We start from the raw sequence: 58,490 nt of genomic DNA on the forward strand, positions 1-58,490 counted from the left end.
TATGTTTCTTATACCATGCTGGTGATCTCTTCTTTGCTGCCTTTTTCATTCCATGATAACAACATCCATAGTACTCATCTGAATTTAAAAAATACTTGTAGGTTGGAGCAAATTTAATTGCTCCTTCATGCCAACCTCTTAAAATTTGTCCACTCTCTAGCTCCATCTTTAGCTTCAATTTCATTCACTCTATAAGTTAGCACAATATACAAAAAATATTCCAAGTCTTTAATTTCTCCTATAAATCTACTAGGAAGTATCAATAATTCTTTATACTAGGACTTCCCTAATAAAAAATATTCACTTTTCTCGAAAATACTTAAATGGTCACAAGTATAAATTGGACACTATCTGGACATTATTTGTACACACTCACCCATTTGAAAAAAATTCAGTAAGAGAAATAATACAATAACAATATGTATTTTAAATTAATTGAATGATATGTATTTTTGCGTATGTGTGTTCAAATAGTGTGTCAATAGGTTTGTGACCATGTAAGACTTCCTCAACTTTTCTATGTGTAATTTGTAATATTGTATTTAAAAAAATGTATTATTGATGTTCCTCTCTGTGTTTACACACACACACACATCTATAATGGAAAATGTTAACAAGTACCTTTAGAGCACTTGATAAAAAGTTTAAAGTAGCAAGTTTATCTTAAAAATTATGTATTTAACTTATTGAAAGATTAAAAAGCAACTTATTCTACATGAAATTTAACACTTATTTTTTATTTTTTATTTTTTAATCTTTAACAAGTGCGCACTTGTCAGCATAACTCGTATAAAATAATAAAATATAATATATAAGCATGGATACATGCATACATGGTATATAGACATACCTGATCATTTTCTAATAGGGAATCCCAGTCTCTTTTTTCAACAAGTAAGCGTGTGGTTTCTTCTGGTAGGGATATTCTGTAATTTAAATCTCCAAGCAATATTACATGACTGCACAAAACATGTCAACATTAATTAATTGATTATAATAGTTCAACATGTATGTAGAAAAAATGCAACATGTATGTCAAAGTAAATTTAGGTTATAATAATACAACATGTCCCTTCAAAAAAAAAAAAATAATAATACAACATGTATGTCAAAAAAATCCAACATGTTTGCTAAAGTTAATTTAAGCATAAGTCGGCAGGAAGTTAGATCACTTTTGTTATTCAGTAATTAAAAGAGGTCAAATATCATTTTAACTTTTTAATTATAAATAAATCTATGGAGCTCTTTAAGGTGTTTTATTCTTTTTTATACTTTAGCTTGTTTTACTCTATTTGGTAGTTTATGCAACTTTTTTGTTGCCAAATTAATATATCTCTGTCCCACTATAGTAGTACAACAATTTCATTACTATAAAGTTGATTAATTTACTAATGATAGTATAGTTTAATTTTGGCTGCCTTCAATCTAGCAGGACAAATTCAAAGCTGGAAACTACCAATAATAATGCTTAAATTGAACAACTTATTTTTATTTTAACAGCAATAAAAATACAAGAAAAAACAAAAAAATTATTCAATATTAATTAGCACTTTGTTTTCATGATTTGGTGGGAAAGGAACCTAATTATTAAAAGGAAGCTAAAACCAAATTATTGAGGTTGATTGGTTGGACGGTTTCTAACAAATTAATTGTAATTAATTATTAGTAATATTACTTACTCATGATCAAGAATCTTTCTTGGTAAATTCAAAATAGTGCCTTTAGGAAAACTTGTCCTAGAAAATATTTCAGCAACATTAGAATTCCTATGCTTCTCATCTCCTTCTTTTCCTCCAGAAGCTAGATGACTGCACACAAAGCAGAAGCTTGTTTCATGTAATAGAAATCTCACAGATACAGAACCCTGCAATTTGTCAGAATAGTAAAAAAAAGAGAAAAGTTAAACATGAAAATAAATATACAAAAAATATCACCCTCCTCTGTGCAGTCGATCCAATTAAATTTCAACATGTTGGATTCGAGCTAGGTTGCAGCTAGATTCAACAGTTGAAATTCAGTTGGATAGGTTTCAGAGGATCCAGGTTAAAAAAATATTCCTAGAAATAACAATTCGAGCATACCAAAACATTAAAAAGGATCCTATGTGCTCGAATGCACAATAAGTCCAATCAAATATCAATTTGTTTGATTCAAGGTTGCAGCTCGATCCTACCGTTGAGATTCGGTTGGACCGTCCGACTCAGAGGATTAAGGATAAAAAATGTTCCTAAGTATAACAATTTTGACACGTTATCTTATGTTGTCTCTCCTACTTCACCTCAGTCGTTGGAATAATCTAACAACTGAGATATAATACTCTCAATATACATTTGATTAATCTAATTGGACACTAATCAAGGAAGTTGATATTGACAGTGATGAGATTAGTGGTTTAACAAATACATAATTATATAACTTGAAGTGATAATTAAAGTAAGATGAACTAAAAGTAGGGTTTGGTTAATTAGGTCACCTTGTTGCCTAAGAAGCCCATGATGCCACATCCAACACATGAGACACATGGATGTCTAATGAAAGGACTAAGGTCACTTCTAACCCACACAGATATCAAAATACCAACCATTTGCTTGCTAATGATACAATGAAAATCTTGTGGGGCTGATTTACACTGCTGAGCTGGAATATTTCCTTGACAAATATTCTTCAAATCTTGCTCTATATTATCATCATCCTTTTCAATATCTTTGCAACAATAGTGATGTGTCCTCTTGTTCAAAGCATTTCTAATTAAAGAATTCCATTTTGTTGAAATCTTACTATCTTCTGATCCCAATACATTTGATGCATTTAGTGGCACAATTTCTTGAAACCTGGATTGTAAAAAGATTAATTAATAAAGCATAAGAAATCTAAACCATATATATATATATATATATATATATATATATATATATATATATATATATATGGACATGCATAATAGAAATAATAATCATTTCAACTGCAAAACATATAGCTACCAAAATTTTGAGACAAAAAAATGTGAAATCCATCTCTAATTCCGTCCTAGAGTAGCCAAACATAGTGATAATTTTATTTCTCTCTTTCTGTTCGTAATTTTTTGTCGTTTTTTCAACTTTTTCCCGTAGATATCATAAGAATAATCTCAATTCATTTCCATTTTTTAATGTTTCTATTTCCATGCTAGAAAACCATGAAGTGAGTGCCGAAATTACCCAAATACATAGATATCAAAGGACTTGCTGCATGTCTCTAACAAATCCTCAATATTCAACCCTTCATCTGGTGCAATTCCACCTATGTTCCATGTACTAACAAAAACCCTTCAATAAATAAAATAAAAAAAGATATCAGAAACATAAAGAATAATCAAAAGCCACAAACCATATGCACCTTTTCAGCATATGCTGCACATGATATATCAAATAGATAAGAATATAAAACTACTGCATGATGATGATTTTTCTTCTTACTTGTACTTTTGTGGATCACTATGATCATTAATGGATTTGGTGCTTAGAGATAATTGATCATCACTATTGGTAGACAATAAAGGATCTGTATAACTTGGATAATCTGCTATGAAATTTCTGCTTCCAAGCCTCCTGTTTAGTATCTTAAACAAATGATAAATATACAAACCCTTGGTAAGAAATTTAATTTTTTTTCATCAAATTTGGTAAGAAATTTAAATAAAAATGAAAGAAAATATGAGAAGGAAAGTGGTACTTACTTCTGCTAGTTTTCTAGTCATGATATGAAATAGTGGATATTAATAAAGATTATATAAAGTATTGAAGAGTATAATATAGGAATGGATTGAAGATATCATGTTGAGGTAGAGGAACTTGAGAAGGAAGAAGACTTTTAATTTATGTAAAGAAGGTGTACAATTTCTACATTGGTAGTTAAATGTTGTAATATATAGAGAACCTTTGACATTGTGAGGGAAGAAAAGACATGGGTCTTGTAGAAAGAAGATATGAAATTTTTTGTTTGTTGAGGAGTAGAAATTTTAAGGGTATCTTATTGTTTTTCATATTTAAATTGCTGAAAATGTGTGCAAGTGGAGTGTGTGGTCCATGCAATAAAAGAAATTGGGCAAATAGGAGACAATTGTTATTAGTTGTTACCTTCCAGACTTGCCAAGGATTATGCTGACATTGCGGCTAAATTCGTTTTGGGGATAAGGGAGGAGAATTTTTTTTGCCTTATGGCCATAAGAATACAAAATTTGGTTAGAGGTAAATTATGTCTCTTGTAAAAAATTAAAAAAAAAGTAAATAATGTCTGTTTAAAGATTATTTTGAACAAGATTCTAACTCAGGTTCTCTTGAGATAAGCTTATAGCAATTTAAGCAAATTCACAAGGATGAAACATCTTTTTTATAAGAAAAAAAAGAGAGGGGGAATGAAATGAATACAATGGAAAATCATATATTTTTATTTCATTTTACTCCGGTAAACAATCAATTTATACATTTTTTTTAACAAGTTACACTGAAATATTACCAACAAAAAACATTCTTCCTAGCATATAAGGTGTACCAGAGAAGAACAACAACGTCTTACAAAAGATAATCAAACCGACATGAAAGGAAACAAAAACAAACCAACATGAAAATGAAAGGGAGAGTTATTAGTCAACGCCCAAACAAAAAAGGGTCTAAAGTCACCGATTATGATAACTAAAAGTTGCATCAACATATTTTGCCTTAAGCCACTAATAAGATAGTAACTTGGCTTTGTCCAAGAGATGATGATGAATTAAGTCTTCATTATTGCCAAAAAAATTATTATTCCGCTCTTTCTGAATTGTCCGAACACAAGAGAATCAAATAATAAGCTTTAATGTTTTCCTGTAGAAAAAAAAATTAAGTCTTTAATATTTCTTATGTCCGTAAAAAAATATTATTTCTTTCTCGAATTCTTTTTTTCTTTTTTTGAAAATGAATTCTTTCTCAAATTCATTTAGGTCAGTTATTTTTGTCAAATAATACATGGCCCTAGCGAGTGGGTGTAACAAAATTAGCAACTTACTCTTATATAGATATCTACTTTTCATTTTTTCGAGATAATAGAAGGACCTTGTATGAAGTTTTGAGGAAATTTTTGTTTTTATACTTTTCATGATTATATACAAGAACATTAGTTGATCCATGGCAAGGAAAGACTTGTAAAGACGTAGATAAACCAAGTTATACATTGAGGGAACACTACAACTAATAGGTCGAGTCTACACATTGGAGTTTGAAGAGGATATTGCTAGATAGCATAGGGTTATATGTAGCGTTTGAGAAGTTCAATCTATCATGATCATACTACACCACAATGAGGAAAAAGCGTCATTTCAAAAATGTATATCTCAAAAAGAATATAAACACAGCAGAAGATTGCAGTCAAAGTCTAATGCAACTAAAATATAAGGACTTCGAGCCAGCGACGGACCCAGAAATTTTGTATAGTGAGGGCCATGTCTATATATAATATATTATATTATATATGAAATATTTTTTTTGTTTCTTTTTTCTTCCAAAAATAACAAAAAATAAATGTTTCAAATAATATATTAACTATAACTTATATAGGCGTTAACCCAAGTTCATTTCCGATGAAGAATATTTTTGACTAGATTTTACTTAACTTTACTTTGAACTCTAGATTATCAATGTCTTATTCTCCAAGGAAACGGGGGGGGGGGGGGGGGGGGGGGGGGGGTAAACACGGAAGACAAACAATCTTACGGTATGCTTTTTTCTAAAAGTAAAATAAAACAAAAACAAAGAAATAGAGAGGAAAATTACTTTAAAATATCCGACATATATTATTATTATTATATTTTTTTTTTGATTGGGCATACATTATTATATATTTAGAATGTTATCAATTTTTCATGCGATCATCATATCATATACTGGCATACTAGTAGTCTAGTACTACGGCCTGTAATATTATACTACTATAATCTTATACTGTAAAACTGTGCTAGCTAGTGAAAAAGTTACATGTATATACATGTATATAGGGTGCCAAGAAACTGAAATATAGTGAGGGCCCAGGCCTACACTGAAGGCAACGTGGGTCCGTCCCTGCTTCGAGCCATTATCTGATCTTAACGTCCCATCGTGAGAATTTTGTTAATATCATTGCACCATAGCACATCTAAAAATGTTTGTTGCATGGTTGAAATTATTGAGAAGATGAAGATTTGATGAAAAGAGAGAAAGAAAGAGAGTAAAATTGTGCAAAATGAATGATATTTTTCATTAGCTTGAAATGCAAGATACAACCACCTTATATAGTCTTTGTAACTGAAGCTATATCATAAGCTACTGTGTACTAGCTTACACCATATAGTAACTAACTATTTGACAACTAAGCAAGTTAGTTACAAGTTCTAACAACTATACAAATCAGTAACTTATGCTGCAAGTTATTGAAACCTTGCTTGTTTCTACTTCCTTTTCATTTAGCAAGTGTGTTTCTATTTCTTCCACATTATCTTTCATTCCCAGCTTGGATATGAAAGAGTTAAACTTTGGAGGTGGAAGTGCTTTGGTTAAGAAGTCTGCAAGCTGCTCATTGGTTGAGATAGGTAGAAGCTTGAGAACACCTTTATGCAATTTTTCTCTGACCAAATGACAATCAATCTCAAGATGTTTTGTTCTCTCATGGAAAACTGGATTTGATGCTATGTGGATATCACTCTGACTGTCATAGTAAAGGACTGGCTGCTTAACACAGTTGATGTTAAGATCCTTCAACAGATATGATATCCATTGAAGTTCACATGTTGCCATTGATAGAGCCCTATATTCAGCTTCTGAAGAGGACCTAGAGATAGTTGGCTGCTTCTTTGGTTTCCAAGATATGAGTGAAGAACCCAAAAAGAAACAGAAACCAGTGGTTGATCTTCTTGTATCCACACAACCTGTCCAATCTGCATCGACATAACCTAAGATTTGTGCTTCTGAATCTCTTGGAAATAGAATACCAAGACCAGGAGCATTTTTTAGGTATCTTAGAATTCTACATGCAGCTTTGTAATGAGTGGTGGTATGAGAATTAAGAAACTGGCTCAATTGTTGAGTTGCTAGTGAGATATCAGGTCTGGTGGTATTCAAGTATAATAATCTTCCAATTAGCCTCCTGTAGCAAGACACATCTGTAAAAGGTTTAATTGTGTCTTGATGCAATTTCACTGAAGTGTCCAAGGGTGTGGGAGCAGGCTTGGCACCTAAAAGACCTGAAGATTCAAGCAGATCCAAACAATATTTTCTTTGAGAAATAGAAATGCCTTCTTTTGAATGAGCCACCTCTAAGCCCAAGAAGTATTTTAAGATTCCTAAATATTTGATTTTGAATTGAGTATCATGGATATTCTTGATTCTTTGAAACTTTTTTTTTTTGCTAAGCAAGGAGTAATGGCAGACATCGGGAGGAAACACCGACATACCAACTAGGTTGGCATCTGGGAAACCTCCGTCCTATGCCGCCAAACTCTAAAATTTTATTAAAATAAAGGAAAAATATATACAAGAAGAGGGGGGACTAGGCCAAAACCCTCAGAAGAAAAACAAACAAAAAAATGCTGAAATAAACTACTACAGACTAAGAAAATCTGTAGTTAAACAAACCAACTTCATCACGAAGAAATCCATATGCAACTGACAATCAGCCGGAAGAGTTTCTAACCAAATACAACTTTGAATCCCATGACCCATATTCGCCAATAACAAAATCATTTGGAAGATGGAAGACCACCCTTTGCCCGGGTTTGATAGGGCATGCCAATGATTTGCTTTTTACGATTTTGCTTCTGCGCCTTGGTAAGAACTTAAGTGAAGTTTCATCAGCCATTCGTTGATCATATTCATGGATTCTGGCCCATAAATCAATGAGGGAAGTGCCAGCTAATATGATGTCATCCACATACACTAAAAGTGCTGTGAAATCACTGCCATGTTGAAGAGTGAACAAAGAGTAATCAGCAGTGGATTGGCAGTATCCTTCAGCTAAAAGTAATGTAGTCAACTTCTCAAACCACTTTCTACTAGCTTGTTTCAGATCATAAAGACTTTTCTTCAGTTTGCAAACTTTACCAGGTGAACTTGTCACACCTTCTGGAATAGTCATGTAAACAGTTTCTTGCAAATCACCATGAAGAAAAGCATTGTTCACATCTAGTTGGTGCAGATGCCAATTATGAATGGATGCAATAGCAAGAAGTGTTCTCACTGTAGTCAGTTTTGCCACTGGTGAGAATGTATCAAAAAAATCAAGGCCCTCTATTTGATTATAGCCTTTAGCCACCAGTCTTGCTTTGTATCTTTCAATAGAACCATCAGCTTTGTACTTGATTCTATATACCCACTTGCAACCAATAGGTTTCACATTGGGTGGTGTGTCATGATGCACCAAGTGCCATTGTGAGCTAGTGCCTCTAATTCAGCATTCATTGCTCTTAACCAATGTTCAGACTGACATGCTTCCTTATAGGTTTTTGGCTCAGTACTTTGAGTGACAGAAGTAGAAAAAGCTTTATGTGTAGGTGATAAATGATGAAAAGAATGAAAAGATGATATAGGATAAGAAATACCTGAGTTGATAGATGATGGTGATTGAGCAGATGAGTTGCATACATGATCTTTCAAATAAGCTGGTTGAGACCTGACTCTTGTGGATTTGGGAAAGTAGGTGAGATGGGAGGAAGAGGAGATGTGTCAGGTGTAGGTGAAATATCAGAAATGTTTGTATTGGTAGGAAGAGGTGGAATATCAGAAATGGTTTCAGTGGTTGACGCTGGAAGAATGTTTGTGTGATAGTTCCATGAAATGTTTGAAGAATTTGACTGATAGGGCAAAATAAATTCATGATGAGTAACATTTTTGGACACAAAAATTTGTTTTGAATGTATATTTAAGTGAACCACTCCTTTCATTCCACTTTTATAACCAAGAAATATGCATTTTCTTGCTCTAGGGGCAAGTTTGCTTCTATGAGCTTGTAAAGTAGATGCATAGGCTAAGGAGCCAAAAACTTTGAGTTGATGTAAATCTAGTTGAGTTTGATGCATTAAAAAATATGGAGAATGATTTTGCAAAATTGGACTACACACTCTATTCATGATGAAAACTGCATGAATAGCTTCATAAGACCAAAAAATTTTAGGCAAATGAGATTGAAAAAGTAAAGCTCTAGTAATGTTTAAAATATGTTGATGTTTTCTCTCAACTCTAGCATTTTGCTGAGGTGTTTCAACACAACTTGTTTGGTGCAAAATGCCTTTGGATGCATAAAACTGAGGAATAGTAAATTCAGGACCATTGTCACTTCTGACAATTTTCACATTGCAGTTAAATTGGTTTTCAATGAGTTTTATGAAATCAATGACATGTTGTCTGGTTTCACTCTTATGTTTCATAAGAGTTAACCAAGTATATCTACTATAATCATCTACAGCAGTAAAAAAATATGTATGATGATGAATTGAAGGAACAGAAATAGGGCCCCAAATGTCAAAATGTATTAGATCAAATGGCTTCAAAGCCTTATTACAACTAATGGGGAAAGGGAGTTTTCTATGCTTAGCAAAGTGGCATACATCACAAGTAGCCTGAGAATCAACATGAACAAAAGGAAAGTTGTTTTTTCAATAAATTCATTCTAGAAAAAGAAAGGTGACCAAGTCTGAAATGCCAAAGTGCACTATCAAGTAAAGGGATGTTGGAGGAAATGGTCTTGCTTGCAGAACAAGCCAGCTTATTTTGCAGATTCAAGTAGTACAAATCTTCTCTCTTATCATCAGAACCAATCATCCTCATGATTTTCTTGTCCTGAATCAAGCATTGAAAACCATTAAACCTAACAACACAGTTTAATGAATCAGTGACTTTTGACACATAAAGTAAATTGAAATTGAAATCAGGAACATATAAGACATCATGGATGATAAGAACAGAAGAAAATTTTATGATTCCTGAATACTTTGCCATAGTAACATGACCTGTAGGCAGTTTTATGGACATAGTAGCAATTTCATTGTAAGAATGAAACCACTTTAGATTGCAACAAATATGATCAGAGGCTCCTGAATCTATGATCCAAGAGTTATGAGTAAAATTATGATTTGTCAAAGAATTTATGAAACTTGTACCTTGCCTATCTGATGGTGAATGACCAACAGATATAGATGTAACCTGATTAGATGCATGTACAGATCCTGAACTTTGATTAAGAGATGAACTATGAAGAAGAGTCATCAGCTTCTCATACTGCTCATGTGTAATGGTTGGAGCACTACTCTTGCTCTCAACATGAGGAGAGGAATCAGCAACATTATTATCTTCCTCCCTTGCAGCATGATTGGCATAACCAGAATTATAAGTCTTCTGAAGATGTGGTGGAACCCCATGCTTTTTGTAGCATGTTTCAACAGTGTGATTTTGTCTTCCACAGAAAGTGCATGCACGAATTCCATCTTTAGAATTGGATCCAGAAAAAGGTTGTTTACCAGAAGAATTGTTCCCTTTGAACCTTTTGGAATCAGCAGCATTAATTGAAACAGAGTCTTCAACAACTGGTGCAACATTATTTTGTCTTTCATATTGTAAAACCATGGAAAATATCTTGTTCATGGAGGGAAGAGGATCCATTAATAGAATTTGTGACTTTACCATACTGAAATTCTCATTTAAACCAGTAAGAAAACGTATTGCATAAAGAAGAGTATGATTGCGCCTAGCATTTCGCATGAATTCACAAGAACAACGCACTCTACAAGTGAAATTTGGAACATGCATGTAAATTTCCAATTCTTCCCAAAGGATCTTCAATTCAGAATAAAATGTTGTAACAGATTTAGATTCTTGTTGCAAAGAGTAAATTTCTTGCATCAATTCAGAGACTCTTACCAAATCACCCTGTGCAAACCGTTCCTTCAAATCCACCCAAACATCACATGCGTTTTCTATAAAAACGATGGATTGAGCAATTGAAGGAGAAACATAGTTCACAAGCCAGGAGTGAACAAGCATGTTGCAATGATTCCAAGAACGAAAAAGAGGATCGAATTCATCGAAAATTGGAGAAATGGATCCATCAACGAACTCAAATTTCATTTTCCCGCCCAAAGCTCTGCGCATTGAACGAGCCCAAGAATGATAATTGGATCCATCAAGAACCGGAGAAACAGTTACTGAAGAAGGACCATCGCTTGGATGAACGAAATATGGACTTGAATGATCCGTAGGATCTTCAAGAGTAGAGGAGGAACCAACGTCTTTGTTGCATGGCGCCATTGATGAGAAGCTTCAAGCTTGAAGAACGTGCGGAAGAAATGTGTTTAGATCTGAAGGCTCAATGATACCATATTGAGAAGATGAAGATTGATGAAAAGAGAGAAAGAAAGAGAGTAAAATTGTGCAAAATGAATGATATTTTTCATTAGCTTGAAATGCAAGATACAACCACCTTATATAGTCTTTGTAACTGAAGCTATATCATAAGCTATTGTGTACTAGCTTACACCATATAGTAACTAACTATTTGACAGCTAAGCAAGTTAGTTACAAGTTTTAACAACTATACAAATCAGTAACTTGTGCTGCAAGTTATTGAAACCTTGCTTGTTTCTACTTCTTCTTCATTTAGCAAGTGTGTTTCTATTTCTTCCACATTATCTTTCAACAGAAATCACAATACATTAAGGTGGAGGAAACACAAGAAAAGTAAGTTAAAATTGTGTTGACCACTTTAAACATTTGTCCTTAAATCAAGTTATGAAAGATTTTTGTTGAAATCTTTCTTAATACGTTTTCCTAAACACTTATGGTTCATTATCAAGATATTTAACTCTATTTATAAACAAAGTGATTAGAGTTAAATCATAATAAACTTAGTGATTAGAGTGCTGCTATTTACCCCGAACAAAATCATCCCGATTTGATCTTGAAAAGCCATTACCCAATTAAATTCTTTCCTAGCCCACAATACAAGGGAGAGGTGGGGTATAATTTAAGAATGATACTGTGAAAAAATTTGCTCGGGACGCTTTCGTGGGATGGTTGTTCGCTACAACTAGCAATACTGAAATAAAATAGATGGAAAGGTAAAGGAAATTAGACGGTATGTTTATACTAGTTCACAGCCCATCCGGCTGCTACTTCTATTTGAGGACTTAATCAACTATAATGATTTAACTACAATGACCGTCTTCGTGAGCTTAACTCAGTTAGTTTGGACAATGCATAATATATGCAATATCCGGGGTTTGACCCCGGCCACCACAAAAAAAAAAAGTTAACTACAATGACCAGAGTATGTGTGCGTTTGTTCAGCTTTAAAAAAAATAGATTTTATGTTAAAAGAATCTATAGATTTTTTTCAGAGATTTTGAAAAAAAAACTGAAGTTATTTTTGTTTGCCTACTACCCATAAAAATCCATTTAAAAAAAATAAGTTTGAACTTGTACATGTGTTACCTTACCTCCTTGTTGTTGAAAAAAAATAGATTTGAGAAAAGCTAATCCTAATAGCTTTTCATTTTAAGATCAAAATAGATTTTTTTTGATAAAATAATTTTTCTAAAAATCCTAAATAAACACTTAAAAATGAAAAAAGTGATTTTTTTTAAAGAAAAAAATAGAATTTTTTTGAAAAAAATCTTAAACAAACGGGCCCTATGTCTTGCCTAACTGGCTAGACATTGGATTTCCCATAGGATATCTGATTCCCAAGTCCTTTTCAGTTTTCACTCAACATTTTGGCTTCAACCAGCATGTTGAGTCTTCTATAATATAAAAAGTGTGTTGGAGAGAACTTGCATGATGTACAACATGATCTAATGACTCTCTAAGTGAGGATATTACAATATGCTCAAGATTCATGTTCATGATTTTTTTTTCATATTTACCTTTTTTGAACAACCTTTTATAAACTCATTTCTTTAACCTCAATTTCATATGATATTTTAATGACAACATGGGTTTTATCTCCCTAGGCTGCGAATAGATTCTACAAATTTGTATTCACGTCTTTTTCTTTCTCTTTTGTCAAGATATCATTACTTAAAAGCTTTTGGCTCTTGATCTTGATTAATGGTGATCAACACAGTGTGTGATGAATCACTCTTAACAGACAATGTGTTCTCTAAGCTCACGTACTATCTCATGTAGCTTCAAGAAATTCATATATGGAGGTTGAAGTTCTTGCTTCAGCTTTGGCTTCTACAGACAAAGATTTGACACATGGATTAACCTTGATGGTTTCCCGCAACCAATCAAGACTAATGATTAACCAATGGCCACCATTAAATACTCATGGGAATATATTGGTAAAGATGGTCTTTAAGAGTCATGATAATAATGGCACAAAGAGCGACGAGGGACTTGTACGATTATGCACACATTGACATGCATAGTTTTTAAAAAATCCAAGTCTCACATATTCAAATCTAATCATAAAGAACATGGAGTGTCAATTCATTCTTATATGTTATTCATCTAGTTTGTCTAACTTCCGTCATCCTTCTTCTTTGCCATTCTTCCAATCCTAAACACCAAAAACATCTATTAAAAATTTACACCATAAACATGTGCACAAAAATATCAAAATAAGTGCACCATAAACATGAGCACGAAAAGATCAAAGTAAGTACATTTTGAAAGGGAGTCAGTATTTTGGTTCAAGTTTGATTTTGGGCTTTTTTGATGTTCTTTCGGTGGACCGGAGGTTGCGTGTTGGTGGAAGCTGAATGATCTTTAGAGAAGGAGTTCTTTGGATGTGGCTCTGTGTTGGTGATGAGGACTGGGTTCTCTTTTATAAGGGTGTTTCTTTTGAGGTGAGTAGTGGCGACGAGTGTTATGGATGTCGTTTTTTTTCAGTGGGTGGTAAGTATAAGAGTCAGTTTTAGGGGGTGATGTTTATTTTGGTGGGTGTTTGTCCTTATGGGTGTTGATCGCAGGGGTGTCTTTGTTGGTGTTTGTTTTCGGGTATTTCGCATATATACGGCGCCTTAGTTTGTACTTTCTGTAACATCGGTCTCAGTTCGTCTTGTGCAGAGACCTGGTTTTTATTAAAATTTTGCTGATTCAAAAAAAAAGTACATTTTGAAAGGGGGTTTCTTACCAAAATTATGGAGATGATCTTTGGGATAAATTGTGTGATGCACATACTCACCACATGTCTTGCAAAGTCTTGATTTTTTTTGTTGTTCAATAGCCTTCTCTTTACCACTTTTGATTCTTTTACCGCAACCTTTAGTCTTTGCAAATTTTGGTGGATGGATTTCTACTTCCTCATGAATATTGGACCCAATAAAGGCTTGCAAATCATCTATCCTGGTTCTCTTAGAACTCCCTTCAAACTAGTCCAAGGGTTTTTCCATGTTAACATCCCTGTTGTGAAAGTGACTCAAAATTGGAGTTTCTGGAAACTGCCAAAATTGGGGCCCGAATTGGCAAAATTGGGGCCCGATTTCGAGTGTTGTTTCAGCCTTTTCCATTCGACAAAAATCGGTGGCCGAATGGAGGAAATCGGGGCCCGATGTTGTCAGCATGAAATAAAAATAAAATGTATTTTTGGGCTGAGATTTGTTCCAATTTTTAGGGATAATTTTACTATAAATATAAATCTTGTATCAGATGAAACCTTGAGATGAGGGGGTTGAAAACAAGGGTTTAGGAACAAACAACAAACTAGGGTTTTAGAGAGATTTCTCTAAGCGTGAGACACTAGGGTTGTGATTGATTCATCTTGGAAAACACTATTAGGATTGAGTCTCTTGATCACGGGGAGAGATTGAGACTTTGGGTAGAATTAGGTTTGAAAACTTATTCTTTGTAACCCTTTGATATCTCTTTTGTAAAGTTATCATCATTATAGTGGAATGGAGAGCTGCTCTCTCCCCCAGACTAGGTCAGTTTTGGACCGAACTGGGTAAACAACTTTCGTGTGTAACATTGGATTGCATGCGTAGGGGGGTAAATCATATCTCACTATTGTTTTGGTTTTTGAATGACCTATTAGGGGAATAAATCAAAACAAAAATATTTTACAGGGGGTAAATCAAAAAAAAAATATTTTATAGGGTGTAAAACCAAAAATAACATATATTACAGTGGGTAAAACACCATTAACCCATTCTAGTTTACTCTTCTAATAAAACGCATTTTATAAAAACACAAGTTGATGAGTGCCGAAGCAGCACCACTTGGTTGAAGTTCATACATATATTCTTTCATGCTATGATGAACAATATAAATTTTTTTTTTTAGGTCAATATAAACTTTAAATTCTTTTAATCCAATTTTCATTAAAAATAATATAAAAGAATTTCACTTCATTTATTAATTCTAATTAACAACTACTACATGGTTTTGCAACAAGAGATGATAAATAAATAAATATTGGTCTCTCGAGATTCTTTTGGTTAAGGTAACTACAGCCAATTGACACGCATGCACATGGAAAGCAATGAGTTATATAGAATTCTTATACGTAAAAAGTTTCAACTACGGACACCTCACCCAAAATATTGGATGCAGGCATTATATACACTCGATCAGGGGATATAATATACTTAAAAATCTTGCTTTGTAAGGATTCTTGGATATTCTCATTTAAATCTTGCTTTGTAAGGATTCTTGGATATTCTCATTTATTTGTGAATTATATATGACTTAATTTCATTATAAACAACCTTGAAATCTGAAATATATCTTTTAATTTATACGAAAAAATTGATTAATTATAATTTGGTAAGGTGTAATAAATAATTATGTCTCTATTTCACAAACATCACTAACACTTCACGCTAGAAACACATCTCATAACACACGCATCTTAACACGCTCTTTCTTGTTGGTTGAAATTCAAATGGATCTCATATAATTTGGTATGACTCGCATGAATTTTAACCAATAAAGTATAATATTTTAGAATGTGTATGTTAAAAAGTGTATTGCTTGCATCCCTATTTCAATTTATGATATCAGTTATATTATAACTTTCTAAAATATCTATAAATATCTCTATCCCAGGTATGGAATGAGTGTTGTTGCTTATCTACGTATAGTACTAGGTTTTATTAAAATAAGATGTTGGAATATAACTATTAATTATGTATACTTTTTTTGAATGGCGAACTATTAAAATTAATTAGTTCAAACTTTGCATATTGTTGTTTTAAGATTGGTCGGTCAATCTTAATTGAAATTATGTTAGTATGTATCTGATTTTGCTAAAAAAAAAATAAAAAAAAAAGTACGTATCTGATTGTGAATGAAAATATATAAGAGCTAGAGTAAACACTAAATGATCAACATAGTCCAATGGATCAAACTCTTACAACGTGATGAATAAAGATTTAAGTTTCAACTAAGAAATATATTCTTATTTAGTATTGACATGGCTTAAATAGAATTATCTTCGGTAAAGGTAACCTATGATAAATAAAAAGAGTATGCAGGAAATATATACTATAATTTTTGCATATAAAAATGTCAAAATGATTTAGGATTTTGATTCACTTTTGTATATAAATTAACAGTAAAGTTTGTACAAGCGAGGTTCATGTTTTGGTCCTAAAACTGAAAGTGTTAAAAATATTATCTAAGGTAGGGTTTTTTTTTTTTTGAAGGTTTATCTAAGGTAGGGTTGACTAGAAAGAAAGAAAGAAAAACTTGCTTTTGTACCCCCGCAACAACTCCAAAGCTATAGATCATGAAGCTCAATCTCCATCAAATATCAGTTACTATAATTAATTCTAACTCTAGTCAGACTTCCAACTCTAGTCAGATTAGGACATGAAAAGGTCAGTTAAGGTTGTCTTCTCATGCAACAAATATCTATATTGCCTTGGAAATTTCTGAAGTATTGGGAGTTTTGATGGGCACTAGTATCTTCTAATAAGCATAACTTATTCAAAACTTAAATTAACTTTAAATAATTGAATATAATTTTATTTTATAGATGAGTTGTCTGGTGGCAAAAGACGCACTCACGCATGGAGAGAAAGAGTCGAAATCTAGTTCAAACTCAGACACATGCATAAAACGTTTTAACGGTTCATTACGTACTAGTATGTGACAATTAGATCAATATAAAAAAAAAATATGTTAAGAGTCTTGCATTGAATAAGAGATAACCTCAACATATTTATAAGTGGAACAATCTTCACTTTACACGCCGTGGACTTTATAAAAAACCTACTAAGACATATAATTCAATAATTAATCATTAAATAATTAAATGTTAAGTTTTATATATGTCCAACAAACTCTTGAGAGTGTGTGTAATATCCCGCTTATCAGTATCTGAATATTATTAGTCAAGCATGCCAGAGAAAGAAAGTTTATGAAAAGTAAGTTGACGGAAATATTTATTATGGAATGTCAGCTTAATACGAGTTAAGTAGCAGAGTCGTATTAAACACGCTTAAGATAAGGATATTATGGTAATTGCACGAGAAAGAGATATTTATATGGTTTGAGACCAAAAATATCTCATTTTCTCATTCTCCTTCTCTCTCTATGTTTTGGGTAAGAGTCTTCCCTCCCTCTCTCTCTCTAGGCCGCCCCATCCTCCCTCAAAGAAGTCATCAAAGCCTTCCAAATTCATGCAATAGATGGCTTAGCAAGCAAAGAATCAAGTGGAAGCATGGATTTAAGCATGGTTTGGTGGAAAGTTTAGGAATCAAGGATGAAGTGGAAGCTAGGGTTTGATGCTTGGAGCTTGAAGATCAAGTGCTAATCATTAGGTGAGTTCTTAGATAGAACCCACCATTGGGATTATGTGTTTAATTGCAAGCAAAACATGATTTTTAGTTAAGATTAGAGAAATGAGAATTTTTATACCTTAGCCTTGATCTAGTCTTGTACATGTTAATATTGCCATGAATGATGTTTTATAATGCATATATATGTTGCTGGATGTTTTGGTGCATTGCAGGAACCATTAGAATGAGTTTTGGGTCAAAAATTGGAAATTTGGTACCACAGACCCGAAGAACTACGCTATTAGCGAAATCTACGCTAATAGCGAAATTCATCAGGATGAGCTACGCTCCAGGGGCGCTATTAGCGCAGCCCTCTGGTTTGGCCAGCTAGCTTTTGGCTTGTTGGCTCATTGTCGGGTCGGTGGTGCATTCCATAGCCTTTCTTTCAACGTTTTATAACTTTACCCCAAAACAACATCTAGGCAATGCACATAACATCAAACGATTCTTGAAAAGAAAATCATGGCAATCTTAACATGAGTGGCAAGAGTGATTCAAGAGAGAATAGCCGAATTACTCGGGTAGCAAAGAACTAGGCATGGGATGAAAGTAGAGCCTTGACATAGCTTGTCAAGAACTAGAATAGATAGTAAAGAATAGAATGCTAGGCATGGGTAGTATGCTTGATTAGATACGAAGTGTTATAGAGTATTCTCTTCGTATAGAAACTAGAGTGCCATACGAGTATGGCCAGATGTGAATTGACTATACATCTCTTCACATAGCAAGTTAAGCAAGCATATAGTTTACCTCTAGTCGGATCGTATAGGTATCTGAGGTAAAAGAGATAGCTAGCATAGATTTATTACTCATGCATTTATAGACCAAGACTTTAAAGTTAAGGTGCCATGTCTCTTGTGTCCACACTAGGTTGGCTCAAGGGGTTTCCATTAGGTGAAACGGGGTTAGCCGTAAGGAACCCGCATGTCACTTAGTAAGAAAGATGTAGTGGTCGTGTCTCTTGTGTCCACACTAGGTTGGTGCAAGGGGTTTCCATTAGGTGAAACGGGGTTAGCCGTAAGGATCCCGCACGTCACTGCAGGAGTGCCGTTGGTTATACCTTAGATAGGTTTCCATCGGATAGATAGGGATTGCGCTCGGGGTTACTCCACTCGGGGCTTTCCGTAAAATGAACTCAGATAATGTTTGATTGTTAAACGCTAACTTCATGAATGAATCTGACTGTGCATATTATTAGATATATTATGTTATGTCGTAGAGCCTTGACGTAGATCGTCAAGAATAGTAGAGCCTTGACGTAGATCGTCAAGAATAGTAGAACATAGACGTAGATCGTCAAAACAAGCATGATAGCAAGATAAAATGTGTTGTTAGATACGACATAGTTATGTATAGAGAAAATATATTGATGACGATCTTAGGTTTCCCCTAATCGTCCGGTTTAGAATTGTGTCATGATTATAGTATGTTTAGGCCTCGATACGTAGAGCGTATTCTTGGCATTGCGGTTCTATATTCCCCTCGACCGCCATGACACGTATAGGAAGAGAAGCCTATAACAAGGTAAGATAAGACTATGACGGCCCTAGTATGCACGACCGTCTAAGTATGCAAGTCCCTACACACGTATAATCAACCGGCAGGTTGTATTCTAGACACGTGGTGACCGTAGGTTTTCCCCTGAGGTTACCTATAACCTAGGATTTAGGGGAACTCACTGAGACCTTATGTCTCATCCCAATCCTTATTTGTTTCAGATAAACAGGTTGGATTAGCAAGCTAGTAGCCGAATGGATGATGCGTCAAGTGTTCGTTCGTACTCGCTGCAGGATGAGATGGTTATGCAAGGATGCATTCATTATACTTTAGAAAAGTTGAGTTGTATTATTATGTACGAACACATTTGATAGTATTTATATTCATTCGTAGATGTATTGTTGTAAATTTTTAATGTATCCAGTACTAAACTAACGCACATGCTAGACTTTCTAGATACATCTAGTATGGGTGTTACAGTGTGTTTGTATAAGATAATTGAAAATTTTAGAGAAATTAAAATTTAAGCAATTCAAATGATTCAATTGAGTTACCTTCATTTTTAAATATTTTTGTTTGGAAAGAGTAATAAATAATTTCGTTGTTATTACTCAATGTAGGACACATCATTAAATTTTCTTCCCTCAAAAATTTAGGTATTAGAATAATTATCGGTATGAAACTTGGACCTCAAGGATCTTGCACCTCAAACAATCTTAATAATATTATTCTAATAGTATATTAACATGAGTACATTTGACTTGATTTCTGTACGTGCCATTGTCTAGCCTCTATGTACCTTTTATTCTATCTGTTTTTTACCGACTAATATTTTGGATTGAACTGATATGATATTCATGGATGATATGTAAAACTACCTCCGACATTCTTCCATTCAAACGCACACTCTAAGATATGAGTATTGCTGTTCACACATGTTATAGGGCTGAAAAACACCAGTAAAATACCAAAATACCTCCTCTGCAGTTAACTGCCGAGAAAAAATAAATCCGGCTGCAGTTAACTACTGAGGAAAACCTCGGTAGTTAACTACCGAGGAAAAAGAAAACTCAAATTATCATCATCATCTTCCTTGGTTTACACTGTTTAATACTCTGCACCGCTATATCAAACTCTTGGGTTGTGTGACTGCGAGAGAGATCACTGCGGTTGCTCACACTTTAGCCATGATGGCTGCAAACATGACTTGCTTTCAGGCAACCGAAAGGAAAACAATTGATGAAAAAAATTGTTAAATCCTTTGAAAGGCATCGTTAAAATCCATCAAACTCATCCTTAAATCCTTAACAAATTATCCATGAGTTAAATCTCTCTTTTTCAGTTTGTTATCTTTTTCACTTATAGTTATCCCAAATCCTTCAAAGACAGTTGATTTTGAAATCTTTCACGTGTTTGATGCTTTTTTTAATCAATTTTAGGCATGAAGGAAAACAATAATCAAATAAACTAGCAAACAAAACCCAACAAACAAATCCATGTGATGATGATGATGATGCAACCCAAAAAACAGTAAACGCAAACAGCAAATCCATCGAACGATAACAGCAACGATGGAGTTTTCATTTTCCTCGGTAACTACCGAGGTTTTCCTCGGTAGTTAACTGCAGCCGGGTTTATTTTTCTTCGGCAGTTAACTGCAGAGGGGGTATTTTGGTATTTTACTGGTGTTTTTCAGCCCTATAACATGTGTGAACAGCAATTTTCCTAAGATATTATGGTATTCACGGTTTGTCGTTAGATATTTTGTCTCCAATTTCATAAAGTAGCCAATTGATGGTTATATATTTTCGGAGCTAATATACGATACCTTATAGGACCGACATAGTAGTTGCACATTATTTTTGCAATTTCAGTCACCATCATGAAGAAACCACTTGATATATCAAACTATTGGTATAAGTATCTTAGCTTTATACATTTAATATTGTTAAAGTAAATATAAACTATGAGTCTTTTTATTGTAGAGATTATCCTTTCTCCACCACTCCTTCCGACCTATTCAAATGTACTTTCTTTGTTAAAAAATTGTATGTTCCTTTAATATCAAAATAAGCGTTGTGGTTGTTCAGGAAATATAAAAATCTGAATTTTATGGTATTTTGAATTTTAGACGGTATACATTTATAAAATTGTCCCAGATGAATGAGACTTACCATTCTTAATGTAGAATTAACTACTTTTTTTTCAATTTATCCTTTAACTAGTAATCTAATATTATATTCATCACTTTTAATTTGGTATTTTTCACTTTATATTAATGGTCATGATGAATACAACAATTTTTTCGATATGTCATTGTGGGATAGAAGAAATAGTCGATTTTTTTTTTCATTGAAAACTGTTCAAGTTATTAACAACACCATACATTTAGACAGCACTCCCAACATATTTGAACCATAGTTCACCAAAGTTTGTAGAGAACTAGTCACTTTTGCTAAAACCAAGCAATAATCGGTTGCCTCGTGGTTTATGGTTTAGAGATATAAATATTTATCTAATCAATATTACTCGAGTACTAGTTTATGGGAACATATAGATCACTTGAAAAATAGATAAATACTCATTTTGATCCTTGAATGTGTAATGAGTAACCGCAAATTTGAAAATGGTCCTTGGTGTAGTCAAAATAGTCTCTACATTAAAAGTTTCTTAACGTTGACATTAACTCTTTTTATAGAGACTATTTTGATTAATATAGTGCACAATCAGAGACTATTTTAAAACTTTGACACATTGAAGGACTATTGTTCTTACTCGCTACACTTTCAAAGACTAAAGCGACTATTTATCCCTTGAAAAATTAACCAAATCTTGAATTAACAAGGTAGACAATCATATAAGAAAAATTAAATATGAAAAATGCTCATCAACTCCTAATTTAGACAAACAATTTGCAGTTTCGGTGTTCCTGGTTGGAATTGAATTTAAGAGTCAGATTGTAGGCTTTATGTCTTGCTTTCTAGAACAGCCGACAGGCCAAAGATACAGAACGTCCAATTTATAATAAGGAAATATACATTCTACATTAAAAATTCATCAGTGCATCAAAATGCGATGGACAAAAATCGCTTCCTGACCAATAAACCCATCCAAATAGACTAACAACAATTGTTACATACAATTCACTAAATCCTCCACTGCACCTCACATTTTAACCTGAACATAAAAAAAACCTCACTTTCTATTGCTACACTTGTCAGTTCAGTATTGATTTATCTTGACATAGGAATCCACACATCCCCTGTTGCCTTGATTGAAGGGCTTCTATGGTGCTGTGCTCCCGTTTTCAACACCAGCACTACCGTCAACTATAGTACCATCCTCCATGCTCCTTTCAGATGGTATATCTCTAGCAACATGGTTATCAACAGTTATAGCTTCACCGCTTTCATGTTGCTTATCATCCGCATTCTGCTGCCCATTTTGCACCAAATCTGTACTTACTAAAGATCCATTTTGCTCAAATTGATATCTCATTTTTTCCTGGAAACAATATAATAATTCATTGATTTTTTTAGGAATAGAACGCAGAAACTATATATGTTTTTTATAATAGATTTTATTAGATAGAAGTAGGGAAGATTGCCAACACAGCAATGAAATCCGGATAAGCAAAGAACAATAGACAAAGATCAAACCAACAAAAACCACTAGCACAAACTTATCTAATTTCCTGCACTAACATCTGATTATCTAATTATCTAATTACAAGAGGCAATACTTTATTTGGCGATGGGCAAACTGCACTACTCTATAGTGTATCGGTTTGAAGCATGACTTGTACTTTTATTGATATTGCCACGCTTCTATTTGGTGTAATCCACGTCACCTGTGATGTTTCCCTAATATGTTGAAGAATTGAGCAGTTTGCTCCACTCATTTGCTCTTTTCCATTGTTTCATGTTCTGTTCTTATGTTAAGATGAAATGGATTTCTTATCTAAATAAATTTCTTCTTTTATAAAAAAGATATTCGGATAAGAATCAGAATAACTGAAAATCATTTTCTAAGGTTGACGAATCTGAATCGAGTCCCCGACAACACGCACACACACTTCAGAATAATAGCCACACAAATTATATTCACGACCAACGGGAACACGCCAGATACTCCTGGCTGCATTTCATAATTTATTTACTTTTTTTTTTCTTTCTAAACCTTCATAAATAATAAAGATGGAAACAATAAAATAATAAGATAATTTTCAAAGCATCAATTCCCTATTTTGATTTGATCTGTTTTTTTTTTTCATTTTATACAAAAAGCATAGGTTCTGTTATAACCATGCTAATGATGCCATGTCCTATAATTTTCAATTTTTGTCATATCCTTGTGTGTCATAACGTATCTGAGTATTATGTCTAGTATCGTGAGACGTGAGACATACCTGATATAACCTGTCTATGATACTACTCATCTCTTCAATGCCACTGACGAGATGTACATGATGCCTGGGCCCAGGATCTTCAGCATTCCGTTCAGTATATGATGTAATCTCATTCATATTAAGGGCAAGATGGTCTGGTCTCTTGAGAAGAAGCTGAAATGTAGGCTGCAGCTCATAGCACTGTTCAAAAAGGGAACGGCGGCAAAAGACATATAAACCAAGCCGAGCACGTGACATGGCAACCACCAACCTTCTTACATCACGTAGGTGACCAACAAATCGAGTGCGCACAAGAGACAGCAGTATAAAATCATTTTGCTGACCTTGAAACTTATCCACTGTAGCAACCTGAAACAGTCATAAACAGGAACGTTATATAAGGAAGATAGTAGACATTCAAAAGTATTGAATTCCAAATTGACACGATCTTCATTAAAGAAATCATTAATGGATTTACACTAAAACATAATTTATAAATAATGGATGCATAACATACCTTGCTTGGTGCACCAATGAAGTTATATGGAACACATCTCCTGTTTATAACATCGCGGATGAGAAGTTTCTGCCCATTGTAAGTGGTCAAAATTGATATCTTATTGGCAGGATACCCCAATAAACGCATGTATATATAAACGCTGACAATATATTCTGCTTCTCCTTCATTTTGGTAAAACCATGGAGATGGGGTTGTCTCCCCCTTACCATTGTGATCTGGAACATCCACTAACTGATAATCATAAGCAAATCCAGCATTTGCCCTATTGAATATTGCTTCCTCCTTTAGATAAGGAAGGTCTCCCAAGTCTCTGTATCTCCAGTTGTAAAGTTTGGCTATACTTGGCCTGGCTCTTCCTTGAGCATTTAGTTCAATGTAAGGAATGCCCAGACGGACAAACCTGGTAAATAAACTCTGGTCCATGTGGCTGTACTTTTGGAAAGCCATATTTTTCACAACAGGAGGCAGTTGGTGATGATCACCAATTAGAATGCAGCGTTTAAGCCGTGCGTGGCCATCCTCCTGCCTCTGGAGTAACATTGGAATGAAAGTCTCAATTTCTAAAATTTGGGCACTTTCTTCCATCAACAAGTTGTCATACTTAAAACCTAGCTGAAGGAAATCTTTCCTCTTTAGAGCGGCATGGGTACAAGTCATTGCCACAATCTTAGCCTGCTTAGTCATTAAGTAGTTAGCTCTGTCTGCTGTTGACTTCAGTAATTCAAAAGCCCGGCACTCTTCAAGTTCTTGAAACACAGTCTTCAGATGACGAAAGCACCCCAAAGCAGCCCGCATGTCTTTCTCAAAAGACTCACCGGTAAATACAGGATGTGGTGTGTCACAGAAGAACTCTTTGAAAGGAAAACGATCTCGAACAAATGTTGGCTTTTCTTTATTCTCGGCACAAGCAGCAAGAAATTGCTCCCAGCGTGAATAAACATGAAGCAACCAGAAATATCCTGCAGTTTCGCAAGTGTAACCCACATCCTCTGGCAACTGAAGAGATCTAGCTAGCCTCTCCACTTCACTTAGCAGTTCTAACCGTCTAACAAGCATAGCATTGACGCGACCTTGCCGACTAAAATCAAGATCAGTAGCAAGCTCTTGTTCTCCCTGACCAAGTCGAAGAAGATAACGGGCAGGTACATCTCTCTAAAAAAAAAGAGTAAAATTAAAACCATAAACTTCTGTACAGAAGGAAAGAGAACTTTAGTTACTAAGCACGCCATCAGACTCTCAAATGATTAGTATAGGTAAATCCCAAGGAGATAAACAATAGCAAAGTACTGGGCAACCGTCAATAAAATTAATTATTAGTTGAAACCAATTCAGAAAATGACTGAGATCTACTGCATGCATTGTTTCTTAATTTAGTTCGATTGCAAACTCTAATATCTAATAATTAAGATATTACATGCATGATATTATGATGATCTTACTAGTATTAAAAAAATTAAAATAAGTAACCAAAAATTGTATTATGTAAGTTACTGATTGGTATGATATATCTTACTTAAAACAAATAGTTCTAGTACAAGACTCAGCTCATTAAGATTATTACTAGTGTAATCCAATAATGATGTAGCCCAGGAATTTCTTAAACTGCGTGGAACAGGTATTGTATAAATAACAAAAAATTGTACAATATACAAAGTTACTGATTAGTTTGATATATCTTAATTCAAACAATAGTCATTTGACAACAAAAGCTCATGGAATTTAAGATATTACATGCATAATGGCCTTTGCTACAAGACTCAGCTCAACATTAAGTTTATTAGAGTCGTTTAATAATGATATAGCCCAGGAATTTCCGAAACTACATGGAACTGGTATTTTATAAGTAGGTTAGGCAGATGTGGAATAAGGTTCAGTGTAGGATGATAGAAGTACTCCATAAATATCACACACCATGCAATACCACATTAAAAGCTAAACAATTCGAATTAAAAAAAATCTGAAAGAAAGAGAAATGTTGAGCATAAATCAGAATAGTAATAAAATATCATACCTGCATTATCTTCTCAAATAGGTCGTTCAAAGCTTGATTTGAATGAGTAATTATTAAGGTTCTCTGAGAAGGACAGTTATGATAAAGAACATTTAGAATTTGTACAGCTGTATCAGTCTTTCCTGTACCAGGTGGCCCAACAACCATAGTTAGGCCAGGCTGAATACCTGATATTATTGCTTCAACCTGAATATTCAACGTTTTTTAGTCAGTTTAGAAGTTACAGTGAAAATATAATATTAAGAAAAAGGAAAAAGTAAATATGAGTGAAGTACAAGGAAGGCAAACTGCAACTGCAATTAGAGAGAGATGTAAGAATAATAGGTCGTATTTGGTAAGAATGTTGGACCCCATACTTTCTACATTTCTCTCTCTAACAAAAATAACAGCTAGCCAACATGGCCCAAAATATAAAAAACAAAGCTGTCCAATTCTATTGGATATCAGTAGTGGAATTTGCTTTGAAACAGCCATCAACAGAACATCAAAAAGAAGTGACGAACATAATCAAATACATGAGAAAAACCATATACTCAAGAGTCGTGAAAAACATGACCCTCATTTCACAATACTGATGATACTCAAGGGAAATAGGAAGTGAGACGTGAGTTGTGATTCAAAATATGGTGTATATTTCAAAATAAAATAAAATAAATGTCTGATCGATTAAGAAATGCTAGCATTGTGCTAGTAATTTGCGGAGGCATCAATTTAGCCATCTCATTCTAAATAACTTGGATTCCATCAAATTTCACTATTCCATGGGGATAAGGGGGCACAACGGTTAACAGATAATACTATTATACATAAAAAGTCACATCAAGCAATTTGAGTTTAAGAGCTGAGTGCACCTGTGTGGCTGTAAATCTAACTGAATTCTGTTTTGGCTGATCTTGAGGATATGGACCAGGGTCAGGAGGAGTATATGTCTCAATTACCAGTGTTTCTTTCTGATGATTACTATCAACCATATTGACATCCTTTGCTGCACCAGAAGTAGACATTGCCCTCCCAGGAAGGGCACCATTGCTTCCTTTGAGCATCCGGGGAAGCTTGATTTTAAAAGGAGGGCTTGGGTTCAAGTTCTCAGTGCCATCATGATTTACAAAAGTAACCTGAAAGATACAGACAAGAAGTAAGCCACAAGTCAAGTCAATATCTTAATTTCATACCGTAACTCCCGATAGAAGATAACAATCATTATCCATGCAAAAAATAAATAAAAAAATAATAATCTATAAATCTGAAAATGAAATACCAACCTCATAATCACCAAAACTTCCTTTCAAGTGATCCGCATCTAAAAAGGTATCTTTGAAATCTACTGTTTCTAATAGATCAGGTAATAGATTAGACCCACTAGTCCACTGAGCATCTGCAGGATCCCCATAACCAAGAAAAATATTCTCCAACCATTTAGGAACAATACAGTATTCATTCATTAAGTCCCTTATTGATTCTAAGATTGCTTTAAAGTTGTTTTCTTTTGGCTTTCTCCTCATTAACACATTAAATGTACCATAAACATCTTCTCCCCCTTTCTCAGCAATGTTATTGACATCCATGTGGTACTGCGCTGTATCCAAAGCCACTGTTACTGTTCTCAATTCTCCCTTTGGTGGCTTCCAATCCTCCCGCTTAATTTTACCAGAAAAATCATTCATAAGGGTCCCTTCTTCATCATGGATCTCAATAATTTCACACCCCCGCACATACTGTAGGCCAAGCTTCTGTGGCACACTGGCTTTGTTTTCTTCTTCTGCACTAAGAGGCTCAAATGATGGGCGAATAGTTAGTAAAAACAATACATCGTGTTCTTTTAGTGCATCCCATTCAGATCTAATATGGGATCTATAGCTGGAAATGCTATATGTAACTTTTGCAGTCACAGATGATGGCTTGACTTCTCCTATGTTGGGTTGTTTTACTTCAGCGATCCTGAATTCTTTGATTGGTACACCCATTCTTGACCAACCGCGAAAAGCAGTATCTCCATCAATGTTAATATATGCAAGAAGATGTGGAACAGCTTCCTGAATGTCCTCGCGTATCTCATATGTTGATTCAAGTCGAAAGAGATTAAAATTTCGAAGAAGATAGTCATGTAATGTTAAAAATTGTAAGTTCAGCTTTGGTAACGCTAAACAACCTTCTCCAGAATAATTTATGCTTGGTACAACACTTTCATCCCACATAATCTGCTCGTTTGGATAAAGAGGAAGAGCATTGATAGCTTCTTTTTGAGATTGTTGCTTCTCAAAATAAGACACCATTATTTCAATAAGAAAATCCACCCTCTCTGACCAGGGATCATCCTTAGAGACCAGTTTGAGCTGCATAAAGACACAATGTCAGAAATGACAGAAACAGCATTGAAATTCAAAGTATTGCTCAAAATTGCAAGCATTGTAATAATATTTCTAAAACCACTCACCAAAACCAGTATAAAAACTATGTCAGTCCTTAAATAACACTCACAATAGCTAGCCCACTAACAGTTTAAATATACAGAAGATCGATTCCACTTCAAGTATCATAACTCTTCAATCAAAAGTAAGGAATGAGGTATGCATTTAGAAAGGAGGGTTAAACAAGCTTTTAAGTTGAGATAGAACTGAATTATCTGGATAAGTACAGTAATTATTTAGATAAGTACAGTAATGACAACTGAATTGAAAAAAAAATTATTTGCCTTCGGAACTTGGAGTATTTCTCATTTCGCACAATTCTCGCCAAAGATGTGGACAACAGGAGGGGAGGGGAGGAGGAACTAATAAAGATATAGAGCATGACAGGAAGAATAAGTGTACTTTAAATGAAGTAAAACATTGTAACAATCATTTCTAATTCCATTTCTATTTGTGAACATTCGCATGTGGTACACGGAACAACTGAATATCCAAATCAAGATTATAAAAAACAGAGGAGCAAAGAGTTGAATATATTAATCACACACCTTACAGCAAACCAAATCCCTTAACTCCTCGGGAGAAAGAACAGACAATTTCTTGGATAGATTTGCCCGCGTGTGAATTGAACCAATGTTAGTCAAAGCAAGCTCCCGCAGCTACAACCACAGCAGAAAGATGAAATTATTATAATCGGATCTTACTGACAAGCATGATATCAGGGGGAGGTAAGATTCATTCAGAATTATATATGCACATACCTTGTCTATCTTTTTAAATGCAAGTAGCTGGAATGACTGCAGTCGGCTGTAATGGGATTCAACAACCTCATGATCTGTTAACTGTACCCCAGTATGATCATTAATCTCAAACCCTTCATAAAATTGTAATAAATCAACCAACTGGGCAAAAAGTTTCCCCTTTTCATGCCTATAGAGTGTACTCAGATGGCATTTGGCACCGACAGCTACATCAGCCACTAGAGGTCTCAAATACCTATAACACATGAAAAACAGAGTAGAAGACATATTAAGAAAACTGATAAATGTTTACCCTCTAAGATTACAAAGAGAAAAATGAGGGCTGTCTAAAAGTATTCTTTCATCATCAACGTCTTCTAAAAATTGAATCCAATTTTCACTTCAACCATAGTTGCCAAGAAAGAAAAAGATAATGGCTAATTCAATCAGTAATTTAATAAACCATTTATATCACTTGAAAATGCAAAAATATGCATAAATTTGAAAATTTAAAATATGTTAAATTAAACACTGAACCCATAAGTGAGAGACAGTGGATAAACATTTTTTTTGAACAATAGTGGATAAACATTTTAAAATACCTTCTTGTTGCCAACTGACTCAAGAGATCAATAAGAAATTCCATAAACCTCTCGCAATAGAGGACACAAGCATCATTAATTAGCCACGAACCAGTTTCATTCATTAGTTCATCATCCTCGCCAGACAGCTGTCTCTGGTAAAATACCTGTGAATCCAGTATCTAAAAAGAAAGAAAAAAATCAAAAAATTCAGAATGCTGCTTCCAAGTAAAATTATTTGGCTTTTTTTTAATGGACAAATCATTCGGTTGTTCACACAAAAAATATATATTATTTAATATTTTAAAAACATATATTATTAATTTTTTCTATTACCATTTTTCAAGTATATATAGTGTTTTTTTAAGTACACACAAAAAATATATATTATTTAATATTTTAAAAACATATATTATTAATTTTTTCTATTACCATTTTTCAAGTATATATAGTGTTTTTTTAAGTACATATGCGTGTCTAAATAGTATGTTCAAATGGTTGTGAATATCATGATCTTCATAAAAAAAAAAAATGATTGTTGTCTATAGATTCAAAGTGCTTAACAAGTTACAACCTCCAGAAATTCTTCTATAAGATTTCTCAAGAACGTCACTTCAACTGAAGTTGAAGGATCCAAATGATTTCCCCCTTTCACAGATTCCTTCTTTAACATATTTTTCCATTTCTTGACCAAGCCTGGGTTAAGACAAAGCTCCATCTGCATGTAAGAAGACCGATCACCCAAATTGCAGTTAGCATACGAACAATATATTTATCATTCATTACAAAATCTTATAAAAATAATAAGTTCAACTGTGGTAATAATAATTCATATTCAAAAGAAAGTGTCTTACCTGAAAACGACCATAAGACAAACTGAACCAGGACTTCAAATCTGCTAGTCTTAACACTGCCTCGTTAACAACCTCATCTTCTAAACTCTGCAATGCAAGATTATTAGTTCAGCTACAGTAAACAATGACAATTCTAAAAGTCTAGTTGTTGGATAATTAATTATTTTGATGGAGAATGAGAAAGGATATGGATGCAATAAAATGACCATTCCAAAAGTCTTGTTGGATAATTGAATAACAATTCCATTTCATTCCTTTATTGGAGTTGCCTTGTCAATTTTTCAAGCAGGACCAACAGGCAATCATTAGCCAAAAGATAAATCCTAATTTCCGAATGAATATGCTTGGGGTGGGACAATGGACCAGTGTAGTACATATTCAGACACAAGAATGTGACTTTAGAATTTACAAATTCTTTCTTTATCAATCAGTCTTTTTTCCATTTACCAAGAAATACTGACATAATTTTTTGAACTAAATACAGTAACATTCTACGATGATGCAGTTTTCTCCAAAATGAAAAAAGATCCCTTATTCGTCTCACTTTTAGAATCTCTGGCAAAATAAAAAACAAAAGAATGGAAAATTTTCTGAAACCATAATGATTATGCAAAAATAGGGCAATTCTACAATAATGTAAGCTCGTTGTTCAAAAAAACTGATAAAATAAACCTGTACACCAACTACATAAACATGAATGATTAAAACCAACAACATTATGACTTAAGCCCTAGAGGATTTATACAGTGACAGCATACCTGAAAGGCATTTATCATGAAAACAAGGTAATTTGTCTTCTCTGCAATATTCAGTTCCCTTCCCTACAGTAAGATTTTAACATAAGATTCAGCAACATGTCACAATACATATATGATTCAACCATCAAATACCAGCTTCTCACGTCACCAAATAAATGAAAAGAGTAAGAAAAACTACCAAACACTTGAAAGCCCGACTAAAATAATCAAAATAACAAATGTAAACTTAACAAAATAGTGAAATCCTAAAATCTAGCAATCCATAATAAACGAAATCATAACGTCTGGAGATATGCTATGTAATAACCACAAAACATCCATCATTATTGAAATATGTGAAATATCATCTCAAACTCAAACAGAGAGAAACAAACATATTATAGAAACAAAAGACAAATACCCTATGACGCAACCATGAACACCAGACACACAGCTACACATAGACACCAGTAATAATTTGATTGACAGTACTCAAACATGCCTTCACTAAAAGTGCTACATAGGAAACAATAATGCATATAGAGCTGGATAAATACTGACACAAAAACACTGGTAATTATTTGATAAAATAGAAGTCATTGTATGTAATCACAAGTTTCGATGCCGTGCGTGTCAGACACCAACACGTCTTCAATCGTAAGTGTTGCACTACATAGGAAATAATAATGCATAAAGATAGAGAGATAAATACCTCCTTTAAGCGAATAACCCTCTCAAGAAATTCTTTGAAAACGTCTTTCCTATCATGGAAGCAAACCCAAGCAGCAACATTCTCTCTGAACTGCAATTCACACACACACAAACACAAACAATAAAGAGATTAATTTCTATGCACCGACAGTGTAAAAACTTTTTTACACACGCATCTAATCAAATCACGCCATTTTTAGTTCCTAAAATTTCTCCAAAAATATCCACAAGACTTGGGGCCGTTTGGATTGGCTTATTTGAGCTTATCTACTGGCATAAGTTTTGTGAGACTATTTCAGAGAACTTGTGACAATTTATATAAACTTTTATCAACTTAATATAGCTTACGAAAACAACTTTTAACACATACAAAAACAATTCAACATTATTCTTTCTTTTGCTATAAAATTAGCTTATGCAAGCTTATACGTAAGCTCTTATCATGATAAGCACTTGTGTCCTTGATAGTGTAAAAAAAGTTACACTGTCGCAGGTGTATACAAATTAAATCCAACAATAAAAGAATAAAGAAACCAACCTTCTCATTAACCATGATAATAATCGACATAACATGCTCAAAACTCGCAGTTAAAGGATCAAAATTAACCCACAGATAATTCTCCAAATACTGCGAAACCTCCAAAATCATAACCCTCTGAAGAGGAACAGGCTTATTATTCCCTTGTCCTTCTTTCACCAACAACTCCGTTTCATAAATCTTCTTAACAAGCTCACCGTCAAACTCCTTCTTCTCACTACCTTTCAACCAATTCGATTCAGCAATCTTCGTCAATCGATCGCGCTGAATCTCGGAAACCGTGATGTTGTTCGGTAAACCTCCTCCACCGCCTTTTTGACTCCATTCTACTGGCTTTGGTTCCGCGAGGGGATACTGTTCCGCGAGAGGATATTCTGCGACTCTGTGGCGACGGAAATCGTAGGTTCCGATGCCGTAAACCTTCGTCATGGTAGGGTTTTGTGGGGAAATTGGGGGTTTGGGAAATTAGGGTTTTGTGGTGGATGAAGATAAACCCTAACTCAATTTGAGTACGGTTATAGAGAAAGAGTGGAAGAAGTGTTTGTTGTTGGCATTGGTTTGTACTTAATAAGTGTTTGTATACTGAGCTGAATGAATGATAACCGCCTATTCTTTCAGATTTGATTGTTCTTCACTGCCTCGATACAACACATATAATATTTATTTTTATTTTATATCTAAAAATATTTTAAATATTTTAACATTAAGGTTTTTTTTAATAAATATTTTAACATTAAAGTGTAACTCATCGGACAATGTTTTGAACATCATCGCACTCATGCAAATTTTGAACGTTGAGAATTATTAACTGAACTTTAATTCTTTCGAACGATTCATTTTTTCGTGGAGTTCGTTAACCACCATAGTTAGTGATGTAGCGAGGTAGGGACAAAGGAAGGTCATGACCTCCTAAAATCTCAAAATTTTCATTTATAATAGATTTTATTTTTTGAATAGATTTTCATTTATAAAATATAGAGATATATATATATATATATACACACACACACACATTTTTACCTAAATGGTGTATTATATATATATATATATATATATATATATATATATATATTAGGGGTGTACAAACGACAAGTTTATTAAATTGAAACTGACATCCCCTTTGGTTTTAAAATAAACACCAACCTCCCTCAAGTTTTTATTAAATAGGCAAATATCACCCTTCTTCACAAACACTGTTAAATTGTCCGTTAACAATTTTTTTTTTTTAATAAAAAAAATCTTGCCCGTGTAAACATGTGTATATTTCCATATATTAGGGTGATGTCATCACGTAATATATCTTTTTGTTGTACAACCAGAGGTATCTTACTCAATTTCCCCACTTTACTATGTTCCTTATTTCATTGGCAGGTTTAGCTTTTCGAATTCTTTAGTGAATGCTATCATAATACTAGTATTTAAATAAACCAGTATCTCCAAAATTATATCAGTCTCTGAAATTATATAAACCATTAAAATCTACAAAATATCAGTAATACTACACCAAAATACTAGTGTAAAAACAAACAAAATAAAAAACCAGCGGCTGCATATTGATAACTTAAATATTTCCAAAACCCTCCTAAATAAACCACTAAACATCATTTCCATCGGAGCAAATAGCTATCTGTTACGAGTGACGTGACTAGAACAAGTAGCATTTCCACCATTTTCAACGTGAACAATAACATCACAAAAGGAAGAACGATGTTGCAATAACCGTTGAGAACGACGAACACAGCGACAGAGAGAACGGACGTCGACAAGAACAGTGGTTGGAGGCAATTAAGGTAGATGATCATATATGGCAACGACAAGTGAGGTTGAAGATGAGTGACTATGGAGAGAAGACAAAAGTTTTCTATTAGAATAGCAAGCTTTTTGGCTGTGTTTTGAGAGAAAGGGCAGGCAAAGATTTTTGTATCTAACGTTGAATTAACAGAATTCAACAGAGGGGAGGTATGTGATGATTTATAAAATAGAGGGGAGGTTTGTTGTATTTAGCTCAAACTTAAGGGAGGTTATTATAATTTTCCCTATTTTTAATGTCACGAACAACGATCTTTATTATAGAAAAAGTTGTTTAAGAGTATAATTGAAATAATGAAAAAGTAAGTATAAATATACTCATCTAGTTTGTTATACTTTTTAAATGATTAAGGAAAAAAAACAGATATACATATATTCATATCGTGTTTGTTACATTTGTTTTACTATTTAATTTTATTCTTATCTATTTGTTACATGTGTTATTTGTATTGAAAATTAAGGGTATTTTTGGAAAGAAAAATCCAACCCAAAAGTGCTGAAAGGGGTAGTTTTCTTTATATATAGTATAGATTCAATTTCTTCTCTCAAATAGGGTTTCAAAGCTGCCAAATAGAGTTTCGAAATTCCCATATTCATAATTCTTAAATAGGGTTTAGGCGAGGTCGACATCTTCGGTTAGGGTTGCTCAAAGACCTTGATGAAGATTCATGAACCCATCAATGAGAGTGTTAACCAAGACTTTTGAATGAAGAAGTTTATGCTCTTTTTTGTTGATTCAATTTTCCCTACATTGTGATGCTTCTATGGATTTGATTTGGTTAGATTTCTAGTAGAATTCAAGGATGCGTTTGACGATTGTGTTAACGCAATCGTAATCGGATGCTGAAACCTCCATTATCACACGAAAACCAATTGAGTTTGGAAGTAAAGGTGGACGTTGGTGGTGTGTGGTGGTGAATGATGTCCGGGTATGGTTAGATTGATGTATTTTTATATGGTGAAAATTATAGTTTTGCGTGAATAATTTCATGAGGGTTGGTACACAAAAAAAAAAAATACAATACAATAACATGAGAATCATTTTATCAATATTTTTTGTGATAGTGTAGACATGTCTACGATAGCCATTTAGTAGTGTGTATACCCGTGAATGAAAAAATTCTTTTCGAATCAGTTTAACAAAAAATTATACTTCATATTATCATTTGTGGCAAGATTTTATAGCCATTTAGTAGTGTGTATACCCGTGAATGAAAATATTCTTTTCGAATCAGTTTAAAAAAAAAATATACTTCATATTATCATTTGTGGCAAGATTTTTGCATGTATAGGCAAAAAAAAATTAAATCATCTTAACATATATATAATATATCATAATTAAAAATGTAGTAATTATAAATATTCTATTCTTAGCAGTACGAATTCTACAATGGAACCTAGTAGTACAAATCAACAACCTAAACATATCTCTCAAAAAAAAAAACCTAAATATATGTTGTGTCATACAATTTGTTACAAATGTGCGTGTTTATTTCAATCTTAATTTAAGTTTTCTATTTCTGATGCATACATTTTCATTTGTCACACCATGTATAGCATCATATTTGGGGTTTAAGTTTCTAATGTATACTCTTTCAAAAAAAAGTTTCTAATGTATACATTTTAATAGAATTATTTTATGGAGTTAAACAAACACCAAACATATTGTTCGTATGGAGTTTATGACAAATACAACATTTGGTTGTTGAGTTAACATGCACTGAAATGATGTTAATTTTAGAATAGAATTTTGTGTCGGTTGTTCTGAGTTGTTAATAATTTATGTGATGAGATTTACATATTAAAACAAGAGTGACTGTATTGATAGAAAGTAGAAAGACATAATATTGTTGTTTTGTTGCAAAAGATGTGGGTAAGTGTAACCAAAAAAAAAAATGATGTGGGTAAGTGGTGACGATGAGACGGAAAATAAATTAGAAAGAATAAAACAAACTATAAGTATATAGAGATATAAGAAATTGAATTAATATTTAACAAGAGTAATGCTAGCAACATTCTCTTTTGAACACTCTCTCTAATACTCACTCTCTTATTGGTTTAAATCATTGTAGGTCTACACTTTGAAAATTGAACCCCCACAAAATGGTGGGACATACATTGATTTCATATAATAAATGAGTGAGTGCTAGAGAGAGTGTTGAAAAGTGAGTGTTGTTACATTCCTCATTTAACAAATGCGGTGTCATATTTATTTCCAAATTGAACTTTGAAGTAGTCAACTTATCATCTCAAGTATAACAAACATGTCGATTCCGCATTTAATGGAAAAAAAACTAATACATTCTATTCAAATTCTTTTTTTTTGGACAAAATAAAAGATATTCATTCATTCAAATTGAAAGAGTACATCGATATAATGCAAAGTCGCTAAAAACAAAAAAGATGAATCTGTGAACAGGCTCACAACATCCATGTTAATAGCATAAAACGGCAAAGTACAAATGTCTACACATATGACTATATTTAAATCTCCGGAATAACCATGTTTCCGGATCTGCAACGTGGATGACGCCAAACATTGATTGGATCTGCACTGGATTGAAGTTGATCTGACAATCTGAAGCGATCAAATACCTGAGAGAAACAAGAAAAACAAACAACGTCGCACAAAGACGACGAACAACCAATGTCGCATGAAGACGACGAAATCACAAAATAAAACGAAATAGATGTGAAAATCACTTATTTCAATAAAAGGGAAATAGAGAAACGAGTTAGAGGGGTGATTTTGGGTCAAAAATTGACCCTAAATCACCCCTCTTTGATGGATGATGGAGAAAAAACTAGGGTTTTTGTGACGGCTCACAAGAGAGAAAGGAAAAAGAGAGAGAGGTACATTCTATTCAAATTCTAACATGCCTAAAATCAAATAATCGGTTAAACAATAACATCGTATTGATATTATTATTTTAAGCAAAAAGAAAATATATGTAATATCCCGCTGAATTTGTAATAAATTGTCGTATCAGTTACATGTCATAACGGAAATAATTTTCAAAGGATTAATTACTTATTGAGAAATCGACGATATTTGGTAAGTTTCTCGTATTACTGTTCCAACGGACATGAGAAATTAAATGGTTACGAATTAACGGAGGATAATTATGTCTTTTTCACTTGAAGGGCATTTTGGTAATATTTCCACCTAAGATTATTTAAATGAAAAATCCCTCACTTTCTTCATTCTTCTACACTCTCATATTAATACGTGTATTTATGTTGGAGGGTCCTTAGAATTTTTCCTTGGTTCCATAACTTTATTTTTTGTTCTATTTCAAATATTATTCGAATAATTCTTGACTTAAAATTTCATATCATTAATTATACATTTCATTCAGTATTATGAGCCGTACCTAGTATGTATTGTAATATAATGACGACGACCTAGGTGCACCTAGTATGTATTGTAATATCCCGCTGAATTTGTAATAAATTGTCGTATCAGTTACATGTCATAACGGAAATAATTTTCAAAGGATTAATTACTTATTGAGAAATCGACGATATTTGGTAAGTTTCTCGTATTACTGTTCCAACGGACATGAGAAATTAAATGGTTACGAATTAACGGAGGATAATTATGTCTTTTTCACTTGAAGGGCATTTTGGTAATATTTCCACCTAAGATTATTTAAATGAAAAATCCCTCACTTTCTTCATTCTTCTACACTCTTCTCTCACAAAAAAATCAGCACCATCCATTTGCCAGCATTCGAACCTGAGACATGTAGGTAATGTTTTCACACAATTACCATACAGACCAAGTGATGCTGGCAAATGGATGGTGCTGATTTTTTTGTGAGAGAAGAGTGTAGAAGAATGAAGAAAGTGAGGGATTTTTCATTTAAATAATCTTAGGTGGAAATATTACCAAAATGCCCTTCAAGTGAAAAAGACATAATTATCCTCCGTTAATTCGTAACCATTTAATTTCTCATGTCCGTTGGAACAGTAATACGAGAAACTTACCAAATATCGTCGATTTCTCAATAAGTAATTAATCCTTTGAAAATTATTTCCGTTATGACATGTAACTGATACGACAATTTATTACAAATTCAGCGGGATATTACAATAAAAGAGCAGGTCGATTCAGATCGTGCCTTGGGTCATTAGAATTCAATAAGATGTAGTGTGGCTATTGGGTTCCAGATATTTATTCCAAATGTCATGTCTGGCTGAGCCTGATCAACTCAAACTAGTATATGACAGTTAGAACAAATGTCTGAGAGCTGAATATGACCTTGGAGGAATGAAGCGTACGAAGAAGGAAAGGCATGATGTGAAGTTTATAATGAATTCTCTTAAGGAAGTATACAACGCCAATGGTGGCTGGTACCTGTGCAGTTTAAATTAGTCAGTCAGAAAGAACCAGTTAGTAACAAATGTATGTTAGAGCCTAAAGTCAAAAGTATAGAGGAATTATTGGTAGTTATTAGCAAGTAAATCCCTAAATTTCGAGGACGAAATTTCTATAAGGGGGGTAGATTGTAATATCCCGCTGAATTTGTAATAAATTGTCGTATCAGTTACATGTCATAACGGAAATAATTTTCAAAGGATTAATTACTTATTGAGAAATCGACGATATTTGGTAAGTTTCTCGTATTACTGTTCCAACGGACATGAGAAATTAAATGGTTACGAATTAACGGAGGATAATTATGTCTTTTTCACTTGAAGGGCATTTTGGTAATATTTCCACCTAAGATTATTTAAATGAAAAATCCCTCACTTTCTTCATTCTTCTACACTCTTCTCTCACAAAAAAATCAGCACCTCCTTCTTCTCTTCCTCCTCCCTCACGTGTTTCATTCTTTCACTCCCACCATTACCTATTTCACTTTTGTAGCAAAATCAAGCTAGAAATGACATTTCATGTTGTAGAAAAATGATTTTTGTGTTGTGTTTTGAGCATTAGAGGCAAGCTTGAGCAAGAAACAAGAACATTGAAGCTAGGGTTTGGCTTGGTAAGAAGATTGAGGCAGGAGCTGAATGTAAGTATAAGTGATTAATAGCTTAAATTGAGGTAAAAGTGATTATTTTGAGAAGAAATTCAAGTTATGTTGATTGATTAGAAGTAAAAGTTTTTACTGCCTTTGGGATGCTGTGATGACTCTGTTTTTGGGCTGTTAGTAGTATAAATTTTGTTGTTGCTGCTGTTTGGAATGAAAAGTTAGAAGTTAAAAGCCATAAGTTGTTCCAAAAGCTTCCATAATTGATCATTGAGTTAAATATGTTAGAATTTCTTTATGACTGGTGTAGGAGCTGTGTATACATATTTTCTTTGATTCTGGAAAAGTTGAGTTGAAATTGAATTGTCTAGAGGTCATAAGCTGTCAGTAAGCTGTTTTGGGAATTTTGCCTTAAATGACTAAGTTGTGGATTAACCGGCTGTATAAGTGGTTCATGGGGCTGAGTATATATGTTGGAACATCTTTGTTAAAGGATGGGTCGAAATTAATTTGATAGAAGCCATAAGCTGCTAATTAAGCTGTTTGTAAGTGCTTAAATAGCCAAACGACGTAGTTCTGGTGCAAGGACTGAAATTGAAATTTTCGTGTATGCTGGTTGATGAAGTAAGAGTATGTCACAAATGAGTTGAGTTGTTTTGGAAAGAGCAAGACCTATAAGCCAAGACATAAGCTATTTTGGAAAATGGATTATGGAGATTTGGAGCTAGCAAAAGCTGCAAATTGTGGATAAGCTGCTTGCAATTTCGGGACTAATGCCAAGGTGAGTTCCTTTAGTTTAGAACCCACATTTGGGGATCAATTATGATTATGTTAGATTATTGAGATAATATGAATAATTAGACCATTTTTATGATTATTGGCCGACTGTGCAAGCATGACTATCATGCCATAGGATTGGTACATTTGAAACATAATAAAAATGAGATAGTAGAATGATTATTTCTGAATTAGGTTTGGGGTATTTTGATGATGAGTATGAACATTTGAATTAGAGATTGAAATTGATGAATTAAGATGTTGGGCAAATTAATAATGAATTTAAAGAACTCACACATGAGTCTTTATCGCTGAGGAAATAGTGCAGTCATATGCATATTATATGTTTGATGTTTTGTTTGTTAGAGAATTAAAGTTATTAATTTATTGGTATGTTAATGGTTGATATTAGTATGTGCTAGAAAGTAAATTAAATTTGTTGTACCGAAACTAACTGTGATTGATGTGGTTTACTGAATTCGTGAAGTGGTCTGATGAATAAATGCTAGGTAAGTTAAACCTAGAAAGTTATTGATGTCCTAATTGCATATGAAATGATTTGAAAGAAAATTTGAAATGCACCCTATGAGTAATATGCTCACATTGAATTATAGAAAATCACAGAAAAATGGAACGAGGAGAAAAATTGAAATGAGTAACATGCTCATAGAAAAAGAAAGAGAAAGAAAAGAAGAAAAAAATGAGAATATTAAGAAAAAACTCCGTTTGCTGCAACGAAGAGATAATGCAGCCTATGAACAAATTGTTCATAGTATTTTAAAATTTATATTCCGTTTGCCACAACGAAGAGATAATGTGGTATATTCCCGTTCGCCACAACGAAGAGATAATGTGGTATATTTCCCGTTCGCCACAACGAAGAGATAATGTGGTATATTTCCGTTCGCCACAACGAAGAGATAACGTGGTATATTTCCGTTCGCCACAACGAAGAGATAACGTGGTATATTTCCGTTCGCCACAACGAAGAGATAACGTGGTATATTTCCGTTCGCCACAACGAAGAGATAACGTGGTATATTTCCGTTCGCCACAACGAAGAGATAATGTGGTTTATGTACAAATAATGAAAAGAGATAAATGATGAAATAGTTTATATTGAATGGTACAAATGAGAAAATATTTTATATTGATGAGATAATTTATATTGAGTTGTATAAATGAGAAAATAATTTATATACTTTGTTGATAGTAAATTCACATCATGAGATGAGATGATAAAGTATACGGGAATGTGTTAAATTTCAGTAGCTTTGTTCTTTAGAGAAGGGTATCGATATGAAAATTATGTTTGGAATGAATTAGCTACGAAGCAATATTTTATGGGCATTCTACTAATCGTTGGAAATGAGGAATTTTAGTTATGGAAATCCGGCTTAGTTAGCCGAAACTAGTTGTTATCAGAAAAGAATCAGAGACATACTCAAATAAGTATGTCAAAGTATAAGTTATATCAGAATACAATAGATTGGATATATGTTTATGATTATTGTTATGTTTATGATTAAAGTTATGAGTATGACTATATTTATTATATGATCAAAATAGTATTTCAGGCAGCGATTTTAGTTATCCCCTGATCGCTCAGTTATGCATAATGAAATTGTATAAACTCAAAATGGGTTGAGGTTAGAAACAGATGGCGATCCTAGGTTTACCGAGGTTGCCTACAACCTAGGATAGATGGAACTCACTGAGACATCTTGTCTCACCCCAATCCCTTTTATTTATTTCAGATGTACAAGTTACCATACAATAAGGATGGCTCGTGATGAAAAAGCAGACATAGCTGGACCATGTAAAGTACACGTCAATGGAGGTAATAGGCAAGAAATTATATGATTTGTATTCAGAGAATATTTATTTATTTTATAATTTTAGTGTATCCGACGCCAAGTTTAACACACATGTTAGATATCCTAGGTGAATTCTAGTAGGGGTGTTTCAATATATTAAAGAAAAAGAAAAAGATAAAAAGATCGGAGGGACATAGGACCTGACTCAAAAAATCCCAAACGAGAATACATCGTGATAAATCAGTCCAAGTGGATCTCCTTTACTTTATCCTAACAAAAATTCACTAATCACAGGCGCAACCCATCGAACCCGCGTACGGGCGCAAAACCTAGTTACAAAAAAGAATTAAAAGTGAACATTGCAGAGAACAGTTAGTGTGGCGAATGGATCGACCGCCAACACAGTATCAGAATCTAAGTGTCAACAGCTCCCTGAACAACATCAAGTATAAAAATCTCTTTCGAGCAAGCAACGCGTAAGAACTCGGATTGAGGGATGAGTCCAATACGTCAGTAACCAGACCCTTTCGGGTTAAACGAACCAGACCCTTTCGGGTTTTTGTAACAGACCCTTTTGGGTTTACGAAACCGAACCACCGCAAAACAAGGTAACGTCTGTTGTCACTCAATCTCTGATCAAAACAAGAACACAGAACAAACAATATGTTGCGTTAAAAACACACTTAGAGCAAGTGTACTCTATCGCAGAAGTAGTATAAAAGATTATCGTATCCACGGGGATTAATTAACAAGTACCAAACTAATTAAGATTATTTAGACGAAAAAGTAGTAGAATGATTTTGGTAACCAAGTAAAAAGCAAGGACGAATTAGGATAAAAACGTGAATTTGTAAATCAATAGACATAGGTCTAGGGTCGCAGTTTAAGTTGCAAGTTTCGATTCACCTATGTCTAGTTCTAATTAAATTCCTATTTTTATTCAATCACCAATCCCTTTACTAAAACTATTAATCTGTTTGGTCATTCGTGATTAACATTCTTTTTCCTAAATTAACACTTTGTTTGGTCATTCAAAGAGTTGAAACCAAGAAAAGCATAAAGCACAAAAGGGATGAATGATTGAAAGACTAAAACTAAGGTTTGATCATGCAATAATTCTAGTCTCAGTTGTCCTATAGGTAAACCAACTGATTGCAATATGATCGTTGATCAATTAAGTTGACTATTGACATGCAAAGGTTTGATCATTCCTAATCATGTGATAAAATCAATAGAACAAACTTGATTGGAATAAAAACTGAAATTCAAATTTTTAAGAGTTTGACTACTTCCTCTAAAAAAAAAAAAAAAGAGTTTGACTACAAAGTATTTATTTTGTTTCCTTAATTAGTGTCCAGACATTTTTTAACATTTTCCATTATATTATAATATATACACCCTCCGATCACTAATATAAGCAAAAATCCACTTTTTAGGTTCATTCAATTAATGATGTATGTAGTCTATAATAAAGACTACATACATCATTAATTGAATGAACATAGAAAGTGAATTTTTGCTTATATTAGTGACCGGAGGGTGTATGCCAATGTACAAAAACAGAAACAAATTATAGAAAATAAAACTCAAAAATTTAAAATAAAAAAACAAAGTATAAAAAACACAACTCAAAAATTTAAAATTAAAAAACGAAATAAAAATGAAAGCTAATATAAATGAGCTATATATGCCCTCTGCATGAGTTTGAACATAGCTTGAACAAGTAATCATTTATATAGTAATAAGACTCATAGTCATATCTTATCATATATGCATGCAACTAGCACTCATACATCAATCACATATTATTATTATGATTATCACGTTTGAGATGAAGAAAACTACAATCAAAGTTTGGTACAAAACTAGAGGAAGAAGGAGCAGCATCATCACCACCATCTCTATAAAACCCTTGATCAAAATCAAAACCATAACCATGACCAAAACCATTGCTATTATAATTATTATTAATTAGAGGAAGTGGCATTGATGAAAATGATGAAGAATGCTGCTGCATTAATGGAAAAGAAGGAGGCAAAGCAAGAGAAGAAGTGCGTCGAACAGAAGCTGGTTCACCTTCACTTTCACGGTAACGTTGAAGGTAAAATGTTAAAGGATGAACATAATCATCAAAACCTAGTTTCCCCATTGCCCATAGTATATCTTCTGCTGTAACTGTTTTTCTTTGTTCTCTTTGGCAACGATCGTTTGCTTCAGATGTTATGAAGCTTATGTATTCGGATACACATTCTTGAATGGTTTCTTTTGCGTCGTCGGAGATTTTTGCATGCGACGGAAGAATTCGTCGCATTATACGAATCACGTTTGCTATTGGCATGTACTGGTCTTGTTCTCTTATTCCAGCCATTGATTCAAATCACCTGAGATAAATTAGCACAAAAATAAATTAAGAAGATTTTCTCAATGTATAATTTGGAAAAACCTAGTTTTTTGTGATGCTTTTTCTTTATAAAAAAACGTGTTTTGTGCATGTTTGAATTGAAGTTACATGCTTCAACAAAATCATGATAACCACGATTTTTCCAAACTCACTAGCAAATTTAATTTTAAAACATAGCTGCAAATATTGAGACACATCACAAATCATGTATGTTTGTGGAGGATCACAATAAAAAGTGGTTGATGTAGTCTCAATCTTGGTTGCAAGAACGTAATAATTAAAAAAAAAATTATGGTATTACCACTAAGATTAATCGTACTTCAGTTGCAGATTTTTCTTAAGATCAAAACATGAATTATAATCCATTATCTAAATATGATATTCACATAAGATGCATGCAAATGAAAATCATAGATATTTACTTTATACAAAAATAAATAAAATGAATAAGTTTTTTGTGGCGTGAGTTTTCAACATTTAAATCCCAAAAGACTATCAAAACCAAAATAAAATCTAAAAATTATGGTATAGCTATGGTTCAAATTAAATTTAACTTCACCTTGCTATATATATATCTTGCTAGTGAGGTTGTTGCTCTTAAAAAATGTTGATGAACAAATATGTATAATGAAGGAGAAATGGTGCATGCATGTAAGGTAACAATAGTGAATAAGAAATGGACAGAAGGAGAGGAAAGGGTGGATGAAAATTGAGAGGAGAAGTGATGTGATGGTGGGTTTATTGAGGAAGACTTTGATTTGCATGTGGAATGGAAGAAGATTTATTATAGAGACTGACATTTATCATCACGCGCTCAACTAAAGAACCAATGGGATACAAAAGAAACAATTAATACTCTTGAAAATCTCACTCTTCAACAATAAAGCTTTAATGCAGTTTGAATTTTGTTTAGATGAGTTATTAATTTTGGTTTAGATGACCAATTTCCCACACTAATATTTACTGCTACAGTGCTCCAACTACTCTTTTAACTTTTTAAGTTTCTAAACCAACTTTTTTTTTTGAATGAACTACAACGGGTGGATGTGTTTCATAAGATGAAATGCCAAATTATAAATTCATGTGGATTGAAAAACAAATGGTTGAGGTTTTAATGATTTTATAATTAAATTTATCTAGCAACACAATTTGTTTTTTGAAAAAGTTAAACTAGCTATATCACCGAAGTTGGTAACAGAGAGAACCAAACCTAAGATGATTCTGAAGCTTGTAAACTCCTTCTGATTCTGATAATTCAAAGAATGAGGTTTGTAAGTTTCCCCTAAGTCTTATTCATATTAATTAATTCAATTTTAAGTGCATATCAGAGTATAAAAACTCTTTAGAGTCAGGTTTAAATAGTCAGAGCACAATTGGCTTAATATATAAGCAATTTAAATTTTTCTAAGTTCCTTTACGTTCAGACTCAAAATTAAGTACTTTTTCAATTCCTACTCCCCTTTTGTCATAAAACTAAAATAAAATGAGAGCAGAAAAGATGCTGAATTTATAAGGAAATGCATAAGAAAAATATTCATTCAGAAGCAAGATAAGTATTTACATGCAAATTAAGATGGGTTTTTCTATCATGTGCAAATTTGCACATGTTAAGAAGTTTAAAGTAGTAAATTTGACTTGAAACTTGTGTTTTTATAATAAATATGTAGCTTTTGAATAAAAATTGTTGATTTTCAATAAAAAGTTACTACTCTTGGTTACCTTAACATGTGCAATATTGCACATGTTAGACAAACCCAATTAAGATTACAAGACCAAAACAAAACTTCCTTAAAAAAGAAAAGACCAAAACAAAAATAAATGGGTTAAAGTCTAAGGTTGGTTCTTGAGTAGCTCTAGAATAGCCTTGATATTAGATCTCATATCATCCTACTTCCAATTGGTATTGTTCATTTGAGTCTGGTACCTCGAACCTTTCAAGCCATCTTTTATTATTTTGATATATCTTTTGTGAAATCCATTTGCGTCTCCATGTAAATTTTCTTTTTTTTTTTTTACTTATGTGACTTGAATCATGTCACAAGTTTTGAATCCTATAATGATTTATATGTTTGATTTATTTTAGAGTTAGATAAATTAGTGAAATACTTGTCATGATCTGAAACTAAGTTTGGGATTGATCTTTAAAATCAACAACATCTTAAGTTTGAGGTGGGGTACTGGTAGAACTAGGTTATGAAAAGCAAAAAATGGAAGAAAAAAAATGTAGAAAAAACATGAGGATGATGGTCTAAAAAAAAAAAAAAGAGCCAATAAAACTTTGGTCTCTTAAAAAAAAGAGAATAAGAAGTTCTACTAGTACCCATTTTCTTATTGAATAAAAGTTAATACCTCGTAAACATTGGTTGTGCCGGATTTTGAATCAAAGCTACAGGTTGTAAGAAAGTTTTTCAAATAGGAAATCTTTAACCTAAGCCACATTATAAGCTTGAAAAGACCTCTATATGTGTATGTGGAAATATGCGTCTTAAATGTCTGTTTAGAATTACTTCAATCTCGTAGCAAGGTGCAATTACATGACGATTGTAGTGTGGCAAATACCTTGACCAGTCCCACTGACTTTAGGAGGTACATACATGTATCTTGGAATAGTAAGTGGTTGAAAGTAAGGGTATCTTCTCTAAGCATGTCCCACTTGCTTTGAAGTGGTAAGTTAGTCAAACCTGGAAGTGGGAAGAGTAACAATCTGAGCACCATCTCCAGAAACGTATGTTCCATCATCAAATTCAAGTAAATTCTTACTTCATACTATTTTATTGCTTAAGGACAAACAACGATTTAAGTTTGGGGTTGTGATGATGAAATAACATATGATGTTTTTAATTATGTTTTCAGTTTTTTCTTTGCATTTGAAGGCAAATTATAAGTCAATTAGAGGAGTTGTCACTGGTTTGAGGAACTTTTTGTATTGTTTTCATTCGAGTCGTAATAATTCAGTTTTATCATAAATCATGCAACTTCATAGGTGTTTTGAGAATTTTTATTGTGAAATCATGTAAATCGACAAAACAATACATCAAGTGAGGGATCGAGGATACGAAGATTGAATATCTATGGTTAATAGATGACATTTGAATACAATACAAAGTGAAGTTTTTTTTTTTTTGAAGTTCCAAGGCATTGTAAGACGGAAGAACGCTTGAAAAAGGGTCGAAAATTGCAAAATTCGCACATGAGGGGCTGCCTTATGCGCCCCTGCATATGAGATAGCAATCCATGCGCCCCGTGCATGGAAACTCCCAATACCTTCTCCCTTGGACCATGAGCAAAGCGTTCTTCTCTCCGAGCAAACTTCCTTTCCCTTCTTGCCTTGCTCAAACTAATCAGATAAGAGGAATGCTAGCAATACTCACTTTTCAACACTCTCTATAGCACTCACTTTTTTATTGGGTGGAATCAATGTATGTCCCATTACTTTGTGTTGGTTCAATTTTTAAAGTGTAGACCCACAATGATTTAAACCAATAAGAGAGTGAGTATTAGAGAGAGTGTTCAAAAGAGAATGTTGATAGCATTACTCAATCAATTAAAATCAGTTAATGTATTCTCTATTGCCTTCTCAAAGTCAGACTTGTGAATACTCTCCATTAGGACTCTTTTGTCAATCATATTTCCTTCTCGGTGCTTGCGAAGCAAACACCTCGTACATGTGATTAGTATATCATTCATCATAACTCTAATATATTTAGGAATATAACCTTGGAAATTGACTAAATTTTATACTCCTATGATAAAATATAAGTAAAATTTGACTAAATTAGTCAAATAAAAAATAGTTATTCACATTTAATCTATGAAAGTTTAATAAAAAATTAACTCTTTTCCCCTAAATTACTCTCATTATTAGTAAATTTATTCCTAATTAAAGATAAATTTATTCCTAATTAAAGATACAGAAATCAAATGAGTGGCATTTTAAAAATATAAACCTTAAATACGAGTGATTAAAATTTATTTATATTTTATAGCAAAACTCTTAAATCAAATTTATCTATAATTCATTTAGGAGTCAGAATTTTTGTTAAAAAATTTGTATAAATGTATTTATTATAATTAAACTGGATAAAAAAAAGTATATTGCCTTAGTAATTTATATTTAATTTTTAATTGAAATTACTTTAAAAAGTTAAGAAAAGAGAAGTGATGTTAAAGTAAAGTTTAAAAAAAAATATTGAAATGGAAATTTCATACTTCCTTTGGAATAAAATATAAACATAAGTTTATCAAATTACACCTATTAAGAATGATCCCTTTTTGACAAAATATTAAGAATGATTCTTGATCATATTTATAATCTATACAATCTCAATAAAAAAAATGAAGTCTATTATCTAAGATATTGATCCTTCAAGACTAATAAATTGATTTATTGAAAATTTTAAAGTAAATTTTTAAACTCATTTTGAAGAACAATGTTTATAAACATATGTATATTAATGAACTTCATTTGTCGCACAATAACTTTCGTATTTTAACATTTAACTTATATAAAAAAATATGAGAAATGAAAGAATGGTAATGATTTTTTTTTTTAGGAAAATGAAAGGTAATAATAATGTTTCTATTTTATCTTTATCAACCATTGATGTATTTTCATTATCATAAACCAAAAGAAAAATAATAACTTGAGACAAATTCAAAGTGAGACCATTTTGGAACAAATTTTTTAAAATATGACCACCACAATGAGATAAAGAGAGAATTAATAATACTTAGTCAAAAAAAATTGTAAATGATTTTTTTTGACAAAAAAAAAATAGTAAATGATAAACGTTATATTTTATTTCAAAGTCAAACTAGAGTTATATTTTATTTTCAAAAGAAATGATTTAAAAAACATAAAATTATAACAAGTGATGTAAAAGTCAAATATATAATAAATATAAATGGAAATCTCCTAATGTGTTAAATAAATTAAATAATATCACAAATAACTTAAGCTCAGGAAGGGGACCAAAATAAACAATAAATAATAAAAATAAAACCGTTCACAAATTCTAACTCAATTGACAGAAATATCAAAATTGATAAGCTAGATGTTGTGGATGGGGTTTGAATCCTAACTCCTCCTGTAACACCCCGTTTTCCCAACATAAAAATTTCATTTAAAATCAGAGTATTTTGATCACAACGGAATGTCACATACTTCATTTAAATCATAAAATGGATAATAATGATTATCTTTCAAATTCAACATCATGAAATATCTTAAACTATTGCAGCGGAAAATAGTTCAACATTTTAAAGTCTTGGCATGCAGGCCTTATTGGAAAATCTCATAAATTAGTTCATAAAAGAGACACGTAAGGAATAGAAGTAAAAGCAAGCCCCCATCCCGTTACGTATCAGAGCACCTAGACACCAACTGAGGAGTCCACTCACGAACGCCTCTAATCTTTATTACCTGCACATTACCCACGGTCGAGGCAACATATACGCAGAAGGGGTGAGATTTCATAATCAATACATTAAGCATATAATCCAATAAAATGCATTTAACAACTTAAACATTAATAACATATCAACAATTAACAATTGGCATATTTTTCATTACATAACAAATACGATCATCAAATACCATTACTAATTTTCATCACAAATCATAATCAACTTAACACTCAACTTGACGACACAACTCATCCTTGACCATGCAACTCTACCAACTCGACAACAACTCGACAACTTAGACATCATGAACTTCTTGATATGCAAATGCATGTGGTACCAATCAGTAACAAAATGAGCATAATAGGCTCTTCAACGTGTGAGCACAAAGGCTGCCGGGCCTAAAGCCCCCAACTTTAATGAGTATGCAATGAACTCAACTTCCAACAACTTAGACAACGACGTGTACAACTCATACGACTCATAATCATGGACGACTTCTTAAATTCCAACAACATAGACCGACTCATGCAACCTCAAGACACTAACAGTCGACAACAGAAAACAGCAGCAACATGCAACAATTAACAACGCTTGAATGTGTTAACATTCACATAAAGAATTAATTACATCAATATAAATATCATAAAACATCATTATAGCATTCATGCAGCAACACTTCTAGTTTCAGTCACCATAACAGACTTCTGGAGCTTATGAAAACATCCTAAACAGCTCTCTAACTTACTTCTAAGGTCATCTCAAGACTACACGTGCGAAAGGATCGCATCGGGACAATTTTGGGCAACTAACAGCCTAACTCGCAGTGGCGAGTAACTTCACTCGCAATGGCGAGCAAAGTGTGCATTCTGAGTTCCTACGTATTTACTCGCAGTGGCGAGTTATTCTGCTCGCGGTTGCGAGCTCACAGGTCACTCGCAGTTGCGAGTTGCATTGCTCGCAGTTGCGAGTTCTGGGTTCTAGCTCGCAGATGCGAGTGTTCTTGCTCGCAGGTGCGAGCGATGAATGTCAGTACGGCCAGAAACCTAAAAATCACAACTTTTCACCTATATTCACGATTCCTTCATCCAAATAGCATCTAATTATCATCTTAAGTCATATCTAAGGTCTGTACACTAATTTTGCATCAATCTAACATCTGTTCTTGATTCATTCATCAAAATTGATCCTAACCTAATTCCCAATTCTCACCAAAACTTAACCTAATCATGCTAAATTCATCCTATAGAATTATACCCTTAATAATATTGAAAATTAGTCTCACCCTTACCTTGTAATTGCAGAATCGATAGCCTCTCCCTCTGGTTCTCCTCTTCTGACTTTTCTCCCTTTTCTCCAAAAGCGTTTCACGTAAAAACGTTTCCCACTTATGTCTGTATTATTTATTTACTCTTATTACTCATCTCACCTATAAACTTACTCTTTCCACCTCACAGCCCAACTTCTAATATTTTTATTTTATTTCTAATATCTTATTTTATTTAATAATAAAATAAGTCACACCAACATAACAACTTCACAACATCATATACTCCACATAATTTCTTCATAAATCGTATAACTTACTCAAATCATAAATCACATAAATTACTCAAATTATAAATCATATAAGCATATATTTATAAATATATTCTAAACTTCATTGAATTAATTAAATAGTTAAGACGGGCGTTACAACTCTCCCCAACTTATAGAATTTTCGTCCTCGAAAATTTACCTCAAGAAAACAACTCTGGATAAGACTCCATCATCTTACTCTCTAGCTCCCATGTCAGGCTTTCACCAGTCGTTCCACTCCAAACAACTCTCACTAGAGGAATCTCCTTGCCTCTCAACGTCTTCATCTTGCGATCATCAATCCTCAAGGGTAAGGTCTCTACCGTAAGGTTGTCTCTAACTTGCACATCATCACTCTGAATCACATGGGACGGGTCTGGAACATACTTCCTCAATTGCGACACATGGAACACATCATGCAAATTCGATAAATGAGGTGGTAAGCCAACTCTATAAGCCACCGTGCCAATTCTCTCGGATATCTGATAAGGACCAATAAACTTTGGAGTCAACTTCTTTGACTTCAATGCACGACCGACACCGGTCGTTGGAGTAACTCTCAAGAACACATGGTCTCCCTCTTGAAACTCAAGGTCTTTCTTACGCTTATCATGGTAGCTCTTCTGTCGACTCTGCGACGCTTTCATCTTCTCTTGAATCATCTTCACCTTCTCAGTAGTCTGTTGAACAATTTCTGGTCCTAGAACCACACTTTCACCGGTCTCAAACCAACACAACGGAGTCCTACACCTCCGACCATACAAAGCCTCGAAAGGTGCCATCCCAATACTTGAATGATAGCTGTTATTATAAGTGAACTCTATCAACGGAAGATGACTATCCCAAGTTCCACCTTGCTCAAGTACACAAACTCTCAACAAGTCCTCGAGTGACTGAATCGTTCTTTCCGACTGACCATCTGTTTGAGGATGATAAGCCGAACTCAATCTCAACTTAGAGCCTAAAGCCTCTTGCAAACTCTTCCAAAATCTAGAAGTAAATCTTGGATCTCTATCTGACACGATGCTTGAAGGAACACCATGCAATTTCACTATGTCTCGAATATAAATCTCTGCCAACTGAGCCACAGGAAAACTAATATTAATCGGAAGGAAATGTGCCGACTTCGTCAATCTGTCAACAATCACCCAAATAGCGTCATTTCCCTTAGGAGTATTCGGTAAACTTGTCACAAAATCCATGGATATACTATCCCATTTCCATTCTGGTACATCTAACGGTGTCATCAACCCAGCAGGTTTCTGATGCTCTACCTTCGACTTCTGACAAATCAAACAAGAGTACACAAATTGTGCCACATCACGTTTCAATCCTGACCACCAAAACAGCTTCTTTAAATCATGATACATCTTTGTAGCTCCCGGATGAATGCTCAAGCTACTCCTACGACTCTCTTCCAGAATCATCCTTTTTATCTCATCATTGTCTGGAATACAAATCCTACCTCGGAACCTCAACACACCTTGATCATCGACTTTAAAGTCACCATCTTCAGTTTGATTACTAGCAACCAACAAGTCCACAAACTTAACATCAACCTTCTGTGCATCTCTAATACTTTTCAAGAAATCGTTATCAATTTTCAGCATTCCTAACTTAACGCTCCGAGACGACATTTCACAAACTAAGCTCATATCTCTAAACTGTTCAAGTAGTTCAAATTCCTTCACCATCATAGCAGACATATGTAAACTCTTCCTACTTAAGGCATCCGCAACAACATTAGCTTTACCCGGATGGTAATTCAAACTAAAGTCATAATCCTTCAACAATTCGAGCCACCGCCGCTGTCGCATATTCAGTTCTTTCTGATCAAACAAATACTTCAAGCTCTTGTGATCACTAAACACCTCAAATCTCGAACCATACAAGTAATGTCTCCAAATCTTAAGGACAAATACGACTGCAGCTAACTCAAGGTCATGAGTAGGATAGTTTCGTTCATGAGTTCTCAACTGTCTTGATGCATAAGCAACAACTTTACCATCTTGCATAAGTACACCGCCTAAGCCCAATTTGGACGCATCACAATACACTGCAAAAGGTTCATCAGGTTTTGGCAAAATCAAAACTGGAGCCGTCGTCAAACGCTTCTTCAATTCATTAAAACTGTTCTCACAATGAACATCCCACACAAAGGCTTTACCTTTACACGTCAACTGTGTTAACGGAAGTGCCAACTTAGAAAATCCTTCTATAAATCTTCGATAGTATCCTGCCAAACCCAAAAAGCTTCTAATCTCTGTAACTGACCTAGGAGTCTCCCATTGTGATACTGCTTCAACTTTAGATGGATCAACTGCAATACCACTACTAGAAATAACATGGCCCAGAAAACTTACCTCGTTCAACCAGAATTCACACTTAGACAATTTAGCATACAACTTCTTCTCTTTCAGCACTTGCAAAACGATTTTCAAATGTTCCGCATGTTCTTCTTCTGTCTTAGAGTAAATCAAAATATCATCGATGAACACAACCACAAAGCGATCCAAAAATGCATGGAAAATGCGATTCATATACTCCATAAACACGCCAGGCGCGTTACTCACACCAAAAGGCATCACCTTATATTCATAATGACCATATCGTGTCCTAAAGGCCGTCTTCTGCATATCTTCATCTTTTACTTTAATCTGATGATAACCCGACCTTAAATCAATCTTGCTGAACACACGTGCACCCACCAGCTGGTCCATCAAATCATCAATTCTAGGAAGTGGATATCTATTCTTTATAGTTACTTTATTCAGTTGTCGATAATCAATGCACAACCTCATACTTCCATCTTTCTTCTTAACCAACAATACCGGCGCTCCCCAAGGTGAAACACTCGGTCTAATGAATTTCTTATCTAGCAAATCCTCCAACTGTTTCTTCAACTCAGCCAACTCAGAAGCTGACATACGGTAAGGTGTCATAGACACAGGCTTCGTTCCCGGAACAAGGTCAATAGAAAATTCAACTTCTCTTTCCGGTGGTACATCAGGGATTTCATCAGGGAAAACTTCAGGAAAATCACACACCACCTGCAACTTATCAATCACTGCTTGATTTTCCAAAGATAAGGATGCCATTAAGGAAAACATCAAGATCCCATCGCGTTCTAATTGCTTCAGCTGCTTAGTAGACAAAAATTCTGCTCCACTTTCCTCTTCAGCAGAAGAGAAACGCACCGTCTTACTAAAACAGTTAATGAGAACATGGTTGTACTCTAACCAGTTCATACCAAGAATTACATCCATTCCACTCAGAGGCAGACAAACTAAATCAATCTCAAAATCACGATCAAACATAGACAAAGGACATCGTAAACAAACAAGAGAAGTAGTCACCGAACCCTTAGCTGGAGTTTCGACGACCATTTCTCCACTCATATCAGACACAGCAAGACCCAACTTAGAAGCACAATCAAAAGAAACAAAACAATGTGTAGCACCAGTATCAATAATAGCAACTAAAGGAGTATTGTTAATATAACAAGTACCTCTGATCAAACGATCCTCATTTTCAGTCTGAGTACCAGTCAAAGCAAACACTTTCCCTCTAGTCTGAGTCTTCTTCGGATTCGTACACTGAGACCCAATATGACCCTCTTCTTTGCAGTTAAAACACACAATGTCCGCATGCTTACACTCTGCAAGTGTATGTCCTTTACTGCCACAACGAAAGCACCGTTTAATATCCTTAGTACAAGCAGTACTCTTATGGCCTTTCTCGCCACAAGTGTAACAAACAACCTCAGCACCAGCATCCTTCTTATTAGACCTCCTCTCATCATTAGCTCTTCCTTTTCCTTTGTCAGCAGGAGCACTGTAAGGCTTTGGGCGACTTTGTTGGCCCTTACCCCTCTTCTCACTCATAATCTTATAATGAGCTTTGCTGTCATCTTCATAGATTCTGCATCTGCTCACCAAAGCAGAAAAGTCACGGATCTGTTGGTAACCAATGGCTCGCTTAATATCAGCACGCAAACCATTCTCAAACTTGATACACTTGGAGAACTCAGCATTGTCCCCCGTGTAGTGTGGATAGAACTGAGCCAGCTCCACAAACTTTGCTGCATACTCCGTCACCGACATGTTTCCTTGCTTTAGCTCAAGGAACTCGATCTCTTTTCTCCCGCGAACATCCTCAGGAAAATATCTGTTTAGGAATTCTCTCTTAAACACAACCCAAGTAATAACTGTATCATCCTGCTCTAGGGTAGGTTGGAGGCTCACCCACCAGTCATCAGCTTCCTCAGCCAGCATATGCGTTCCAAAACGCACCTTCTGATCATCGGTACATTGCATAACTCTGAAAATTCTCTCAACCTCCTTGAGCCACGTCTGTGCTCCATCAGGGTCGTACCTTCCTTTGAAGGTAGGAGGATGATTTCTCAGAAAGGTCTCCAACATTCTCACATCAGCATTCGCACCAGCACCAGCATTTGGATGTTGTCCCACAGCTTGGGCTACAGCTTCCAAAGCAGCAGCAATCGCAGCATCATTTCTTCCAGCCATTCTAGTCCTCTTATAGCAAATAAGATTCGCAGCCTCCAGGTCTCTTCTCTGCACAACACACAACATTTAGAATAACATAATAATGGTATTCCAATTGCTAAAATGACACAACTTGACTCACTACTTGGCCGGACGGACCGACCTGCTCTGATACCAATTGTAACACCCCGTTTTCCCAACATAAAAATTTCATTTAAAATCAGAGTATTTTGATCACAACGGAATGTCACATACTTCATTTAAATCATAAAATGGATAATAATGATTATCTTTCAAATTCAACATCATGAAATATCTTAAACTATTGCAGCGGAAAATAGTTCAACATTTTAAAGTCTTGGCACGCAGGCCTTATTGGAAAATCTCATAAATTAGTTCATAAAAGAGACACGTAAGGAATAGAAGTAAAAGCAAGCCCCCATCCCGTTACGTATCAGAGCACCTAGACACCAACTGAGGAGTCCACTCACGAACGCCTCTAATCTTTATTACCTGCACATTACCCACGGTCGAGGCAACATATATGCAGAAGGGGTGAGATTTCATAATCAATACATTAAGCATATAATCCAATAAAATGCATTTAACAACTTAAACATTAATAACATATCAACAATTAACAATTGGCATATTTTTCATTACATAACAAATACGATCATCAAATACCATTACTAATTTTCATCACAAATCATAATCAACTTAACACTCAACTTGACGACACAACTCATCCTTGACCATGCAACTCTACCAACTCGACAACAACTCGACAACTTAGACATCATGAACTTCTTGATATGCAAATGCATGTGGTACCAATCAGTAACAAAATGAGCATAATAGGCTCTTCAACGTGTGAGCACAAAGGCTGCCGGGCCTAAAGCCCCCAACTTTAATGAGCACAAAGGCTGCCGGGCCTAAAGCCCCCAACTTTAATGAGTATGCAATGAACTCAACTTCCAACAACTTAGACAACGACGTGTACAACTCATACGACTCATAATCATGGACGACTTCTTAAATTCCAACAACATAGACCGACTCATGCAACCTCAAGACACTAACAGTCAACAACAGAAAACAGCAGCAACATGCAACAATTAACAACGCTTGAATGTGTTAACATTCACATAAAGAATTAATTACATCAATATAAATATCATAAAACATCATTATAGCATTCATGCAGCAACACTTCTAGTTTCAGTCACCATAACAGACTTCTGGAGCTTATGAAAACATCCTAAACAGCTCTCTAACTTACTTCTAAGGTCATCTCAAGACTACACGTGCGAAAGGATCGCATCGGGACAATTTTGGGCAACTAACAGCCTAACTCGCAGTGGCGAGTAACTTCACTCGCAATGGCGAGCAAAGTGTGCATTCTGAGTTCCTACGTATTTACTCGCAGTGGCGAGTTATTCTGCTCGCGGTTGCGAGCTCACAGGTCACTCGCAGTTGCGAGTTGCATTGCTCGCAGTTGCGAGTTCTGGGTTCTAGCTCGCAGATGCGAGTGTTCTTGCTCGCAGGTGCGAGCGATGAATGTCAGTACGGCCAGAAACCTAAAAATCACAACTTTTCACCTATATTCACGATTCCTTCATCCAAATAGCATCTAATTATCATCTTAAGTCATATCTAAGGTCTGTACACTAATTTTGCATCAATCTAACATCTGTTCTTGATTCATTCATCAAAATTGATCCTAACCTAATTCCCAATTCTCACCAAAACTTAACCTAATCATGCTAAATTCATCCTATAGAATTATACCCTTAATAATATTGAAAATTAGTCTCACCCTTACCTTGTAATTGCAGAATCGATAGCCTCTCCCTCTGGTTCTCCTCTTCTGACTTTTCTCCCTTTTCTCCAAAAGCGTTTCACGTAAAAACGTTTCCCACTTATGTCTGTATTATTTATTTACTCTTATTACTCATCTCACCTATAAACTTACTCTTTCCACCTCACAGCCCAACTTCTAATATTTTTATTTTATTTCTAATATCTTATTTTATTTAATAATAAAATAAGTCACACCAACATAACAACTTCACAACATCATATACTCCACATAATTTCTTCATAAATCGTATAACTTACTCAAATCATAAATCACATAAATTACTCAAATTATAAATCATATAAGCATATATTTATAAATATATTCTAAACTTCATTGAATTAATTAAATAGTTAAGACGGGCGTTACACCTCCACATGTGTGTGTGTGTGAGAGTTTTCAACTATTATCTTTTTGTTTATCTACAAAAATTATATAATAAAAAGCAACATTTTAAACAAATTTAAAACCTTGAATATATAATTAAATAAAATAAAAAACTAAAACCTTCATTGTTCTCTCCCTTATTCATCGGTTATTGACTTTTTGGTTCACACTTTTCTTCCTTGGTCATCATTTTGTCATTATCATCATCACACCATTCACCACCTTCGATTACTT

At 33.9% G+C, this 58,490-nt stretch overlaps 3 protein-coding genes, 1 long non-coding RNA gene and 1 pseudogene across 4 annotated transcripts in view; 1 reads left to right on the plus strand and 4 right to left on the minus strand.

The window, feature by feature from the left end:
* LOC146953785 (type IV inositol polyphosphate 5-phosphatase 9-like) overlaps positions 1-3,873 on the minus strand; it is a 4,243-nt gene extending 370 nt beyond the window's left edge. The window contains exons 1-7 of the mRNA XM_085711718.1: positions 3,716-3,873; positions 3,456-3,598; positions 3,198-3,305; positions 2,474-2,831; positions 1,680-1,864; positions 851-959; positions 15-172 (exon numbers count right to left, since the gene is read on the minus strand). Coding sequence (XP_085567844.1) covers positions 15-172; positions 851-959; positions 1,680-1,864; positions 2,474-2,831; positions 3,198-3,305; positions 3,456-3,598; positions 3,716-3,736 — 1,082 coding nt within the window. The 5' untranslated portion in view covers positions 3,737-3,873. The remainder of the gene's footprint in view (positions 1-14; positions 173-850; positions 960-1,679; positions 1,865-2,473; positions 2,832-3,197; positions 3,306-3,455; positions 3,599-3,715) is intronic.
* Positions 3,874-8,632: 4,759 nt separating this feature from the next.
* LOC146953786 (uncharacterized) lies at positions 8,633-10,877 on the minus strand. The gene is made up of 3 exons (XM_085742768.1): positions 10,139-10,877; positions 9,741-9,988; positions 8,633-8,833 (listed from the first exon to the last, which is right to left on the minus strand). The coding sequence occupies exons 1-3, from the start codon at positions 10,875-10,877 to the stop codon at positions 8,633-8,635; spliced, it is 1,188 nt and encodes a 395-aa protein (XP_085598894.1).
* An 11,382-nt stretch (positions 10,878-22,259) lies between these two features.
* On the minus strand, positions 22,260-33,364 carry EMB2765 (P-loop containing nucleoside triphosphate hydrolases superfamily protein). Its single transcript, XM_085711724.1, has 14 exons — positions 32,743-33,364; positions 32,206-32,295; positions 31,515-31,577; positions 30,757-30,843; positions 30,477-30,620; positions 29,924-30,084; positions 29,343-29,577; positions 29,130-29,240; positions 27,436-28,506; positions 27,025-27,288; positions 26,174-26,359; positions 24,160-25,314; positions 23,664-24,011; positions 22,260-22,759 (listed from the first exon to the last, which is right to left on the minus strand). Exons 1-14 carry the CDS (start codon positions 33,169-33,171, stop codon positions 22,541-22,543), a joined length of 4,563 nt encoding a protein of 1,520 aa, XP_085567850.1. The 5' UTR covers positions 33,172-33,364; the 3' UTR covers positions 22,260-22,540.
* A 5,950-nt stretch (positions 33,365-39,314) lies between these two features.
* Positions 39,315-42,231, plus strand: LOC146953788 (uncharacterized). Its single transcript, XR_015011170.1, has 2 exons — positions 39,315-40,308; positions 42,062-42,231. It is a non-coding gene; the product is annotated as an uncharacterized LOC146953788 (long non-coding RNA).
* Positions 42,232-43,669: 1,438 nt separating this feature from the next.
* Positions 43,670-44,923, minus strand: LOC146953789 (nuclear transcription factor Y subunit B-1 pseudogene; annotated as a pseudogene).
* Between the last annotated feature and the right edge of the window lie 13,567 nt (positions 44,924-58,490).

The sequence above is a fragment of the Medicago sativa genome, chromosome 1, assembly GCF_051527215.1.
Source record: "Medicago sativa cultivar Bolivia chromosome 1, Bolivia_mono, whole genome shotgun sequence".
Classification (NCBI taxonomy): Eukaryota; Viridiplantae; Streptophyta; class Magnoliopsida; order Fabales; family Fabaceae; genus Medicago; species Medicago sativa.

Coding starts and splice junctions, on each gene's coding strand:
- LOC146953786 (XM_085742768.1), bottom strand. CDS start 10,877: ATGCAAGAAATTTACTCTTTGCAACAAGAATCTAAATCTGTTACAACA. Junction 9,989..10,138: donor TTCACCATCAGATAGGCAAG/GTACAAGTTTCA, acceptor AACTGCCTACAG/GTCATGTTACTATGGCAAAG. Junction 8,834..9,740: donor TGAATCTGCAAAATAAGCTG/GCTTGTTCTGCA, acceptor TTGCCCTATCAG/TCAAATTCTTCAAACATTTC.
- EMB2765 (XM_085711724.1), bottom strand. CDS start 33,171: ATGACGAAGGTTTACGGCATCGGAACCTACGATTTCCGTCGCCACAGA. Junction 24,012..24,159: donor TCATTGGTGCACCAAGCAAG/GTATGTTATGCA, acceptor TGACTGTTTCAG/GTTGCTACAGTGGATAAGTT. Junction 22,760..23,663: donor TCATAGACAGGTTATATCAG/GTATGTCTCACG, acceptor TATTGTTTCCAG/GAAAAAATGAGATATCAATT.